The following is a 72089-nucleotide window of genomic DNA, read 5'->3' as shown; positions in this document are numbered from 1 at the left end:
AATTATAACAGTAGTTTTCTGAACTGTGATTTCATTATTAAATTAAAAATTATTAAAAAATCAAGATGATTCGTTACATGGAAACCACGCGAAAACTTGGACCTAAGACTACAATATTTTTGTTAGATTTTTGACAGATGTGTGAGAGCTCGAATTGTCATGATGCAGAATGATTCGCCTTCTCTTGTTCGTTTTTCAAATTTCTCAGGATACTTCTGGCAAACAAATTGTAGTGTGCCACTCAACGGTCGATTCCTCTTTTGTTTGAGGCTCCTAAGCATAGATCCAAGATTCGTCTTCAGTGACGATCTTATAAACGTCGCTTGAAGCACAACGATCGTTTTTATTCGCTATTTATTTGCAGCAATCCACAAGAGCCTCTTTTTGAGCGATTGTCCAAATTTTCCGGGTCTAACGAGAATAATCCATTTTTGCGGCCAAGTGTTCATGTAATATAAAATGTTAGTTTGTGGAAGAAATGCCCAAGGATGCCTCTATTATAAGATCGTCCGTTCACACATGGCTTAATTTTTTTCTGGGACAACGGCCGATTTTGGGCGACCCTCACGACCTTCTTTTTTCGGCGAGTGTCGGCCACGATTGAATTCATTAAACCAGTTTTTTATAGTGCTATAGGATGACCATTTACCAACATACAAAGATTTAATTTGATCGATGCACTCTTGCCGTGATTATCCACGTCGAAAGTTGTGAACAATTATCGGACGAAAATGTTCACAGGTAAATTCCATTTTTTATACCCTCCACCATAGTATGGAGGGTATATTAAGTTTGTTTTTCCGTTTGTAACGCATTGAAATACTCATTTGCGACCATATAAAGTATACATATATATTCTTGATCAGCGTAAAATTCTGAGTCGATCTGTGCACGTCCGTCCGTCCGTCCGTCTGTGGTAATCACTCTAGCATCCACAAAAATGGAGATAGAACGCTGAAATTTTTGGAAAATGCGTCTTTTGTTTGCAGGCAGGTCAAGTTCGATGATGGGCTATATCGGTCCACGTTTTGGTATAGCCCCCATATAACGGTACCCCCCGATTTACGGTATTTTGACGTTTTTAGCTACACTTTCAGACCGATGTAGCTATAATTTGACATTTAGGGTTTTTAAGTGTCAATAAACTTATATAACAAAAGTTGTGGACACAGGGCCACGTTTTGGTATAGCCCCCATATAATGGTACCCCCCGATTTACGGTATTTTGCCGTTTTTAGCTACATTTTCAGACCGATTTAGCTATAATTTGACATTTAGGGTTCTTAGGTGTCAATAAACTTATAAAACAAAAGTTGTGGACATTGGTCCACGTTTTGGTATAGCCCCCATATAACGGTACCCCCCGATTTACGGTATTTTGCCGTTTTTAGCTACATTTTCAGACCGATTTAGCTATAATTTGACATTTAGGGTTCTTAGGTGTCAATAAACTTATAAAACAAAAGTTGTGGACATTGGTCCACGTTTTGGTATAGCCCCCATATAACGGTACCCCCCGATTTACGGTATTTTGACGTTTTTAGCTACATTTTCAGACCGATGTAGCTATAATTTAACATTTAGGGTTCTTAAGTGTCAATAAACTTATATAACAAAAGTTGTGGAGATAGGTCCACGTTTTGGTATAGCCCCCATATAACGGTACCCCCCGATTTACGGTATTTTGACGTTTTTAGCTACACTTTCAGACCGATTTATCTATAATGTGACATTTAGGGTTCCTAAGTGTCAATAAACTTATATAACGAAAGTTGTGGAAGTAGATCAATGTTTTGGAATTGCCCCCATATAACGTTACCTCCCGATTTCAGGTATTTTGACGATTTAAGTCGCATTTCTAGACCGAATTAGCTATAATTTGACATTTAGGGTTCTTAGGTGTCAATAAACTTATAAAACAAAAGTTGTGGACATTGGTCCACGTTTTGGTATAGCCCCCAACGCCCCAACGGTACCCCACGATGTAGGGTATTTTGCCGTTTTTAGCTACATTTTCAGACCGATTTAGATATAATTTGACATTTAGGGTTCTTAAATGTCAATCTATATATATAAATGAGCTTGGTGATAAGTGATTGACTGACTGACTGACTCATCATCAACGCCCAGCCAAAACGGCTAAAGCTAGGAGCTTGAAATTTTACCAGTGGGTCACTGTTGATGCAAATGTGCGAGATAAGGCCGGGTTTTAGAAAATTCGTCCTGGAACCACAAAAAATAACAACAACAAAAATCCTTATTTTTCATTATTATTACGTACTTATGCACTTAGTTGGCCCTCTGCAAGACATGTGTCAAATTAACAATGCTATAAATTCATGATACCGTAAACGATCACACATAATTTCAAATTTTGTAGTTTACTTCTAGGCGCACTTATTTTACCGTAAACCACTAAATAATAGAAAGACAAGACATTTGTTATCTTCCATTGCAACAGATGTCGTGAATAACTAAATGTTTGCAAATCAATGAAAGTGCAATAAAATTGTGCATTATTTATTTGCAATTAAGAATTTTATCGTATATGGAGATGTACAGTCATAAATAACTATTCAATTTCAAAATCTGTAATTTGAAGAAATCGATAACTAATTAATGAAATCAATAATAGGCCCCAGGAATATAGGAATTTGGTATGGAAATCAAGGTTGGGAAGTGGTGTTTCTAAAAGGAAATGGTTTGGAAAATTACCAATCATGTGTACGAAAAGTATTAAATGGTACTAAATTTAGTACAATTTAGATTTGGGTGAACGTAAAGAGCTGGAAACCTGAAATTTGGAATTAAGGTTACTGTTGTAGTGTAGGATTGAGATATGAGGGTAGTTTTGGAAATTCGTGCTTATGTGTATGAAAAGTACTAAATGGTACTAAATTTGATACAATGGGGATTTGGGTGAACGGATAATAGCTGGAATCTCGATATTTGGAATTGAGATTACAGGTGGGGTGTAGGATTGAGGTAGTTTTGAAAATTCGTACCTATGGGTACGAAAAGTACTAAATGGTACTAAATTTAGTACAATTTGTATTTGAATGAACGGATAGAGCTGGAAACCTGAAATTTGGAATTAATATTACTGTTGAAGTGTAGGATTGAGATATGAGGGTAGTTTTGGAAATTAGTACTTATGTGTACGAAAAGTTCTAAATAGTACTAAATTTGGTACAATAGGGATTTGGGTGAACGGATAGAGCTGGAATCCTGATATTTGGAATTGAGATTACTGTTGGAGTGTAGGATTGAAGAACTTTTGGAAATTCGTACTTATGTGTATGAAAAGTACTAAATGGTACTAAATTTGATACAATGGGGATTTGGGTGAACGGATAAAAGCTGGAATCTCGAAATTTGGAATTGAGATTACTGGTGGGGTGTAGGATTGAGGTAGTTTTGAAAATTCGTACTTATGGGTACGAAAAGTACTAAATGGTACTAAATTTAGTGCAATTTGGATTTGGGTGAACGTATGTATGTAGCTGGAAACCTGAAATTTGGAATTAAGATTACTGTGAAGTGTAGGACTGAGATATGAGGGTGGTTTTGGAAATTCGTACTTATGTGTTCGAAAAGTACTAAATTTGGTACAATAGGGATTCGAGTGAACGGACAGAGCTGGAATCCTGAAATTTGAAATTGAGATTATTGTTGGAGCATAGGATTGGGGAAATTTTGGAAATTCGTATTTATGTGTACGAATAGTACTAAATGGTACTAAATTTAGTACAATTTAGATTTGGGTGAAAGGAAAGAGCTGGAAACCTGAAATTTGGAATTAATATTACTGTTGAAGTGTAGGATTGAGATATGAGGGTGGTTTTGGAAATTAGTACTTATGTGTACGGAAAGTACTAAATGGAACTAAATTTTGTATAATGGGTATTTGGGTGAACGGATAGCTCTGGAATCTCGAAATTTGGAGCTGAGATTACTGGTGGAGTTTAGTATTGTGGAAGTTTTGGAAATTCGTACATAGGGTACGAAAAATACTAAATAGCACTAAATTTGGTACAGTTTCGATTTGGGTGAACGGATAGAGTTTGATTCCTCAAATTTGGACTGAGGATCACTGATGAAGAGTAAGAAATATGCACCAAAGGGTTTTTGGAAACTTGAGTGTACGAAAAGTACTAAATGGTACTAAATTTAGTACAATTTGGATTTGGGTGAACGGATAGAGCTGGATTCCTGAAATTTGGAATTGATATTACTGTTGGAGTGTAGGACTGGGGAAGTTTTGGAAATTCTTACTTATGTTAATGAGAAGTACTAAATTTGGGACAATGGGGATTTGGGTGAACGGATATAGTTGGAATCTCGAAATTTGGAATTGAGATTACTGGTGTGGTGTAGAATTGAGGTAGTTTTGAAAATTCGTACTTATGGGTACTAAAAGTACTAAATGGTACTAAATTTAGTGCAATTTGGATTTGGGTGAACGTATGTATGTAGCTGGAAACCTGAAATTTGGAATTAAGATTACTGTGAAGTGTAGGACTGAGATATGAGGGTGGTTTTGGAAAGTCGTACTTATGTGTTCGAAAAGTACTAAATTTGGTACAATAGGGATTCGAGTGAACGGACAGAGCTGGAATCCTGAAATTTGAAATTGAGATTATTGTTGGAGCATAGGATTGGGGAAATTTTGGAAATTCGTATTTATGTGTACGAATAGTACTAAATGGTACTAAATTTATTACAATTTGGATTTGGGTGAACGGATAGAACTGGAATCCTGAATTTTAAGTATTTTAATTTTATTTATTTTAATTTAAAGTATGAATTTTAGTAAACGGAAAGAGTTAGAATTTGAAACCCGTTCGCGGTAGGCTATAGAGTAGAATTTGGATTTGGGTGACGGATAGTGTTTGAGTCCTGAAATTTGAAATTAGGATAACTATTGGAGTGTAGGACTGAGGTAGTAAGGGTACGAAAATTACTAAGTGGTACTACCTGTGATACAATTTGGAATCCTGGAATTCGGTCAGACTGTTGGAGTATAAGATTGAGATGGAAGTAGTTTTTGAAATTCGTACTTATGGGTACGAAATGTACCAAATGGTACAACTTGGATTTGAGTGCACGGATAGCGCTGGAATCCTGTTATTTGGAATTATGGTTACTGTTTAAGTGAAGGATTAAGGTTGTTTTGGAAAATCGAATTGTACAGAATTTGGTACAATTTGTTTTTGTGTAAAGGGGTTTTTGGAAATTCGTCGTAGAAAGGTACGAAAAGTGCTAAAGTGTACTAAATATGGAATCCATTGTATTAGGCAAACGCGAAGAGCTAGAATTCTGAAATTTTGAACGAGTGGTCATTGGTGGAGAGTTAGGAAGATGTACCAAAGGGTATTTAGAAACTCGACCTATAAGTGTACGAAAAGTACTAAAAGTTTCTAAATTTGGTACCAATTGCATATTTTTAATGGATAAAGCTAGAATCTTCAAATTTGGTATGGGAATCAAGGTTGGGAAATGGCGTTGAAATAAGGATATGGTTTTGGAAGTTCGTTTTTATGATTACGAGCAGTAATAAATTTGGATTTGGGTGAACGGATAGAGATGGAATCCTAAAGTTTTGAATTAAGATTACTGTAGGGGTGTAGGATTGAGATAGTTTTGGAAATTCGTACCTTTGGGTACGAAAAGTACTAAATGGTACTAAATTTGGTACAATTTGGATTTGGATGAACGGAACTAAGATTACTGCCGGACAGTAGAATTGAGGTAGTTTGGAAATTCGTACTTATGGGTACGAAAACCACTAAATTTGGTACAATTTGAATTTTAGTAAACGGATAGTGTTGGAATTAAGATTACTGTAGGAGTGTAGTATTGAGGAAATTTTGAAAAGTCGTACGTATGGGTACGAGAAGTACTAAATATGGTACAATATAGATTTGGGTGAACGTGTAGACCTGGAATCCTGAAAATTTTGTTTGGGAATGAAATGGTACTAAATTTGATACAATTTGGATTCGCGTGAATTAATAGAGCTGGAATCCTGAAATTTGGAATTACGATTACAGTCGAAGAGTAGGATTCAGGTTGTTTTGAAAAAGCAAACTTATGGCACTAAATTTAATACAATTTGTATGTAGGTGAACGGATAGCGGTGGAATCCTGCAATTTGAAAGTATGATTATTGTAGCCCTGTTGCGTTGAGGAAGTTTTGAAAATTGGTACGAAAATTCTAAATTGTTCTAAATTTTGTACAATTTTAATTTGGTTTAACGGATAGAGTTTGAATCCTGAAATTTGGAAGTAAGATTACTACTAAAGTGAAGGATTGAGGTAGTTTTGGAAAATCTTACTTATGGATACGAAGAGTTTGACTTGATACTAAGTTTGGTACAATTTGGAATTGGACGAACGGATACAGCTGGAATCTTGAGATTTGGAAATACTGTAATTATCATGGAATTTACTGTAATTATTTTGTATTAATGTCTGTGTATGGATGAGATATATCGTCGAAATACGTACCATAAGTATACGAAAATTATTTAATGGTACTCAATTTGTTTTTGGGTGTAGGGACAGTGCTGGAATTTTTATTTTTTGGAGTTAGGGTGTGTATTGGTGTGCAACGTTGATCTCGCTGTTAATGTGTAAGGGTGAGATACGGCTGATCTTTTTGAAAATCGAACTTAAAGGGTACGTACAGTACTAAGATAAAAATAAATATTGATTAAAATTGGTATTAGTGCGTCCAAATTTTCAGTGTTTGTCATTTCCATATTATATATTGTTTATTTGTTTTTATATGCTTTCCGCATACGAAGTAGCGGGCATTTTGCTAGTAAACTTATATAACAAAACTTGTGGACATAGTTCCACGTTTTGGTATAGCCCCCATAAAACGGTGCCCCACCGTTTTACGGTATTCTGACGTTTTTAGCTACATTTTCATACCGATGTAGCTATAATTTGACATTTAGGGTTCTTAAGTGTAAATAAACTTATATAACAAAAGTTGTGGTCATAGGTCCACGTTTTGGTATAGCCCCCATAAAACGGTGCCCCACCTTTTTACGGTATTTTGACGTTTTTAGCTATAATTTGACATTTAGGGTTCTTAAGTGTAAATAAACTTATATAACAAAAGTTGTGGACATAGGTCCACGTTTTGGTATAGCCCCCATATAACGGTACTCCCGATTTATGGCATTTTGACGTTTTTAGTTACATTTTCAGACCGATTTAGCTATAAATTGACATTTAGGGTTCTTAAATGTCAATACACCTATATAACTAGTGGACATAGGTCCATGTTTTGGAATAGCCCCCTTATAACGTTATCGCCAGATTTCAGGTATTTTGACGTTTAAATTCACATTTCTAGACCGAATTAGCTATAATTTGATATTTAGGGTTCTTAGTGACCAAAAAACTTATATTCGAAATAATTATGAACGTAGGTCAATGTTTTGGTATAGCCCCATATAACGGTACCTCCGTATAACGGATTTCGGTATCCCCATATAACGGATTTTCGGTATTTTGAGAATTTTACCTACAAGATTTAACCGAATTATCTGTAATTTGAACATTTGACATTTGATGTTTTTAGTGGTCACCACACCTCTCCACCAAAAATTGTCAAGAAAGGTCGATGTATTGATAAAGCTCCCATATAAAAGTACCTCCCGATTTTCAGTAATTTGATGATTTTAGCTACAATATTAAACCGAACTAGCAGTAATTTGACATTTGAAGCTCTTAGTGGTCACAAAACCTCTCCATAAAAAATTGTCAACATAGGTCCATGTTCAGATATAGCTTCCAAATAACGGTACCTTCCAATTTTCAGAAATTGGCAATTTTAGCTACACTTTTTAACTGAACTAACTGCAATTTGACATTTGAAGGTTGTAGTGGTCACCACACATCTGCATCAACAATTTTCAACATAGCCCCAGTACTTTGAGGATTTTACTTAAAATGTTTAACCACGTAGGTCCACGTTTTGGTATAGCCCCAAAACAAACCTCCCGATTATCCGTACCTTAGCTTTATTTTTTGGACGAACTTTCTGTAATTTGAAATTTAAAAGCCAACAAAAATTCTGCAACAAAAATTGTTCATTTAAGTTCATATTTTCGTATAGCCCACATACCTCCGAGCTAGTTGTTAATGAAATTTGAAGTTCCCACGTTATGTACCGATTTTCGGTATTTTGAGGATTCTAGCTACAATTTTTAACCGAATTAGGAGTTATTTGACATTAAAGGCTCCCATCAAAAACTGTCAACATAGGCCCATGTTTTATTATAACTCCTATATAACGGTACCTCCCAATTTCTCGCCCACCAAAAATTGTCAACATACATAGTTAGATATAGGCACTATAAAAAAGGGCCTCCCGAATGAAGCATTTTATGTACATTATCTGATATTTTACGCCAGATTTAAATTTGGGGACAGGAATGAAAACTAATTATTCCATTTTAGTTCAGAATATTTTATGGTGGAGGGTATGAAAAGTTCGGCCCGCTTTTTTACTTGTTATTTTTTAAAGTCACTGTAAACAACACAAAACAAGGTCCTGAGTACGTACAAACTGTCCTGAGTACGTACAGTCTAAAAACTGTCAAACTGTCCAAAATTTTTTCAAATGGCGCCTGGCAACACGCGGTATTGCCTAGGTCAAATAGTTTTTGTGCAGACCTCGTAGTAAAAAATTCATGAAAAATGGATTTTTTGTTGCTTAATAAGTGGCCATAACCCCTTAACGTCGTTCTTACTTGGTTCGAATCGTTGCCCAAGCTTGCGATGCTGAGACTGTCATCATTAATTTAAATATACATGTATATTCAAAGAAATTTATCTCGTTCTTGTAGTTTAATTGCCTCAATTGCCTGGATCTCTCTATCCTCAGAAATGTTATTATATGTATCCATATGTACATATGTATGTATTTATATGTGTTGCCTTTCTTTTGATATTTCATTACAGATTTTTGTGTAAAGTTCATTAAACTTTATATTGTTCCGTTTGTCGTTTTTTTTTTGTTTCTTTCTAGCTTTATAAAGTTAATTACTTATCATTAAGTGATGGTAGGTAGTAGCGCAGCATAGCCATAGTTATGGTTCTTTAACACTCTCGTGAAGAATACCAACAATTGTGTTCCTTCGGTGGTGAAAATAATAACAAGAGCACAACCAAAATCTGAAATATAACATGCAGCCATGTGAAGATAATTGCAACGAACTATTCAGCTGCGGCAAAAGCTAACAGCTACAAGAGAACGGCGGCAATAACAACGGCAAAGCCAACAAGAGCAGCCTACATTATTTGGTGCGTGAACCGAAGAAATGCAATTTTAATGTATCATCCATAATGGGTCCGCATCGCCACAAAATGCCATAGCATACACCACCTGCATAGTAGTGCTCCCAAAATTGATAATGAACAGCAACCAACAGCAGCAGCAACAACATTAACATGAACAACATTTTTGCAATAGCTATTTCTGTGTTAAAAATATAACGATGCAAGCGAAAGATATTGTGGCGGTGGTGGTGAAGGCTATGTGTGTGTGTTTGTTTCACAGCCAAGATAAAAGCAACTATTTGACCTATTAAATGCTTCAAATTTTATGTGTTATCTTAATTATTTAGTTGTAAAGTTGGAGCATAGTAATGCAATATTGATTCCGTTAAATAAAGTTATACTTGGAATGTTCGGATTCTTTAAAGAGATGGTACTGTCTCTTGGCAGGAAAGTGTCAAAAAGTCGTTAACATTTGTCAGAATGAGCAGACCAAAGATGTGTGTTACGAGCTTTTAGAAAGGATATATAAATGATGTCCTAACCATGACACAAATGCCACGCATTTGGGAATCAAAATGTCCTTCGCTCAACTGTTAAAAGTTGCGAGGCAAGGTTGTTAACAGCAAATATATCGACATATGTACATAAAACCCCGTGTATGTGCGCAGTTACAAGAAGCCATATAGTGGCACACTGTTGAACGTTCGATGCATTTGTCGTCCTGCTTACTTACTTACTTAGCTGGCCCATTACAGAACATTTGTTCTATAGGCCGAACTAAGAAGAGATCTCCATTCCTCTCTATTTGTTGCTTTGCACTCTGGAATACCGCGCCTTTTCATCTCATCATCCACTTGTTTGCGCCATCTATTCCTTGGCCTGCCAATTCTGCGTGCACCGCCATGTGGCATGTATTCATACGCCTTTTTAGCGGGTTCATCATCGCTCATTCTTATGATATGGCCTAGCCAACGCAATCGCTGCATCTCGATACGTTTAACAATATTGATGTCGTTGTATAGCAGATACAGCTCGTGGTTCATGCGACGTCGATATTCACCGTCAACGCAGATTGGTCCGTAGATCTTTCGAAGAATTTTTCTCTCAAACACATCAAGCACTGCCATGTCTGCTTGCGCAAGTACCCAGGCTTCGGAGCCATACATCAGCACGGGTAGTATCAGTGTTTTGTAGAGCGTTATTTTTGTTTGACGAGATGTGGCTTTGTTTTTAAACTGCTTACTTAATCCAAAGTAGCATCTGTTGGCCAATACAATTCTTCTTTTTATTTCACAACTGATGTCGTTTGTTGTGTTGACGGAGGTGCCGAGGTAGACGAAGTCTTTTACTACCTCAATATTATAGGAACCAACTTCCACAGTCGGTCCGAGCTCAATAGACGCATTGCGCGTCGACACCATCAACTTGGTCTTCTCACCGTTTACCGCCAGACCCACTTTAGCAGATTCTCCTTCGACCTTTATAAAGGTATCAGTTACTTCTTTTACTGATCGACCCATGATGTCTATATCATCAGCATAAGCAAGTAACATTTGACTATTGGTGTAGATTGTGCCACTTCTTTTGACGTTTGCCTCTCGTATAACCTTTTCTAGCAGGATGTTGAAGAGGTCACACGAAAGGCTGTCTCCTTGTCTGAAACCTCTTTTGGTACCAAACTCTTCGGAGAGGTTCTTTCCTATTTTAACTGAGGACCTCGTGTCAGTTAAAGTCATTTTACAAAGCCGGATGAGCTTTGCGGGAATACCAAATTCAGACATGGCTTGGAATACCTTTGAGCGCAGCGGACTGTCGAAGGCTGCTTTATAATCGACAAAAAGGTGGTAGGTGTCGATCTGCATCTCTTGGGTCTTCTCCAGGATTTGCCGCAGGGTAAATATCTGGTCAATGGTGGACTTGCCAGGTCTAAAGCCGCATTGGTATGGTCCAATAATCTCGTTGACCATTGGCTTTAGTCGTTCGCACAATATCCCTGACACGATCTTGTAGGCAATAGGGAGTAGACTTATGCCCCTATAGTTAGAGCATACAGTCTTATCTCCCTTCTTGTGGACGGGGCACAGGATACTCAGGTTCCAATCGTCGGGTACTCGTTCTTCCTGCCAGATGGTGCTAACTAGCTGATGAATACACCTTATCAGCGTGTCGCCTCCGGTTTTGAACAGCTCGGCTGGTAAGCCATCGGCCCCTGCTGCCTTATTATTCTACAGCCGATTTATTGCTGTCTTTACCTCATCTTGGCTGGGCGGTATACATTCAATACCATCTTCTGGGATTGGGACTGTGGTATCTTCGTCGTCTTCGCTGCTATTGGATACCAACAGATTTGAAAAATGTTCTTTCCATATCCTGAGTACACTATCTGTATCAGTTACCAAATTACCTTGCTGGTCTCTACAGGAGGATGTGCCTGTACCAAAGCCATCAGTTTGATGCTTGACTCTTTGGTAGAATTTTCGGACTTCATTCTGGCTCCTGTACATCTCGATTTTTTCACACTCCCGCTTTTCCATCTCTCTCTTTTTCCTGCGGAAAAGACGTTTCTCCTCTCTCCTTTTCTCCCTGTATCTCTCGTGCGCTACGCATTGCTACTGATTGTAAAGTAGCTCTATATGCCGCATTTTTCTCTTCGGTAGCAGCACGACACTCCTGATCATACCATGAATTCCTTTGTGGAGGTCTCTGGTATCCAAGTATGGATTTTGCGGCTGTTTGCATGGAGTGGGCAATGCTTGCCATTGCGCTGATATGTTATCGGGATGAGGAGGGCTTTGATTAAGCAATTGGGCTAGTTGAGTGGAATATGCTGTGGCTATCTGTTGTGATTGCAGCTTACCGATGTCTAACTTTCGTGTTGTGTCTGTTCGTACTTTGTTTGCTATGTTTAAGCGGGTGCGTACCTTTGCTGCAACAAGGTAGTGGTCCGAATCAATGTTTGCGCCTTGGAACGATCGTACATCCAACACGCTCGATGAATGTCTTCCATCTATCACAACATGATCAATTTGGTTTCTTGTTTTCTGATCTGGAGACAGCCAGGTGCCCTTATGAATATCGAGATGATTAAATCTGGTACTGCTAACTACCATGTTTTTTGCAGCTGCAAAGTCTATCAGTCTCATACCATTGTCAGATGTTTCACTGTGGAGACTGAATTTCCCGACTGTTGGGCCAAAGATATTCTCCTTTCCAATTTTGGCATTAAAATCGCCTAGAATGATTTTAATGTCATGGGCAGGGCAACGGTCATATGTTTCTTCTAAGCGCTCGTAAAATATATCTTTGGTCTGTTCGTCCTTTTCTTCAGTGGGAGCATGAGCGCAAATAAAGCTGATGTTGAAGAATTTAGCTTTTATTCGAATTGCAGCAAGTCGTTCATTCACTGGAGTGAAGCTGGATACAAGATGTTTTAGTCTCCGACTAACTACGAATCCACAACCAAACTCATGCTTTACGCCATGGCAGCTATAATACAGTGCGTCACCTTTAGGTGTTGTTGTGACGCCTTTCCCAATCCATCGTATTTCCTGTATGGCAGTAATATCGGTCTTGTACTTTTCAAGTACGTCTGCCAATGCGAAGACTGCACCTTCTCTATAAAGAGTGCGAACATTCCAGGTGCAGATTCGCAGATCATGGTCCTTAAAACGTTTGCGGGGTTCGTCAACTTTAGAGGGGTTTGTTTTTCTTTTCTTTCGTTTTTTCATAGTAGGCTGTTTTTTCTAGGGGAGGGTTACTAACCCGACGCCCAAACCCAAGTTTTTAACGTTCTTATGGGTGAACGCGCGGCACATGTTAGCTCACTACCTTTAACGGGTGTTGTCGTCCTGCTACCGGAAAAAATAAGCGCCTTATAGGCATATTCGACTATAACAAGCAACACATGGCTCAGAAAAAGGATCAGTTTATCGCTTCAGCTTTTTAAATAATGGCAAACTGGTGTTTCGCTTGCCACTGATCATCGTCACTGTTGATACATCTAGCGAATTTGTGGAGCCAGAAAAGTTCTCATAAAGCCCATAAAAAGCTCACATGAATGAAATATCACGATACCATCAGTCATGTCCCAGAAAGTGGGCGGCAAAACGCCTATCTCATTTTCGGGGCCGACCTTTTCAACACCTGAACAGACGACACCAGACGATCCAAGAATTCCAGCTCTCCGCTAATTCTGGTAGCTAGAGCTATCAATCTGCTCAGCCAGTGCTGTACCCCTCTCAGCTTTAAAGTCTCAAAAAACAGTCGGTTTTAACCTACCAAAAGCGGGCTAATGTTAGGCCTATAACCTGGAGTGCAGCTATTTATCTACGGGATGTATACGTTCAGTAACTCTACCTCGGCAGTTCTACACCTTACTGTTACCCCCCATACAATCCAAGTCAGGCTCAAGCGAGATAGGTCTGTATTGAACAGACTGGTGCAATAGGAAGCTAACCCCCCACCTCCTCTTCTGGTGCAATCCTTCCTCAGAACGTTGTAACCATCGCAACACTGCAAGCTGCAGTTGTTGTTGAGCTTGGTTTCCTGCACCGCCACCACCATGAGGTACCGTTATATGGGGCTATGTCAAAAGATGGACCTCTGATGAAGGTTTTTGGGAGAGAAGTTTTGTGATCACTGAGAACCTCAATTGTTTAATTACAGCTAGTTCGGTTAAAAATTATAGCTACAATTCTCACCCCCCCCCCCCCCCCTCGAAAAAGCAGCCTACTATGAAAAAACGAAAGAAAAGAAAAACAAACCCCTCTAAAGTTGACGACCCTTGCAAACGTTTTAAGGACCATGATCTGCGAATCTGCACCTGGAATGTTCGCACTCTTTATAGAGAAGGTGCAGTTTACGCGCTGGCAGATGTACTTGAAAAGTACAAGGCCGACATTACTACCATACAGGAAATACGATGGACTGGGAAAGATGTCACAAAAACACCTAAAGGTGACGCGCTGTATTATAGCTGCCATGATACAAAGCATGAGTTTGGTTGCGTCTGGTCTCCAGCTTCACCCCAGTGAATGAAAGACTTGCTACAATTCGATTAAAAGCAAAATTCTTCAACATCAGCTTAATTTTCGCTCATGCTCCAACCGAAGACAAGGATGAACAGACCAAAGATATATTCTACGAGCGCTTAGAAGAAACATATGACCGTTGTCCTGCCCATGACATTAAAATTGTTCTAGACGATTTTAATGCCAAAATTGGAAAGGAGAATATCTTTAGACAAACAGTCGGGAAATTCAGTCTACATAGTGAAACATCAGACAATGGAATGAGGCTGATAGACTTCGCAGCGGAAAAAACATGGTAGTTAGCAGTATCAGATTTAAGCATCTCGATATTCATAAGGGCACTTGGCTGTCTCCGGACCAAAGAACAATAAATCAAATTGATCACGTTGTGATAGATGGAAGACATTCATCGAGCGTGTTGGATGTACGATCGTTCCGAGGAGCAAACATAGATTCGGACCATTACCTCGTTGCAGCAAAGGTACGTACCCGTCTAAACGTTGCAAATAAAGCACGGACAGACACAACACGAAAGTTGGACATTGCTAAGCTGCAAACACAACAGATAGCCACAGCATTTTCCACTCAACTGGCTCAATTGCTTAATGAAAGCGCTTCTCGTCCCGATAACATATCACCACAATGGCAAAATATTGCCCACTCCATGCAAACAGCCGCAAAATCAGTACTTGGATACCAGAGACCTCCACCAAAGAATCCATGCTATGACCAGGAGTGCCGTGCTGCTACCGAAGAAAAAGATGCGGCATATAGGGCTACTTTACAATCAGTAGCAACGCGTAGCGCACGAGAGAGGTATCGGGAGAAAAGGAGAGAGGAGAAACGTGTTTTCCGCAGGAAAAAGAGAGAGATGGAAAAGAGGGAGTGTGAAAAAATCGAGATGTACAGGAGCCAGAATGAAGTCCGAAAATTTTACCAAAGAGTAAAACATCAAACAGATGGCTTTGATACAGGCACATCCTCCTGTAGAGACCAGCAAGGTAATCTGGTAACAGATACAGATAGCGTGCTCAGGATATGGAAGAAACATTTCTCCAATCTGCTGGTATCCAATAGTAGCGAAGACGATGATGCCACAGATCCAATCCCAGAAGATGGTATAGAATGTATACCGCTCGGCCAAGATGAGGTAAAAACAACAATCAATCAGCTGAAGAATAATAAAGTAGCAGGAGCCGATGGCTTACCAGCCGAGCTGTTTAAAACCGGAGGCGATGCGCTGATAAGGTGTATGCATCAGCTAGTTAGCACCATCTGGCAGGAAGAACGCGTACCCGACGATTGGAACCTGAGCATCCTATGTCCCGTCCACAAGAAATGAGATAAGACTGTATGCTCCAACTATAGGGGCATAAGTCTTCTCGCTATTGCCTATAAGATAGTGTCAGGGATATTGTGCGAACCATTGACCAGATATTTACCCTGCGGCAAATCCTAGAGAAGACCCAAGAGATGCAGATCGACACATATCACCTTTTTGTCGATTATAAAGCAGCATTCGACAGCCCACTACGATCAAAGGTATTCCATGCAATGTCTGAATTTGGTATCCCCGCAAAGCTCATCCGGCTTTGTAAGATGACTTTAACTGATACTAGGTCCTCAGTTAAAATTGGAAAGAACCTCTCCGAAGAATGTTGTACCAAAAGAGGTTTCAGACAAGGAGACAGCCTTTCGTGTGACCTATTCAACATTTTGCTGGAAAAGGTAATACGAGATGCAAATGTCAAAAGAAATGGCACAATTTACACCAATAGCCACATGTCACTTGCTTATGCTGATGACATAGACATCATGGGACGATCAGTAAAGGAAGTAACTGATACCTTTAGGAAGGTCGAAGCAGAATCTGCGAAAGTGGGTCTGGCGGTAAACGGCGAAAAGACCAAATTGATGGTGTCGACGCGCAAAGCGTCCATAGAGCTCGGACCAACTGTGGAAGTTGGTACCTACAATTTTGAGGCAGTTAAAGATTTCGTCTACCTCGGCACTGCCATAAACACAACAAATAACATCAGTTGTGAAATAAGAAGAAGAATTGTATTGGCCAACAGATGCTACTATGGTTTAAGTAAGCAATTTAAAAACAAAGCCACATCTCGTCAAACAAAAATAACACTATACAAAACGCTGATGCTACCCGTGCTAATGTATGGCTCCGAAGCATGGGTACTTGCGCAAGCAGATAAGGCAGTGCTTGGTGTGTTTGAGAGGAAAATTCTTCGAAAGATCTACGGGCCGATTTGCGTTGACGGTGAATATCGACGTCGTATGAACACGAGCTATATAAGCTATACAAAGACATGAATATAGTTAAACGTATCGAGATGCAACGATTGCGTTGGCTAGGCCATATCATGAGGACCCGCTAAAAAGGCGTATGAATACATGCCACTTGGCGGTGCACGCAGAATCGGCAGGCCTAAGCTTCGATGGAGCATACAAGTGGATGAAGAAATGTAAAGGCGCGATATTCCAAAAAGTCAAGCGAAAAACAGAGAGGATTGGCGATTTTTTTCTTGGTTCGGCTTATGGAACAAATGTTCTGTAAAAGGCCAGCTAAGTAAGTAAGTAATTCTCAAAATACCGAAACTACTGAGGTACCGTTATATGGGGGCTATACCAAAACATTGTTGACGGTTTTGGGTGGATATTCCGACATTACTGTCCTTTTAGCTTCGAAATATTATCTTCATCGACTTCCATCGCCAAAAGGAATGTTTCGCCCCCCAGCCTTTGATCTTCGTATTTGCGTGTAGCGAGATTTTTCCTTAAAATCGGTTCAATAAAGTGGGGTTTTTGTTCAAGCACTGCAACTAGCAATGTTTCAATCTGCGAATTAATTTCATTTGATTGACAACTCTATAAGCTTTGTTCCGGTTCAAAAATCGGTTTTAATGTCAGAATATCGGGTTCAAAAATTGAGATAACCGGATCGGTCCTCCATGAAAATTTGTTATTAACGTGTTCTTCATTGCAGAAGCTTTTTGTGGTAAATATTTCAAAAGCACCCCAGATGTCTACATACGCAATAACTAATTGGCAATTCTACAATAAAAAACAAATATCGAATATACAGAAAATCCAAAAATAGTTTTTTTCTGACCCATGACCGAGTAAACATCAAAAGGAACTTCTACTACGGTTCATGAAATATAGGACTAAAAGGATATGAAAGATATTGAGTTAGAAGAATGAAATATTCTACTAAAAGATTCGCCAATCAATTTGACTGAAGACATGTATTCTCATAACGAAGCTACAATAACGCCAAATAGAGATATGAAGCTATTTCCCAAAGCATTATAGGGGAAAAATCAAAAAATTCATCACGCGATATCTGAGAAACTTGACCTAAGGCGAAAATTTCCTTTTGGATTCTCACCAAGGGCTTTCATCTCCAAACGGAATTTTCCAACCCCAGACTTTAAGTTCCTTTTTGTGTCACAGTGTAGGCAAAGTCCATTCATTCTTGCTACAGGAAATCATGTTTGAGAAAAATGGTCAACAAGTCATAACCCTAGTGTATATACCATCTGTAGGTTATTGGCTGAGGGTGTAACAAGTGAGAAAAGGCTATAGTAGGGACGGAGCCGACTATGTGATACCCTGCACCACTATCGCTGTGCATAAGCCTTTTTTAGGGAGATACAGTGACTGTCACTAAAAATGATGCAACCTGAAATAAAAGATGTAAACGTTGATAACTTGGAAACGAGTTTAGATTTTTTAACAATTCAAAAAACAATTTTGTAGGCTGAAGCGTTGTCTTTAAGATGGTATACAAACGTATTCCGTTTACAGTACCGTTATACTAAAATTTTACCGGAAAATAAAAGTGGTCCTTTTTAATGTGAGCATTAAAAATGATGCCCCACAATATTCGATTATTAATTTCCAAATGTTTCGCTTTTTATGCAATTTTAGTAATCAGAATGGTGGAGTTATTGGTTCCCTATCGTTTTCAGTAGTTTTGTTTATGTTTCCGATAGAAAAAATTATATTCTTGACGTAATATTGGTATGATTGTAATTAATGTCCCTTTGTATGCAATTTAGCTAAAAATTTCTAGTTTTTGAAGTTATTTTCCAAAAAATTACCATGGAAAATCATTAAGGGTTGTGTCCAGAGTACGTACAAACAATCTAATGATATATGGAAGGTTCTGTAATAGCCAGGCTTGTCCTATATTATACTAGTCTTTAACGGCGTTGCCTGATAGAGGTAAAAATTGGGGCATAGAACAACATTTTTGACACTTTTCTTTGAAAATAGTTTTCAGAAATATTCAATAGTTTTCATTGTTAAAAAAATTTCTGAAGACTATTTTCAAAGAAAAGTGCAAACATTTTTGTTATATGCCCCGATTTTTACCTCTATCAGGGCAACGCCGTTAAAGACTATTATAATATAGGGCAAGCCTGGCTAATACAGTACTTCATCATTATTAATGCTCACATTAAAAAGGACCATTTTTTATTTTCCGGTAAAATTTTTGAATAACGGTACTGGAAAGGGAATATTTGTGTTTGTCATCTTAAAGACAACTCTTCGGCCTACAAAATTGTTTTTTGAATTGTTAAAAAATCTCAACTCGTTTCCAAGTTATCAACGCTTACATTTTTTATTTCAGGTTGCATCATTTTTAGTGACAGTCACTGTACTAAAGTTTTCACATATCTGGCTTTTATACCAAATGACAGGCGAATTGAACCAAAATAATTAATATTTAATTTTATATTTGACTACTGCCGACTTCTACTTGGTATTGATAGAAAGCTTTGCTGGTCTTCTGGATTAATCTTTAATACACCAAATGGAAGCAGAAATACTTGTCATTTAAGTAAAAACTTCAAAATATTATACTATCTATATATATAAATGAGCTTGGTGATAAGTGATTGACTGACTGACTGACTCATCATCAACGCCCAGCCAAAACGGCTAAAGCTAGGAGCTTGAAATTTTACCAGTGGGTCACTGTTGATGCAAATGTGCGAGATAAGGCCGGGTTTTAGAAAATTCGTCCTGGAACCACAAAAAATAACAACAACAAAAATCCTTATTTTTCATTATTATTACGTACTTATGCACTTAGTTGGCCCTCTGCAAGACATGTGTCAAATTAACAATGCTATAAATTCATGATACCGTAAACGATCACACATAATTTCAAATTTTGTAGTTTACTTCTAGGCGCACTTATTTTACCGTAAACCACTAAATAATAGAAAGACAAGACATTTGTTATCTTCCATTGCAACAGATGTCGTGAATAACTAAATGTTTGCAAATCAATGAAAGTGCAATAAAATTGTGCATTATTTATTTGCAATTAAGAATTTTATCGTATATGGAGATGTACAGTCATAAATAACTATTCAATTTCAAAATCTGTAATTTGAAGAAATCGATAACTAATTAATGAAATCAATAATAGGCCCCAGGAATATAGGAATTTGGTATGGAAATCAAGGTTGGGAAGTGGTGTTTCTAAAAGGAAATGGTTTGGAAAATTACCAATCATGTGTACGAAAAGTATTAAATGGTACTAAATTTAGTACAATTTAGATTTGGGTGAACGTAAAGAGCTGGAAACCTGAAATTTGGAATTAAGGTTACTGTTGTAGTGTAGGATTGAGATATGAGGGTAGTTTTGGAAATTCGTGCTTATGTGTATGAAAAGTACTAAATGGTACTAAATTTGATACAATGGGGATTTGGGTGAACGGATAATAGCTGGAATCTCGATATTTGGAATTGAGATTACAGGTGGGGTGTAGGATTGAGGTAGTTTTGAAAATTCGTACCTATGGGTACGAAAAGTACTAAATGGTACTAAATTTAGTACAATTTGTATTTGAATGAACGGATAGAGCTGGAAACCTGAAATTTGGAATTAATATTACTGTTGAAGTGTAGGATTGAGATATGAGGGTAGTTTTGGAAATTAGTACTTATGTGTACGAAAAGTTCTAAATAGTACTAAATTTGGTACAATAGGGATTTGGGTGAACGGATAGAGCTGGAATCCTGATATTTGGAATTGAGATTACTGTTGGAGTGTAGGATTGAAGAACTTTTGGAAATTCGTACTTATGTGTATGAAAAGTACTAAATGGTACTAAATTTGATACAATGGGGATTTGGGTGAACGGATAAAAGCTGGAATCTCGAAATTTGGAATTGAGATTACTGGTGGGGTGTAGGATTGAGGTAGTTTTGAAAATTCGTACTTATGGGTACGAAAAGTACTAAATGGTACTAAATTTAGTGCAATTTGGATTTGGGTGAACGTATGTATGTAGCTGGAAACCTGAAATTTGGAATTAAGATTACTGTGAAGTGTAGGACTGAGATATGAGGGTGGTTTTGGAAATTCGTACTTATGTGTTCGAAAAGTACTAAATTTGGTACAATAGGGATTCGAGTGAACGGACAGAGCTGGAATCCTGAAATTTGAAATTGAGATTATTGTTGGAGCATAGGATTGGGGAAATTTTGGAAATTCGTATTTATGTGTACGAATAGTACTAAATGGTACTAAATTTAGTACAATTTAGATTTGGGTGAAAGGAAAGAGCTGGAAACCTGAAATTTGGAATTAATATTACTGTTGAAGTGTAGGATTGAGATATGAGGGTGGTTTTGGAAATTAGTACTTATGTGTACGGAAAGTACTAAATGGAACTAAATTTTGTATAATGGGTATTTGGGTGAACGGATAGCTCTGGAATCTCGAAATTTGGAGCTGAGATTACTGGTGGAGTTTAGTATTGTGGAAGTTTTGGAAATTCGTACATAGGGTACGAAAAATACTAAATAGCACTAAATTTGGTACAGTTTCGATTTGGGTGAACGGATAGAGTTTGATTCCTCAAATTTGGACTGAGGATCACTGATGAAGAGTAAGAAATATGCACCAAAGGGTTTTTGGAAACTTGAGTGTACGAAAAGTACTAAATGGTACTAAATTTAGTACAATTTGGATTTGGGTGAACGGATAGAGCTGGATTCCTGAAATTTGGAATTGATATTACTGTTGGAGTGTAGGACTGGGGAAGTTTTGGAAATTCTTACTTATGTTAATGAGAAGTACTAAATTTGGGACAATGGGGATTTGGGTGAACGGATATAGTTGGAATCTCGAAATTTGGAATTGAGATTACTGGTGTGGTGTAGAATTGAGGTAGTTTTGAAAATTCGTACTTATGGGTACTAAAAGTACTAAATGGTACTAAATTTAGTGCAATTTGGATTTGGGTGAACGTATGTATGTAGCTGGAAACCTGAAATTTGGAATTAAGATTACTGTGAAGTGTAGGACTGAGATATGAGGGTGGTTTTGGAAAGTCGTACTTATGTGTTCGAAAAGTACTAAATTTGGTACAATAGGGATTCGAGTGAACGGACAGAGCTGGAATCCTGAAATTTGAAATTGAGATTATTGTTGGAGCATAGGATTGGGGAAATTTTGGAAATTCGTATTTATGTGTACGAATAGTACTAAATGGTACTAAATTTATTACAATTTGGATTTGGGTGAACGGATAGAACTGGAATCCTGAATTTTAAGTATTTTAATTTTATTTATTTTAATTTAAAGTATGAATTTTAGTAAACGGAAAGAGTTAGAATTTGAAACCCGTTCGCGGTAGGCTATAGAGTAGAATTTGGATTTGGGTGACGGATAGTGTTTGAGTCCTGAAATTTGAAATTAGGATAACTATTGGAGTGTAGGACTGAGGTAGTAAGGGTACGAAAATTACTAAGTGGTACTACCTGTGATACAATTTGGAATCCTGGAATTCGGTCAGACTGTTGGAGTATAAGATTGAGATGGAAGTAGTTTTTGAAATTCGTACTTATGGGTACGAAATGTACCAAATGGTACAACTTGGATTTGAGTGCACGGATAGCGCTGGAATCCTGTTATTTGGAATTATGGTTACTGTTTAAGTGAAGGATTAAGGTTGTTTTGGAAAATCGAATTGTACAGAATTTGGTACAATTTGTTTTTGTGTAAAGGGGTTTTTGGAAATTCGTCGTAGAAAGGTACGAAAAGTGCTAAAGTGTACTAAATATGGAATCCATTGTATTAGGCAAACGCGAAGAGCTAGAATTCTGAAATTTTGAACGAGTGGTCATTGGTGGAGAGTTAGGAAGATGTACCAAAGGGTATTTAGAAACTCGACCTATAAGTGTACGAAAAGTACTAAAAGTTTCTAAATTTGGTACCAATTGCATATTTTTAATGGATAAAGCTAGAATCTTCAAATTTGGTATGGGAATCAAGGTTGGGAAATGGCGTTGAAATAAGGATATGGTTTTGGAAGTTCGTTTTTATGATTACGAGCAGTAATAAATTTGGATTTGGGTGAACGGATAGAGATGGAATCCTAAAGTTTTGAATTAAGATTACTGTAGGGGTGTAGGATTGAGATAGTTTTGGAAATTCGTACCTTTGGGTACGAAAAGTACTAAATGGTACTAAATTTGGTACAATTTGGATTTGGATGAACGGAACTAAGATTACTGCCGGACAGTAGAATTGAGGTAGTTTGGAAATTCGTACTTATGGGTACGAAAACCACTAAATTTGGTACAATTTGAATTTTAGTAAACGGATAGTGTTGGAATTAAGATTACTGTAGGAGTGTAGTATTGAGGAAATTTTGAAAAGTCGTACGTATGGGTACGAGAAGTACTAAATATGGTACAATATAGATTTGGGTGAACGTGTAGACCTGGAATCCTGAAAATTTTGTTTGGGAATGAAATGGTACTAAATTTGATACAATTTGGATTCGCGTGAATTAATAGAGCTGGAATCCTGAAATTTGGAATTACGATTACAGTCGAAGAGTAGGATTCAGGTTGTTTTGAAAAAGCAAACTTATGGCACTAAATTTAATACAATTTGTATGTAGGTGAACGGATAGCGGTGGAATCCTGCAATTTGAAAGTATGATTATTGTAGCCCTGTTGCGTTGAGGAAGTTTTGAAAATTGGTACGAAAATTCTAAATTGTTCTAAATTTTGTACAATTTTAATTTGGTTTAACGGATAGAGTTTGAATCCTGAAATTTGGAAGTAAGATTACTACTAAAGTGAAGGATTGAGGTAGTTTTGGAAAATCTTACTTATGGATACGAAGAGTTTGACTTGATACTAAGTTTGGTACAATTTGGAATTGGACGAACGGATACAGCTGGAATCTTGAGATTTGGAAATACTGTAATTATCATGGAATTTACTGTAATTATTTTGTATTAATGTCTGTGTATGGATGAGATATATCGTCGAAATACGTACCATAAGTATACGAAAATTATTTAATGGTACTCAATTTGTTTTTGGGTGTAGGGACAGTGCTGGAATTTTTATTTTTTGGAGTTAGGGTGTGTATTGGTGTGCAACGTTGATCTCGCTGTTAATGTGTAAGGGTGAGATACGGCTGATCTTTTTGAAAATCGAACTTAAAGGGTACGTACAGTACTAAGATAAAAATAAATATTGATTAAAATTGGTATTAGTGCGTCCAAATTTTCAGTGTTTGTCATTTCCATATTATATATTGTTTATTTGTTTTTATATGCTTTCCGCATACGAAGTAGCGGGCATTTTGCTAGTTTTGCCATAAATTCCACATTTTGTATAAATTTATAACTCAGATGGTTCAGCTTCATTATCAAGCTCTCTTCCTGGAATATGTCCACCAGAAGCAGAAATATTTGACATAAAAAATAAAATTGCATTCGAAATTGGGATATCCCAGAGTCTTTTTCAACATCACAAGAATTTCGCCAATTTTGGTAAAGCAATTGGGAACATATCTTCATTGTTGAAACGCATCCAACCAAAGCTGAGATACTCGTCAGTACAATTCAAATAAAAAACGGGAAAGTGCGCCTACGTATTTTGCATTATAATAAAGGTGACATTTTCCTCATCCATTGGCGGGACTTCCTTTTGGAATAGGACTACTAAAAGCGGAGATATATTTGCATAAGAATAAAACCTTGAATTTTTGTCCACATAAGTTTTTTTCCCATTCCGACTCTTGAATATTATCCGACCATCACCAAGCTCAATATGCTTCTTCCGTTCTGGGAGCCATATTAACCACCAAAATTTCGTGACGATCCTATCAAAATTGAGACTTGCAGCGTGATTACAAAAAATTAGAAAAATGGGATGCATTACTGATTTTTGCAATATCTCCGTTGTTTGACCACCTACGCCAACCAATTTTTCAACAATGTAAAGGAAATCTTTTCTTCTTCCATTTGGAATACGCCTACTAGAAGCGGAGATATTCGCATATGAATAAAACGTTGAATATTCTCCACATATTTTTTTGCTCGTTCCGGTCTCTAAATATTGTCCGACCATCACCTTCTTCTTTCTCTGTGATACCCCCATCAACCCCCAAATTTCGTGATGATCCGATCAAAATTCAGACCTGTAGCGTGATTTCAAAAAAAAAAATTGAAAAATGGGATGTATTGTTGACTATTGTAATATCTCCGTTATTTGGCCACCTACGCCAACCTATTTTGTATCATTGTAAATATGGGATTTTCTACTATCATAGTCAGGCTTTGCTCTTCTAACCAACCAAAGCTGTTGTATATAAAAGAGCTTAGTGATAAGTGAGTGAGTGAGTGAGTGACATGTATATCATCGCCCAGACGAAACCGCTGAAGCTAGAAAGCTGAAATTTTGACTGTGGGTTGCTGTCGGTGTGTAGGGCTGAGATAAGGCTGGGTTTTTGAAAATTCGACCTAGAAGGGTACGAAAAGTACTAAAAGGTACTAAATATGGTACCCTTTGTATTAGGCAAACGGGAAGAGCTAGAATTCTGAAATTTGGAACGAGGGTAACTGATGGAGAGTTAGAAAGGTGTACCAAAGGGTTTTTGGAAATTCGACCTCTAAGTGTACGAAAAGTACTAAATTTAGTACCAATTGTATATTTTGAACGGATTTAGCTAGAAACTTGGAATTTGGTATGGAAATGAAGGTTGGGAAGTGGTGTTTATAAAAGGAAATGGTTTGTGAAATTCGTACTCATGTGTATGAAAAGTTCTAAATGGTACTAAATTTAGTACAATTTGGATTTGGGTGAAAGGAAACCTGAAATTTGGAATTAAGAGTACTGACGGAGTATAGGATTGAGATATGGGGGTAGTTTTGGAAATTCGTACTTATGGTTACGGAAAGTACTAAATGGTACTAAATTTGGTACTATTGGATTTGGGTGAAGAGATAGAGCTGGAATCCTGAAATTTATAATTGAGATTACTTATGGAGTGCAGGATTGAGGTAGTTATGGAAATTCGTACTTATGGGTACGGAAAGTACTAAATGGAACTAAATTTTGTACAATTTGCATTTGGGTGAAAGGATGGAGCTGGAAACCAGAAATTTGGAATTAAGATTACTGACGGAGGATTGGAAATTCGTACTTATGTGTACGACAAGTTCTAAATGGTACTAAATTTTTTACAACTTGGATTTGGGTAAACGGTTAGAGCTGGAAACTTGAAATTTGGAATTAAGATAACTGTTGAAGTGTTCGATTGATATATGGGGTAGTTTTAGTACTTATGTTTACGAAAAGTACTAGAAGGTACTAAATATAGTACCCTTTGTATTAGGCAAACGGGAAGAGCTAGAATTCTGAAATTTGGAACGAAGCTAACTGATGGAGAGCTAGAAAGGTGTATCAAAGGGTTTTTGGAAATTCGACCTCTAAGTGTACGAAAAGTACTAAATTTAGTACCAATTGTATATTTTGAACGGATTTAGCTAGACACTTGGAATTTGGTATGGAAATGAAGGTTGGGAAGTGGTGTTTATAAAAGGGAATGGTTTCTGAAATTCGTACTCATGTATACGAAAAGTACTAAATTTAGTACAATTTGGATTTGGGTGAACGGATAGGACTAGAAACCTGAAATTTGGAATTAAGATTACTGAAGGAGTATAGGATTGCGATATGGGATAGTTTTCGAAATTCGTACTTATGGTTGCGGAAAGTACTAAATGGTACTAAGTTTGGTGCAATTTGGATTTGGTTGAACAGATAGAGCTGGAATTCTGAAGTTTGGAATCAACATTACTTATGGAGTGTAGGATTGAGGTAGTTATGGAAATTCTTAGTTATGGGTACGGAAAGTACTAAATGGTACTAAATTTGGTACTATTGGATTTGGGTGAAGAGATAGAGCTGGAATTCTGAAATTTATAATTAAGATTACTTATGGAGTGCAGGATTAAGGTAGTTTTGGAAATTCGTACTTATTGGTACGGAAAGTACTAAATGGTACTGAATTTTGTAAAATTTAGATTTGGATGAACGGCTACAGCTGGAATCCTGAAATTTTGAGTTAAGGTTACTTTTGGAGTGTAGGATTATGGAAGTTTTGGAAATTCGTACTTATGGGTACGAAAAGTACTAAATTTGGTACAATGTGGAGTGGGGTGAACGGATGGCGCTGGAATCCTGATATTTGAAATTAAGATTGCTGTTGGAGTGTAGGTTTGAGGTGGTTTTGGAAATTCGTACTTATGGGTACGGAAAGTACTAAATGGTACTAAATATGGTATAATTTGAATTTGGGTGAACGGAGAGAGCTGGAATCCTGAAATTTGGAATTTAGATTACTCTTGGAACTTATGTATATGAAAAATACTAAATGGTACTAAATTTGGTACATTTTAGGTTTGGGTGAACGGATAGAGGTGGAACCCTGAAATTCGGAATTATTGTTGGGGATAGTTATTGAAATTCGTGCTTTCACACGAAAAGTATTATATAATTATAATACATAGTATTATAATTCGGAAATTTGGTATTATAGCCGCTGTTGGTGTGTAGGGTTGAGATATGGATGTGGTTGCGGATATACGCACAATAAGTGTACGAAAATTACTAAATGGCACAGAATTTGGTTCAAATTGTTAATGTGTAAAGGGGTAGAGCTGAAATTGTAAAATTCGGTATTAGTATAGCAGTTGGCGTTTAGAGTGGAGATAGAGAGGAAGTTTTGGAAATTCGAACTTATGTATATGAAAAATACTAAATCGCGGTTGGGATATAGTTTTGGATATAAGGAAGTAATTTTTGAAACTAATACATATTATAAGTACTAAATATGGTACCAGTTCGGTATTGCATAAAGGGATACAGGTGGAATTTCGAATTGTTGTATGACGGTTTGTGTTGGTGTTTAGATAAGGATTTTTTATATGCATACAAATTCTGAAATTAGGCTGAGAGCTGGCCGATTTATTGAGAAATACCAAATGCAGTAAATTGTATTAAATTTGACGTTGGGTGCAGCAATAAAACTGGAATTATATAATTAGTGTGTGAAATGTTTAAAATTGCAATAAATTTGGTATTGGGCTAAGGAATAGAAGTGTAATTGCGATTTATTATTTATTTGTCAGGTTCATTGTTAGAGGTGGTCGTACAATAAGTGTTCCAGAGGTATTAAATAATACTAAATATTGATGCATTGGTATTGAGTGAATCGATAAATGAAATTTGTTATGAGAATCACTGTTGAGATTGGATCAGAATGTTTATTAAAATCCGCCTTTAAATGTATGAAAGGTTTCTACATGTAATACCATTGGCATTGGGTGAACAAGTACAGCTAAAACTGAACAATTTGAGCTAAGGTCCTGGATTTTAAAAATTGTACTGAATATTGTACTATTGTTTTCATGTTAACACGAATTTCTAAATATTGTACTGAAATGAAAAAGTCAAACGTATCTTTTCAACAAAATTTATTTTTTGTTGTTGTATATTCTGAACGTTGTAGTAAGTTCATTTGAAAAGGCAGACCTATGCGACTAATGTTTTATAAGAAGGTTTTTAAACCCTGAGAATAAAAAGGCCTAAAATAAAATGTCTCAAAACTTAACTGTTATATAGGGTAACATCTTTTGAATTAAGGTTTTCTACATTTTGATATCAAAATTCCAAAATTCGGTTGGATAATATTTCTAAAATACCCATACCGTTTTTATAAAACATTGACTGGAATTTAAAATGTAGGCCGCTGGTGAAGTGTAGAGGTGCGATAAGGTATTTTTTGATATTCGAACAAAAGGTGTACGAACAGTACTTAAATAAAATTAAATATCAAAACAAAAAGGTATTAGTACATCAAAATTTTCAGTGTCCACCATATTAAATATTGTTTGTTCGTATGTTATTCCTTTTCCGCATACGAAGTAGCGGGCATTTTGCTAGTTTCATTATAACTAAAATCGCAAAAATGAAAAGTTGGGTTTAATTTGCGACTATTGTGATATCTTCGTTGTTTCACCACCTACGAAAACATACTTTACATCGTTAGAAAGGTGATATTTTCTACTTTCATTATCAGTTTTTGCTTTTGGTATAACCCTTGTAGAGACTGATATAAGTTTTTTACCCATTATGACACCTAAATATTATCCGACCTAAACATTATTCACCAAAATTAATAGGGACCCCCATCAACCCCCAAAACTTGTTGACGATCCAATCAACATTGCGACCTGTAGCGTGATTACAAGATTTAGTTGGACAGACGCACTGATCTAGCGGCGCTAAAGTAAAAAAATTGAACTATAAAATTGCGAAATATTTTCTATTGTATTGATTACAGACACTTTGCAGACAAAGATTTTGTTTTTTAATTTTTGTTGTTGTAAATATTCACTCTGTTATTCACTATCAAATACAAGAGTTGTTGTTGCAACAGATTTTAAAAAATTTTTGCAAACAAATATCTTCATATTTGTTTAAATATTAAATGAATTCGTAATGAAACTGGACAAGATTTATTTTTAGTTAATAGCAGAGGGTGTGATTTAAATTATAAAAATTAGTTTGGGGTCTGGAGGTACTTAGTTATATAGCAATAAATTTTCAAAAAAATCATTTTTTTAATGTTTTTTATGGGTTGTACGCGCTTGTTCCATATAGTGCATCTTGTAAACTTGGCCGAACTTAGGTTCGATTATTTTTTGGGAGTGAAATTGGACTCTTTGGATACGGAATAACCACATTAGGGCTGCAAATATTTGCAAATCTTTTGATGACTGCATTTTTAAAATAAGAGATTTTGCATGAAATTCATACAAATTTAGCTGTGCATTTGTATGGGAGCTAAATCAAAATATGGACCTACCTTGAGCAATGTTTGCAAGGTGGAGTTCTATCCCCGGAGACACTATAATACCATATTATAGCTAAATATGTTATTAAATGTGGGATAACAAGTAAAAATTACACGAATCGGGGGTACCATAAAAGGGGCTACATCGAAACATAAATCCGTGTTGAAAATGTTTTGTAAGAAGATTTTATATGCAGTGAGAACACGGAATGGTTTAAAAATGTGGTCATGATATTCAAAATACCTTAAATTGGGAGGTACGGTTACATGGGGGCTATATCAAAACGTGCACCTACATATGTCCATAATTTTTGGTGAAAATATTTTGTGACCACTAGGAACCCTAAGTACCAAATTACATGTAATTTGCTACGAAATTGTGGCTTAAATCCTCAAAATACCGAAAATCTTAAGGTACCGTTATATGGGGGCTATACCAAAACATCAGCCGATATTGTTCATATTTGGTCCATTATTACCCACAGGTATAAGCTGAGTTTGTGCCAAATTTCAGTGATGTATCTAAATTCGTTTGCATGTTATTAATTTCGCGCCGCTAGATCAGTGCTTTCGACCACAGTGAGACGGGCGGACGGACACACATAGCCAGATCGACTCAGCTCGTCGAGAAATTCATTTTGGTATATATAATTATCGGTCTACGACAGTGTTGCCGAATTTGCTGATTTATCGTCATTTTGACGATTTGTTGGCCCAAAATTGAAAAATGACGATTTGACGATTTTATGGTCCAAAATGACGATTTTTCACGTAAGCCAGAAATAAAAGACGATAACTACATCTTGAACAAAGTTTCACGAAAGATACTAAGGAAAGCAATGTTCCAAACTTGATTTTTGAGCTTTTTTATGTTTTATAGCAATTTTCGGACGGATTGGCTATATTTAGGCACATACATATCTGGAAATTAGGTATTTTCATAGTTTTTGCATCAGCTGAAAACTTTCGTTTAGTTTTGTTAATGGATGAAAATCTTCCTTAAAAAGTTTTCGAGATAAAATATTAATTATATCTATTTTCTTATAAAAAATATGAGTCAAGCTTTATTAACTTCCTACAAATGTCCTCTTTAAGCTGTCAGCCAGTTTGAATGACAATTTTTGTCGATTTCCGACTGCCCAACAACCAAAATATACGTGTACGGACAAACATGGACGGTCACACTGTCAAGCAAGCGATATTTGAGCTAAGCTGCCATTTAAAATGGAAATGTGTACCCAGCATTACCATGCTACATTACTGCAAACTCGATAACCATAGGAAAACTATCATTTCTGAGAGCAGTTTTTATAGCAGTATTTAAGTGATATTGGGTTAGATTTATTGTTATGGGTTGTATATTATATGTTGTCAGTCTCATTCACAAATAGATCAGAGAAAAATCGCATTAAACGGTAATCAAACCGAGTTTTGGACCATGTTGACGATTTTTTGATGATTTTTCAAATATTGCTGACGATTTGACGATTTTTTGACGATTTCCGATCAAAAACTGTCGGCAACGATGGTCTACGACCATTATTTAGATGGGTTACAAACTTTTGGGGAAAAACCAACTTAAAATATCCAATTCAATTTTTTAAATAAACGAAAATTCATCTAAATTAAAGTAAATCCAAAACCAGATATTTTCGTAAATAACTCCGACTAATATTACGATGTGTTACAAACGGAAGGACAAAGTTAATATACCCTGCATCCTTACCCCTGGAAATAGAAATTCACGTATCATTGCAAACCCTAAATAAGTATTCCGTGTTGTTACAACGTTACACACGAGAAAGTTGCATTTAATGCCATTGCAGTTTGCATCTACAGCAATTTGTGGTTTCTAAAGTTACCATAAATTGAATAGTACTCGTAGTTAAAAAATTAAATTACAGTCGAACTTCTAAATAATGAACGTGTCTATAACGAATAATTCTCTGCAAAAACGATCTTATTGAGGAAAATATGGGCTGACTTTATAAATGCAACATCTGTATTACAACTTTGACAATCTAATATGAAGACAAAGAAAACATGTGTGGAAGAAATGTAATTTTACTGGATTTATGAACGCACACTTGATCCACTTTGTTTGCATTTTCTAAATTAATGTTTACATTTTGAAAAGCAAAATGAAACTAAATTCGTTATTTTATGTATTTTTCTTGTTTGCTTTGCAAATGCTAGCTGGTATGACAGTACTAAAAAAATTCAGTTGCAGCGCAGCCTATGTTACAACACACTGCACAAATTTGGTATATACTGCACAACGTAACGCGTCTTGTTGCATTCATGAACTCGAGACTATGTTTTTAAAAAGACATACTGCATTTATGAAGTCAAGACGATGTCACGTGACGCATCATCAACACAAGTTTTCACACGAAATAGTCCCTTTATAACGAAATTTCTCTGTAACGTATTAAATTTCCGTAACCAATAGCTACGCTATACAGAAGTTTGACTGTAATTTTTAGTTTTAATTATATCATTTTTTATTCATTTGTTTAAAGAAAGTTATTTTAATAAATGTTTTGTTATTTTAATTACAGTTAAGCTCTTCTTTTTCTATCGTGCAATTACAGACCACAAATGAATTGTTTTTGTTTCTATTACACCCAATGCAAGCATTTGAAATGCTTAACTTTTTGTGGTTTTCATAAACAACCAAAAAGCATTTTTAATAAAAACTTATAATCAGTTTAAATATTTTGTTGTTGTTGCCATTTTTTGTATTATTAAGTTGGTTTTAGATATTTTTGCATCATTTTGTTTCTTACACTATAAAAAAAACCGAATTTTTAATCTGGGCAGTAGTGGGCAATGTTACACTTATCTTTTCTGGAAATCTGGTTGCCACAGCAAACACATGGGCGCCACATACTAAAACGCTTGCCATTTAATTTTTCACCATTTTTAATTGAAATATAAGCGTTTTATTTTGAGAGATTCCATCATGAGAAAGAATATATTTATTGAGGATAAGCGACAAATTATTTTCTAGTTTTAAGTGTATTTATAAATAAAACACTGAAACTTAATTTTTTTTAATTATTTTTTATTTTTAACTTTTTAGTAAATAAATTGCTTTGACCCCTGAGAATCCCATAACCAAATTACAGCCAATTTAAGCCGAAAATGTAGATAAAAAATTTAAAATGTCTGAAATCGAATGGAACTGTTTATAGGGGCTATACCAAAACCTGGACCTATGTCCACAATTTTTGGTGGGAAAGTTTCTGTACCATTGGGAACTCTAAATGCTAATTAACAGCCAATTCGGCTTAAAAATGAAGATAAAATCCTTAGAACACTTGAAATCGAGTGGTACCGCTATATGGGGGCTATACCAAAACCTGGACCTGTGTCCAAAATATTTGGTTTCTGTACCACTGGGAACTCCAAATGCCAAGTTACAGCCAATTCGGGCTAAAAATGAAGATTTAATCCTCAAAATGTCTGAAATCGGGTGGTGCCGCTATATGGGGGCTATACCATAACCTGGACCTATGTCCACAATTTTTGGTGGAGAAGTTTCTGTACCATTGGGAACTCTAAATGCCAATTAACAGCCAATTCGGCTTAAAAAAGAAGATAAAATCCTTAGAACACTTGAAATCGAGTGGTACCGCTATATGGGGGCTATACCAAAACCTGGACCTATGTCCAAAATATTTGGTTTCTGTACCACTGGGAACTCCAAATGCCAAGTTACAGCCAATTCGGGCTAAAAATGAAGATTTAATTCTCAAAATTTCTGAAATCGGGTGGTGCCGCTATATGGGGGGGAATGTCTGTATCATTGGAAATCCCAAATTCTAAATGATAGCTAATTCGTGCTAAAAATGAAGACAAAATCCTCAAAATACCTGAAATCGCTTGGTAGCGCTATATGGGAGCTATAGAAAAAAATTGACTCATATTCATGTATTGTCATCCAAATCTGAAAAGTGTGCAAAGTGTTAGTTATATTGGTTAATTGCAGCTGCGTTAAAAATGAGTTACCAGATTTGAACTAAACGGACACCAAAGCAAGTTAAATAAAACACTCTAAAAATTATAAAAAGATGAAATTTAAAAAGTAATCATGGGGATTATTGCCAAAATATGTAACCGTTTCACAAAATATAAAGAACATGATTTACATGCGTAAACGCCACTTTACATATGTGCAAAGTTGACTGGTCGAAATTTCGTACACTGGTACTTATCCTATATGTCAGTGACTATATCACACGGGGAAATGTACTGACAAATTAGGAGGAAAAGTTATTATAGCCTCATAGAAGTCTAATCACTAAATTTCAGCCATTTCTGTAGGATATTACGGCGAAAATCCTTAAAAACCCTACTGAGGCCATGGCATGAACCAGTGCTGACAATTTTTTGGAGGAAAGTTTAGTAGTCCCAAAGTAGACTAAATATGTATTAAATTACAACCATTTCCGTAGGGTAATGCAGCTAAAGCCCTAAAAATCGGGCGGTACCGTTCTATGTGGGGTAAACCAAAACGTGCACTCTAATTTTTTTCCAACAATTACAGAGTTAATCATTGTGATTTTTTGTTGAGTTTTTAAGAGGTGCGTAATAATCACCAAATAATCGTGTAATTTGGAGAAAAATTAAAAATAAGGGTGGGTTTAAGCATAAAGTAGTCATAGCTGCCAGATTTGACGATTTATCGTCATTTTGACGATTTTTTGGTCAAAAATTGATAAATGACGATTTGACGATTTTTACCCAAAAAATGACGATTTTTGGATATTTTGTTAATACAGTCATAAAAAATGTTGTAAGATATGAATTTGTAAAAACTGATCAAATATTCTTAGCTGATTTTTAAAATTATTTGTTAAAGAATAATCACATACATATTTTTTAGTGTACATGCAAAGGAATTTTTAACTAGAACCAAACTGAATTCAATGGAAACAAGCAAAATATATAATTGCACTGCTACAGAACCTGCAAAAATTTCCTATTTTTTGGTAAATTTTTAAAGGACCAAAAATTCGAAATTTCAACACTAACAGATTCTGTTCTGTACTGGGCAATTAACTGCGTTAACTTTTATATTGAGCTTTGTGCAGAAATTTTGAAAGTTTAATAGATTTGATTTTGAAAACAATTTTATGGATGTTTCCACATCCTTAACGAATTTCCACATTATGTGAACAAGAAGGATTCAGCAACAAGCAACAATTAGATTCAGATTTTCGTAAAGTAAAGCCTTTGGATATTGAGGAAATGTTTGAAAATAATGAAACGGATTTATTTCGCAAATGAAAAATTTGATTTGAAACGTGTCGATTGTGGAGTAAATATTCAAAAAAAAAAAAAAAAAAAAAAAACCAAATATGTATTTAAATTCTCTTCATAAGGATTCAATGTAGAGTATACTTAACAACACAAATTGTTTGACACATTGATTAAACACTACATGTTAAGAACGTTGACTAAAATATTTATTTAAAAAATCGTTTAATTAATTATAATTTAATACTGATTTGAAGTAAAACTTGTTTACTAACATGAATATTCATTTTATGTTTATTTTAATTAAACATCGTCTGCTCCGTCGGAAAAGGTCGTAAGTCCCTCTCAATAAATTTTTCAGGAGGAAGAAAAAACATTTCAGCGCTTTCTGTATTAAAGATTTTATTATGGTGGTAAAGGCAGTATTCTCGTTAATTTATTCCGCTTCAATACCTGTACATTGTTTGATAAAGTTCCGACGCGTTTGGGAGATAATTGGATGTCTTTGGACTTACGACCTTTTCCTTGTACAGTTTTGTATGTTGGTAGGGACTTACGATCTTTTTCTACAATTTACGGACGTTTTTAAAATAAAATATTTTACTTTACAAAACAATGTGGAAAGGGTATTACAAGTTTGTTTTGTCCAATATTCGTGTAACATCGCGAAATTTTCGTCGTAGACCCCCTCCCCCTGCCATTTTTTCATATCTTGACGAGATAAAGCGATCTAGCTATGTGTGTCCGTCCATCCATTAACAATTGTAATAAAACTCCAGGCCTTAATTTTGGACCCATCGTCACGAAATTTTGTGGAGAGGTTGGGTTCCGACCAGAAGTGACCCCATTAGATGTTGGTTATAATCGAAAGGTGTGAAATGGACCAAACACACACAAACAATTTTTACCCAACTTTGTAGCTGTCCTGTAAATCGCAGTAATATTCCGATCGGAGCGAAATTTTAAAAATTATTTGAGTTTAAGACAAAGAATAAGCTTGCAATTTAACATGGTGATGAGATAATTATTAGCGGGTTTAATGGACCAAAACTTTTGGGTGAAATCTTATATATAAAAGACAATGTGTGTATGTTTGTATGTTCCGCATAGACTCAAAAACGGCTTAACCGATTTTTTTTGAAAATTTCAGAGAATATACAAGGAACAACCGGGGTGAAAATAGGGTCTACATTTTTGGAATTTCGGTGGGGGCGGGGACAAGCCCTATTTTTAAAAAACGCTTTTTGCTAAAGTTTTGAAAATATCGGTCAGAAAATTAATTTGCGAGGCAACGGTTGTTGAATCTCCGACCCTAAGTACTTATTCCATGTAATTTTCAGATTATGCACAGGGAGGTCCCTTGGTGGAAGTAGGCTATATATTTTGTTGAATTTCGGAGGAGCGGGTTACACCTGTGCCCTATTTTTTAAATGCGCTATATACATTTATAAAACTTACGAACGATTCCGTTTTCCCAATCCTGGCTACATATTTTAGCAATAAGACCCGACCACCCCCACTTTCTTAAATATGCTACAAATCAATGGAAATACCAGATGTTATGCGTAAAGAAGCTTTGGTCTTATTGGAAAGCAAGGGTTTAGATTAGAAGGCAACATATCGATAGCTATAGTTTCATCAGGTATATAAGATACATTTTAAGAAGGTGAACACAGTCGGCATGTCTCAAGTCATCAGTTATTTGGCGGTATGTTAAAATTATATATCAACACCAACCTCCACCATAAGATGGAGGGTATAATTAAATTTGTCATTCAGTTTGTAACATATCGATATATTCAGCGGAGACCCTATAAATTATATATATTCCTGATCAGAGTAAAATTCTAAGTCGGTATAACCATGACCGTCTGTCCGTCTTTTGAAATTACGGTACCTCCCGATTTCCGGTATTTTGAAGGTATGGCCTCAATATTCCTCAGAAATGGCTGAAATTTGGTATTTATTCTTCGTTTGGGGTTTTTTGTTTTTGTCTGCAAACCATGTAGAATCTTCAGCATGTAATGTCTTCCTGGGCTTAGGAAGTATATCATCAGAGCTTTCAGAATCACCGTGAAAACCATAGGAAGCTAGACCCATGACACCATCCTCTAATTCCATTCCAAATTCATACTGTTCTTTGTTAGCAAAACTATTATGTCTTCAATCAATTATTATTTTAGAATCATTTAATAATATAAACATTGCACTTAATTGCACTCAATTCAGAACACAAACTAATCTCGTTACGTGAATAAATGTCCCTAGAGAAACCACATATTACCAGTTAATAAAGTTAAGTCAGATATACGACAGTAAAACAGTAAAAATCTTGGTTTTTTACAATTTTTTCAATATATGAGGTATTTGAACACATACAGCATCTCAATTTGTATCAATGAAAAGGCCAGATGTCCATCTTTCATAATCAGTTCGCTTATAGGGGAAAATATATTTCAAATGTAGATTTTCGTTGCAATATAGAAATTATCACATTTTTGTTCAAAAGTTTGGTCCAAAGGCTCCGCCAAATATCATCCGATTATCATCCAAAGGTGTAGGCTAGTTCTTTACATTGTACCCCAACCATGGATGACGTTAAACATTATATCTGAACTACATTAACTGTAGAATTCTTTTAAAGTATACATTTTCCTGTGGACTTACGACCTTTTCGTACTCAAATTTGTACGTTTTGTGGACTTACGACCTTTTCCGACAAAGGCAAAACATATATAAAAACGCGACATACTACCATTTTCTTTGTATCATACGACGTGTTTTGACTTGTACTATCATCCTGTAACAAAAACGCGATTTCCAAAAAAAGTGGACTTACGACCTTTTCCGACGGAGCAGACGATATATTTAAATATAACTAAATGTCCCCATTTTAATTTTTGACGATTTTTTTGACGATTTTGTAAAATAGATTTGACGATTTTAATTTTAAAAATCGTCATTTTGACGATTTTCCATAAAAATAATCTGGCAGCCCTGAAAGTAGTGCAAAAACTGCAATTAAGTTAAAATGTGCGTAAAAGTAAACACAAAGTGTAGTTATTTCTCATTTTTACAACAAAAAATGTTTGAAATTCAACAAAAAGAACAACAAAGAGAAAAAATCACGTGTTGACGCTCAGTTGTTTGTGGTTCTTTGTATTGCGTAGACGGCATTCTATTTGTTTGTGAAATATTTGACTTTCTTAAATAAAATAAATAACAAAAATGTATGTTTGCAACATATGTAAGAAAGTGCTTGAAAATATTGATGGATATAATTTGCATTTGTGTACACATAAAAAAGAAAAGAACAGAGTATATCCATGCACCACAAAAATAATCTACATCATTCTGAGATGGAAACTGCGAAAAAATTAATGTCAGCCTGTTTTGCGACGCAGAGAGCATACTTTAATGATGTAGAAAACATACCAACAGTAAAAGATATTTTGGAGAACTGGCCAATGATTTTCCACAAGGAATGCCTTTTTGACCATTTTCAAAAACTGATGGATTCGGAAATACCAACATTCACATCTAATTTTGAAGCATCTCAAAGAAAGCTTATTCGGATTTTCAGTACTGAGAATGCAGAAGATGTTGATGGTATTGTAAAAGCAATATGTGACTATTTTCATGAGAAGGACACAATGCTTTTTAAAAAATTTAAGGTACAATTTTAAACTATGCATTTGTAAACTAGAGCATGTAACTAATGAGCTTCATTTTATTTTGTTCGTTTTAGTTCGGCACCAAGATAGATGAGGTTAAGCGGGAAAACGTAACGGCCACTCCATGGGCTTCCATAATTTGTAAGTTATTGCTATTATTGTGTAAATGCCAGTGCAAATATTTAATTTTAACAATTGCAGATACATCACCCGCAGAGGAAGAGAATAACGGAGACTCTATTGCATACATTTGGTTACAAGGGGTAATGACAAGCACAGAACCAAACTGTGACACAATTACTTTAATCATGCAAATACTGTGTTATTATTATATATTTAATATTGAATATCCAAAAGATATCTCCTAAAGATGCCAATTTTTCATGCGGTATTTTTCTAAATTTTATCATGTGCAAGTTAGAGGCAAAAAGAAGAATATAAATTATATGAAAAGATAATAACTCTGATAAAAAAAATTGATGAAATGAATTAACTTAATATTTAATTTTCTACACATATAGGATAAGCGCCAGTGTTCCAAGTTTCGAACACCATTTCCGGGAAAACGTATTACCCTAAAAAAGTATTTTTTTTCTTAAAAAATAAATAAAAAAATTGTCTCGGGACGAAATGGGTTAATCTCCCACCGAAATACCTGCAATTTGGAATTTAGTCATCGCTGCGAGCATTAAATTGTTCACCTGCGAGTATTAAATTTATCGGCATAGCTCCAGGCATTCATATACACTGATGGAAAAACCCCGTTGCGAAATCAAGCACGTATGTTGTCATTTTCGCAACGACCCGTTGTTATTTTTTTCAACAACGGCTGTTGGTGAATTGTACACGAACGTGCTCAAATTGACACCGAGACGTGGTCAACTTTCGGTACCAACAACGGCCGTGCTTAATTTGTCCACCGATGTGCTCAAAATGACAACGTTGTGTTTTTAATATTGGTAATTGCAGCCGATTACACACGAGTCGGTGTCAATTTGACACCGGACGTGTATGAATTATGCAGCACCAACTGCATATTTCATGCACCACCGTTGTTATTTTATACACCGACGTGCATGAATCATACACGGTCGTTGTCATTTTAGCAACGACCGTGTATGAAACATGCACCACCGTTGTCATTTTTTTACTCGTGTGCAATCGGCTGCATATTTACCATTTTTTCGTGTTATTGAAAGAGAAAGGACGCATTGTGCAAAAAAATTTATTGAAAATGAATAATATTCAAGAGATTAATTCGCAAGATCCTCAAAATATCATTGGTGAGTTGCTAGAAATCGATGGAAATATTGTTGTGGTTCGCGATACAAGCCATTGCAGCAGTCAAGATGCGGAATACAATGAGGACGATTATATGTTAAGGGAGTTCTTAAAAGGAATAAATATGGAGTCGCTTTTTGAACAGTTAAAAGGTAAGTAAATAAAAATGAAGTTAATTAGTGTAATTAACAAAGAATTTTCTTTTTTGTTCTTTTAGCATCAGATGTAACATTTCGCAGTTTGCAGTACTTGAAAAAAGAAGATTTAAAGGAAGCAGTGCCACCATTGGGACTGCGTGTTGAATTCAGAGAAAAGCTCTTTGCTTGGAAAAAACGAGAGGTACGTATTATTTGTATTACAGTGTTGAACTCAGTATTAATATTGTCATAACAATAGCTCGGGATTGATGACGAAACTATGTCAGTTCCATCTAAAATAGGCGAATGGTGGAAACGCAACGAGACACCTGCAAGTACTCCTGGTACTCCCGGTACTCCCCACACTACAGTTTCGTACGGCTCAAAAGCCAAAGGAATTCTGTCAGAGGTAAAGTAAGAGTAATATTTGTGTAAGCATAGTTAATGTAGTTTTTTTATTTAATATAGGATCTAAAGGAATTGTTAACACATACCTCGAAGGGGAAACTAGCGCTTGAATGTAGTAGTGCTAATAAGAAATTAAGTGACGAGCAAAGAGATGATATACTTAATATAATTATTGAAGATATTTTAACAAACAATGTCACTCTTTGCGCTCAAGACTATATGCGCATATTGGACGAAATTTGTTCCGTTTTTCCTCTTGAAAACGAAATGAGGGTAAGATTAACAATATAAATAAGGTATCTGATTATGTAGTTTCTTAACTTATAAAATGTATTTATTTTTAGGATTATTATTACATTTCAAGAAAAGGAAAGAATAACGCAAGCGGAAAACTTTACGCCAAGTATAGAAACAAGAAGTCCAAAAAAATAAAGCTTTTGGATTCAGAGCCTAGCACAAGCAAAGCAGCAGCTCACACGTCTTCTAATTTATGCAACAATGATGTTCCCGAAGTTGATGAATCAGTGGAAAATTCAATGAAAGCTTCCTTACTAAGAGAATGTAATGATTGGGGATCGATATGCGAAAAATGGAAAAGATCTTTTAATATACGGCAAAGAGATATAAAAAGTTTAAGTAGCCATGCATTTCTTCTAGAATGGCCGAAGTTGTCCGATGCAAGAGCTTCAGAATTGGTAAGTAGCCATAAGCTATTTATTTGTATATGGATACTAATGTTTCGTTTTAGGTCAACATTGATTTCGATATTATGTATCCGCAGAAAGGCAATCTTCTACTTTCTAAATGGGACCAATTTAAGAAAAAAGTTTACAACTATTATGGGAAAAATGTTCATAACGAACATTGCAAACAACTCTTCGCAAATGTTTTGACGGCAAGCAGCATAGGTAAATTTTAATTCCTGTGGCCCCTTAAATATCTCTGGAGCATGAGATTCGAAGCTAAACACAAGGAGGCAAAAGCCTATTTAGGAAATACTACATCAAGAGTAAATCCCTGTCATTCATTATCTATTAAGTCTGGATTGAAATTTTCCAATTTTTTATTAAAACACGAAGATAACTTAGAACCAAATGTTACCATTAATACGCATACCATCACAGATTTGGCAAAAGAGGAATATTGTTACAAAAAAAGTAAGCCAGTTTTAAATTACAACAATTGCAAAGTGTCTGATGACATTTTTTTAAGGGAACTAGGTATAAAAAAAAAAAATATTATTTAGCAACAAATAATGACGCAATTGAACTTTTCAAAATTAAACATTTAATAATTGCAAATGAAAATGTTTACATTTTATGTAACCAAGTAAAAGTTAAGAACTTTAATTATCATTTACAATCGTATGAAGTTGGTTCTTTGAATGAGGATACAACTTTTCTAATACCAATTTTAGATTTTATTACTTACCCATTTCACTTATATCCTATGAATAATGGAAAAGTTTATTTCAGAGTTAAGCTAATTTAATTTGTTTCTATACATTGAATATATGTAATTCGAATTGTTTTGTCAAATCAAATATGAATTTATATTGAATTTATGTAATTGTTTTCGTTTAATAAAACACTTTTCAAAAAATTTCATTTCTTTTACTAAGGGTATAAAATGGGAAAGGAACGGATATAAAAAAAATGACCACCATTGGTTTCAATCTGACAACGGGGCGTTGACAATATGACAACGGAGCGTTGACAATATGACAACGAAGCGTTGATGAACTGACAACCAGGGCTGCCAGATTATTTTTATGGAAAATCGTCAAAATGACGATTTTTAAAATTAAAATCGTCAAATCTATTTTACAAAATCGTCAAAAAAATCGTCAAAAATTAAAATGGGGACATTTAGTTATATTTAAATATATCGTCTGCTCCGTCGGAAAAGGTCATAAGTCCACTTTTTTTGGAAATCGCGTTTTTGTTACAGGATGATAGTACAAGTCAAACACGTCGTATGATACAAAGAAAATGGTAGTATGTCGCGTTTTTCTATATGTTTTGCCCTTGTCGGAAAAGGTCGTAAGTCCACAAAACGTACAAATTTGAGTACGAAAAGGTCGTAAGTCCACAGGAAAATGTATACTTTAAAAGAATTCTACAGTTAATGTAGTTCAGATATAATGTTTAACGTCATCCATGGTTGGGGTACAATGTAAAGAACTAGCCTACACCTTTGGATGATAATCGGATGATATTTGGCGGAGCCTTTGGACCAAACTTTTGAACAAAAATGTGATAATTTCTATATTGCAACGAAAATCTACATTTGAAATATATTTTCCCCTATAAGCGAACTGATTATGAAAGATGGACATCTGGCCTTTTCATTGATACAAATTGAGATGCTGTATGTGTTCAAATACCTCATATATTGAAAAAATTGTAAAAAACCAAGATTTTTACTGTTTTACTGTCGTATATCTGACTTAACTTTATTAACTGGTAATATGTGGTTTCTCTAGGGACATTTATTCACGTAACGAGATTAGTTTGTGTTCTGAATTGAGTGCAATTAAGTGCAATGTTTATATTATTAAATGATTCTAAAATAATAATTGATTGAAGACATAATAGTTTTGCTAACAAAGAACAGTATGAATTTGGAATGGAATTAGAGGATGGTGTCATGGGTCTAGCTTCCTATGGTTTTCACGGTGATTCTGAAAGCTCTGATGATATACTTCCTAAGCCCAGGAAGACATTACATGCTGAAGATTCTACATGGTTTGCAGACAAAAACAAAAAACCCCAAACGAAGAATAAATACCAAATTTCAGCCATTTCTGAGGAATATTGAGGCCATACCTTCAAAATACCGGAAATCGGGAGGTACCGTAATTTCAAAAGACGGACAGACGGTCATGGTTATACCGACTTAGAATTTTACTCTGATCAGGAATATATATAATTTATAGGGTCTCCGCTGAATATATCGATATGTTACAAACTGAATGACAAATTTAATTATACCCTCCATCTTATGGTGGAGGTTGGTGTTGATATATAATTTTAACATACCGCCAAATAACTGATGACTTGAGACATGCCGACTGTGTTCACCTTCTTAAAATGTATCTTATATACCTGATGAAACTATAGCTATCGATATGTTGCCTTCTAATCTAAACCCTTGCTTTCCAATAAGACCAAAGCTTCTTTACGCATAACATCTGGTATTTCCATTGATTTGTAGCATATTTAAGAAAGTGGGGGTGGTCGGGTCTTATTGCTAAAATATGTAGCCAGGATTGGGAAAACGGAATCGTTCGTAAGTTTTATAAATGTATATAGCGCATTTAAAAAATAGGGCACAGGTGTAACCCGCTCCTCCGAAATTCAACAAAATATATAGCCTACTTCCACCAAGGGACCTCCCTGTGCATAATCTGAAAATTACATGGAATAAGTACTTAGGGTCGGAGATTCAACAACCGTTGCCTCGCAAATTAATTTTCTGACCGATATTTTCAAAACTTTAGCAAAAAGCGTTTTTTAAAAATAGGGCTTGTCCCCGCCCCCACCGAAATTCCAAAAATGTAGACCCTATTTTCACCCCGGTTGTTCCTTGTATATTCTCTGAAATTTTCAAAAAAAATCGGTTAAGCCGTTTTTGAGTCTATGCGGAACATACAAACATACACACATTGTCTTTTATATATAAGATTTCACCCAAAAGTTTTGGTCCATTAAACCCGCTAATAATTATCTCATCACCATGTTAAATTGCAAGCTTATTCTTTGTCTTAAACTCAAATAATTTTTAAAATTTCGCTCCGATCGGAATATTACTGCGATTTACAGGACAGCTACAAAGTTGGGTAAAAATTGTTTGTGTGTGTTTGGTCCATTTCACACCTTTCGATTATAACCAACATCTAATGGGGTCACTTCTGGTCGGAACCCAACCTCTCCACAAAATTTCGTGACGATGGGTCCAAAATTAAGGCCTGGAGTTTTATTACAATTGTTAATGGATGGACGGACACACATAGCTAGATCGCTTTATCTCGTCAAGATATGAAAAAATGGCAGGGGGAGGGGGTCTACGACGAAAATTTCGCGATGTTACACGAATATTGGACAAAACAAACTTGTAATACCCTTTCCACATTGTTTTGTAAAGTAAAATATTTTATTTTAAAAACGTCCGTAAATTGTAGAAAAAGATCGTAAGTCCCTACCAACATACAAAACTGTACAAGGAAAAGGTCGTAAGTCCAAAGACATCCAATTATCTCCCAAACGCGTCGGAACTTTATCAAACAATGTACAGGTATTGAAGCGGAATAAATTAACGAGAATACTGCCTTTACCACCATAATAAAATCTTTAATACAGAAAGCGCTGAAATGTTTTTTCTTCCTCCTGAAAAATTTATTGAGAGGGACTTACGACCTTTTCCGACGGAGCAGACGATGTTTAATTAAAATAAACATAAAATGAATATTCATGTTAGTAAACAAGTTTTACTTCAAATCAGTATTAAATTATAATTAATTAAACGATTTTTTAAATAAATATTTTAGTCAACGTTCTTAACATGTAGTGTTTAATCAATGTGTCAAACAATTTGTGTTGTTAAGTATACTCTACATTGAATCCTTATGAAGAGAATTTAAATACATACATATTTGGTTTTTTTTTTTTTTTTTTTTTGAATATTTACTCCACAATCGACACGTTTCAAATCAAATTTTTCATTTGCGAAATAAATCCGTTTCATTATTTTCAAACATTTCCTCAATATCCAAAGGCTTTACTTTACGAAAATCTGAATCTAATTGTTGCTTGTTGCTGAATCCTTCTTGTTCACATAATGTGGAAATTCGTTAAGGATGTGGAAACATCCATAAAATTGTTTTCAAAATCAAATCTATTAAACTTTCAAAATTTCTGCACAAAGCTCAATATAAAAGTTAACGCAGTTAATTGCCCAGTACAGAACAGAATCTGTTAGTGTTGAAATTTCGAATTTTTGGTCCTTTAAAAATTTACCAAAAAATAGGAAATTTTTGCAGGTTCTGTAGCAGTGCAATTATATATTTTGCTTGTTTCCATTGAATTCAGTTTGGTTCTAGTTAAAAATTCCTTTGCATGTACACTAAAAAATATGTATGTGATTATTCTTTAACAAATAATTTTAAAAATCAGCTAAGAATATTTGATCAGTTTTTACAAATTCATATCTTACAACATTTTTTATGACTGTATTAACAAAATATCCAAAAATCGTCATTTTTTGGGTAAAAATCGTCAAATCGTCATTTATCAATTTTTGACCAAAAAATCGTCAAAATGACGATAAATCGTCAAATCTGGCAGCTATGCTGACAACGAAGCGTTGACAATCTGACAACGGTGCGTGCTCGAAATGACCACGTATGTGTTTCGTGCACGTCTATTGTTGAAACCGTTGCCAAAATCTCGGTGTCAAAATGACAACGGCGTGCTCATTTTGACACCAAACGTGGTTGATACACTATCATACACGGATGTGGTCATTTCATACACGGATGTTGTCATTTTTTCTCTGGGTGTAGGCCCTTATAGAAGGTCCCTCCCGATTTTTTATATGTTGAAGGCCGTGGCCTCAATATCCCACCGAAATGGCTGAAATTTGGTATTTAGCCTTCGTTGCTGATCTTAACATTTACTTGTTCCGCATGTGATCTCCTACTGACATCAAGAGTATATTCTAATACATTCATGATTGAAACCCCCAACGACATTTGAAAAATCACTATTATAGATTCGTTGGCCGCTGAAAACCACATTCTTAAGTGCTATTTATATATCCACAACTATATCGGCAGTTTAAGTCCATTGAATTTGCATGCATCCTTCCCAATCTCCAATGGACAAAAACACATTGCTATTGTACCAACTACCAGAAAGCTTGTTAAGTTAACTTTTTAATAACAATGGTGTGTACGTATACAAGTGTATGTATGTATGAAGGAAAGCATGTGTTGGAGTGTATGCAAATTTTGTAAACTACATACTGCTACAATACCTTCTTTTTGTATGTATGTCTTACACAAAAATTTGGAAATGTTCATACATAGTCGAATTACAATGTTACTCTTACCGCTTTGTGTGGGTGCAGTAGAAAGATGGAAGGAAAGAGAAATTGGTATTATTTGATTTTACTTTAGCAATTTTTGATTTGTTTGTGCTTCACTTGCAATTTTTGTGTGCATGTGTACTTTATACTTAATTGTTAAAATCAAAAAGTTTGTGATTCGTTCGAGTGCAACAATTTCACATTGTCATGTGAGTATTAGAATTGAGCCAGTCGTCGAAGAAAATGAAATGGGGCCTTATTATAATACGCATATTTTATACTCATATTTGGAATATTTAATACCAAATTCAAAAATTCCGGTATATGTGATAAACACTTCAATGTGGATAAACACTTCAAAATACCGAAAATCGGGTGATACTATTATATGGGGACTATATCAAAAGGTGGACCTATAAGGAGAAATTTTGGAAGAAAGTTTTTTTTTAGCCCAAAAAAAGACTAAATACGAAATTCCAACAATTTCGGTAAGATAATCCGGCTAGAATCTACTAAATACCGAAAATCGGAGCGTACCCTTATGTGGGGGCTATATCAAAACCTGTACTGGGGGAAAATTTGCTTGGTCCCTTTTTCAAAAGATAAAGTTGCTTAAACGTTCAAAATATCGAAAATAGGGAGGTACCGTTATATGGGGGATATATCAGAACGTGGACCTAAACTGATATATTTCTAGGGGGGAGTTTTTAATAGCCCCAAATAAAACTTAATGCCAAATTTAAGCCATTTCGGTAAGATAATATGCCTTAAACATTTAAAATATCGAAAATCCGGTGGTACCGTTATGGTACCTATACTGATATATTTCTGGGGAAAGTTGTTTATAGCCCCAAAGAAGATTAAATACGAAATTTAAATTATTTCGATAAAATAATCCGGCTAAACCGTTCTAAACACTGAAAATTGGGAGGTATCGTTATATGGGGTCTATATAAAACTTGGGGCTATATCGATATACTTCTGGGCGAAACTTGTTTAGCCACAACGAAGACTAAGTACCAAATTTCAGCCACTTCGGTAGGATATTGAGGCCACAATCTTCAAAATACTGAAAATCGGCAGGTACAGTTTTATGTTGTTAATATGAAGTCTTGGGTGGACCCATACCGAACAATTTCAGGTGGAAAGTTTTATATCCCCAACGATGACTAAATACCAAATTTCTGCCATTTCTGTGTGGATTTTAGGTCACAACCTCCAAAATACGGAAAATCGGTTGAACGGCACTGTATGTAGACGTACATTGACAAATTTTAGGTGGAAAGTTGTACGTCCCCAAAGACTATTTACCTGGCCCATTACAGATTCTCTGTGTTTGCTTCTTGGGCCAGGCAATTCTGCGTACACCGCCATGTGGCACGTATTTATACGCCTTTTTAGCGGGTTCATCATCGCTCATTCTTATGATATGGCCTAGCCAACGCAATCGTTGAATCTTAATACGTTTATCTATCCTGATGTCGCTGTATAGCAGATACAGCTCGTGGTTCATACGACGTCGATATTCCTGTCAACGCAGATTGACGAATTTCGAAGAAGTTTTCTCTCAAACACACCAAGCACTGCCTCGTCTGCTTGCGCAAGTACCCAGGCTTCGGAACAATACATCAGCACGGGTAGTATCAGTGTTTTGTAAAGTGTTACTTTTGTTTGACGAGATGTGGTTTTATTCTTACATTGCTTACTTAACCCAAAGTAGCACCTATTGGCCAACACTTTTCTTATTATACCCTCCACCATAGTATGGAGGGTATATTAAGTTTGTTTTTCCGTTTGTAACGCATTGAAATACTCATTTGCGACCCTATAAAGTATATATATTCTTGATCAGGGTAAAATTCTAAGTCGATCTGAGCACGTCCGTCCGTCCGTCCGTCTGTGGTAATCACTCTAGCATCCACAAAAATAGAGATAGGACGCTGAAATTTTGGGAAAATGCGTCTTTTGTTTGCAGGCAGGTCAAGTTCGATGATGGGCTATATCGGTCCACGTTTTGGTATAGCCCCCATATAACGGTACCCCCCGATTTACGGTATTTTGAAGTTTTTAGCTACATTTTAGACCGATTTAGCTATAATTTGAAATTTAGGGTTCTTAAGTATCAATAAACTTATATAACAAAAGTTGTAGACATAGGTCCACGTTTTGGTATAGCCCCCATATAACGGTACCCCCCGATATACGGTATTTTGACGTTTTTAGCTACATTATCAGACCGATGTAGCTATAATTTGACATTTAGGGTTCTTAAGTGTTAATAAACTTATAAATTAGAAGTTGTGGACATACGTCCACGTTTTGGTATAGCCCCCATATAACGGTACCCCCCGATTTGCGGTATTTTGACGTTTTTAGCTACATTTTCAGACCGATGTAGCTATAATGTGACATTTGGGGTTCTTAAAAGTCAATAAACTTATATAACAAAAGTTGTGGACATAGGTCCACGTATTGGTATAGCCCCATATAACGGTACCCCCCGATTTACGGTATTTTGACGGGTTTAGCTACATTTTCAGACCAATTTAGCTATAATTTGACATTTAGGGTTCTTAAAAGTCAATAAACTTATATAACAAAAGTTGTGGACATAGGTCCACGTATTGGTATAGCCTCCATATAACGGTACCCCCCGATTTACGGTATTTTGACGGGTTTAGCTACATTTTCAGACCGATATAGCTATAATTTGACATTTGAAGTTCTTAAATGTCAATAAACTTATGTGACAAAACTTGTGGACATAGGTCCACGTTTTGGTATAGCCCCCATATAACGGTACCCCTCGATTTACGGTATTTTGACGTTTTTAGCTACATTTTCAGACCGATATGGCTATAATTTGACATTTAGGGTTCTTAAGTGTAACTAAACTTATATAACAAAATTTGTGGACCTAGGTCCAAGTATTGGTATAGCCCCCATATAACGGTACCCCCGATTTACGGCATTTTGACGTTTTTATCTACATTTTCAGACCGATTTAGCTATCAATTGACATTTAGGGTTCTTAAATGTCAATAAACTTATATAACTAGTGGACATAGGTCCATGTTTTGGAATAGCCCCCATATAACGTTACCGCCCGATTTCAGGTATTTTGAGAATTTTACCAACAAGTTTTAACCGAATTATCTGTAATTTGAACATTTGACATTTGAAATTCTTAGTGGTCACCACACCTCTCCACCAAAAATTGTCAAGAAAGCCCCCATATAACGGTACCTCCCGATTTTCAGTAATTTGATGATTTTAGCTACAATATTAAACCGAACAAGCAGTAATTTGACATTTGAAGTTCTTAGTGGTCACAACACCTCTCCATCAAAAATTGTCAACATAGGTCCATGTTCGGATATAGCTCCCATGCAACGGTACCTCCCAATTTTCAGTAATTTGGCAATTTTAGCTACAATTTTTAACAGAACTAACTGTAATTTGGCATTTGAAGGTTGTAGTGGTCACCACACATCTGCATCAACAATTTTCAACATAGCCCCAATATAACGATACTTCCCTATTTTCGGTACTTTGAGGATTTTACTTAAAATGTTTAACCGAACGTAGGTCCATGTTTTTGTATAGCCCCAAAACAAACCTCCCGACTTTCCGTACCTTAGCTTTATTTTTTGGACGAACTTTCTGTAATTGGAAATTTAAAAGTCAACAAAAATTCTGCAACAAAAATTGTTCATTTAAGTTCATATTTTCGTATAGCCCAGATACCTCCGAACTAGCTGTTAATGACATTTGAAGTTCCCACGTTATGTACCGATTTTCGATATTTTGAGGATTCTAGCTAAATTTTTTAACCGAATTAGGAGTTATTTGACATTAAAGGCTCCCATCAAAAACTGTCAACCTAGGCCCATGTTTTATTATAACCCCTATATAACAGTACCTCCCAATTTCTAGCCCACCAAAAATTGTCAACAGTTAGATATAGGCACCATAAAAAAGGGCCTCCCGAATGAAGCATTTTATGTACATTATCTGACATTTTAACGTACTCACTTAAAGTTGGGGACAGGAATGAATATTTTATGGTGGAGGGTATGAAAAGTTCGGCCCGGCCGAACTTAATGCTTTTTTACTTGTTCTTATTTCACAACTGATGTTGTTTGTTGTGCTCATGACGGTGCCGAGCTACACGAAGTCTTTTAATACCTCAAAATTGTTGGTACCAACATTCTCAGTTGGTGCTAGGTTTGTGGTCGTATTACGCGTCGATACCATCAACTTGGTTTACTGCCAGACCCACTTTAGCAGATTCTCTTTCGTCTTTCAAAGGTATCAGTTACTTCAGCATAAGCAAGTAACATATGGCTGTTTGTATATATTGTGCACTTCTTTTCACTTTCGCATCTCGTGTAACCATTTCCAGCAGAATGTTGAAAAGATCACACGAGAGGCCATAACCTTGTCTGAAACCTCCTATTTTAACTGACGATCGAGTATCAGTTAATGTCATTCTACAAAGCTGGATGAACTTTGCAGGATACCAAATTCAGACATGGCTTGGAATACCTTTGAACAAAAAGGTGGTAAGTGTCGATCTGCATCTCTTGGGACTTCTTCAGGATTTGCCGCAGGGTAAATATCTGATCAATGGTGGATTTGCCAGGTCTAAAGCCGCATTGGTATGGCCCAATTATTTCATTGACCATAGGCTTTAGTCGTTCGCACATTATCCCTGACACTATCTTATAGGCAATAGGGAGAAGACTTATGCCCCTATATTTAGAGCATACAGTCTTATCTCCTTTCTGGGGACAGGGTACAGGATGCTCAGGTTCCAATCGTCGGGTACTCGTTCTTCCTGCCAGATGGTGCTAACTAGCTGATGAATACACCTTGTCTGGGCGGTATACATTCAATACCATCTTCTGGGATTGGATCTTTGGTATCTTCGCCGTCTTCGCTACTATCGGATTCCAACAGTTTGGATAAATGTTCTTTCCATATCCTACTGGAGGATGTGCCTGTACCAAAGCCATCAGTTTAATATTTCACTCTTTGGTAGAACTTTCGGACTTTATTCTGGGTCCTGTACATCTCGATTTTTCCACACTCCCGTCTTTCCATTTTTCTCTTTTTTCTGCGGAAAACGTGTTTCTCCTTTCTCCTTTTCTCCGGATACCTCTCTCGTGCGCTACGCGTTGCTACTGATTGTAGAGTAGCCCTATATGCCGCATTTTTCTCTTCGGTAGCAGCACGGCACTCCTGGTCATACCGTGGGTTCCTTGGTGGAGGTCTCTGGTATCCAAGTATGGATTTTGCGGCTGTTTGCATGGAGTGGGCAAAACTTTGCCATTGTCCTGATATGTTATCGTGTTGTGTCGTTTCGTATTTTATTCGCTACGTTTAACTGGGTACGTACCTTTGCTACAACAAGGTGGTGGTCCGTCCGAGTCTATGTTTGCTCCTCGGAACGAACGTACATCCAACACGCTCGATGAATGTCTCCCATCTATCACAACGTGATAAATGTGATTTCTTGTTTTCTGATCCGGATACAGCCAGGTGACGTTATGAATGTTGAGATGCTTAAATCTGATGCTGCGAACTACCGTTGTCAGATGTTTCACTGTGGACAAAAGATATTCTCCTTTGGGCCAAAGATATTCTCCTTTCCAATTTTGGCATTAAAATCGCCTAGAATATTTTTAATGTCATGGGCGGGGCAACGGTCATAAGTTGCTTCAAAGTGCTCGTAAAATATATCTTTGGTCTGTTCGTCCTTGTCTTCAGTGGAAGCATGAGCGCAAATAAAGCTGATGTTGAAGAATTTTGCTTTTAATCGTATTGTAGCGAGTCTTTCATTCACTGGGGTGAAGCTTGAGACCAGATGTTTTAACCTCCGACCAACTACAAGTCCGCAAACAAACTCATGCTTTGTGTCATGACAGCTATAATACAGTGCGTCACCTTTAGTTGTTGTTGTGACTTTCCCAATCCATGGTATTTCCTGTATGGCAGTAATGTCGGTCTTGTACTTTTCAAGTACATCTGCCAATGTATAAACTGCATCTCCTCTATAAAGTGTGCGAACATTCCAGGTGCAGATTCGTAGATCATGGTCCTTAAAACGTTTACAGGGTTCGTCAACTTTAGAGGGGTTTATTTTCCTTTTCTTTCGTTTTTTCATAGTAGGCTGCTTTTTCTAGGGGAGGGTTACTAACCCGACGCCCAAACTAACGTTTTTAGCGTTCTTATGAGTGGACGCGCGGCACATGTTAGCTCGCTACCTTTAACGGGTGTTAAAGGCAGCTCCCCAGGTGACACCACGGTGAGGTCAGTGTCCACTTGAGATGAAAGAGGGAACAAGATAAATCCTGGGCTTTGCCATGTTAAAGCCGGTCAGGACCGTTCCTTGTTATCTTTCATCCTCTACATCACCCACGTCCCCAAGGACTAAATACCAAATTTCATCCATTTCGGTGGGATATTGAAGTCACAGGCTTCAAAATACCGAAGACGTAGACCTATACCGACAAATTTTAGGTGGAAAGTTTTATGTACCCAACGTATACTAAATACCACATTTCATTTATTTCGGTGGGATACTCAGGTATCCACCTTCAAAATACCAAAAATCGGGAGGTACAGTTTTATGGGGGCTATATGAAGGCGTGGGTGGCCTGTACCGAAAAAATTCAGGTGGAAAGGTTTATGTCGCCGACGATACCAAATTTCAGGCTTTCGGTGGGATATTGAGGCCTCCACCTTCAAAATACCGAAAATCGGAAGGTAACATTTTAGGGGGATATATTATAACATGGACCTACACTGATATATTTCTGGGAGAAAGATTTGTATAGCCCATTTCGTTGAGAAATATGGATAAACCTTCAAAAAACCGAAAATCGGAAGGTATCGTTATATGGTGGGTATATCAAAACGTGGACATATGACAAATTTCTGGAGGGAAGTTTGTTGGTCCCAAAGATAATTATGTACCAAATTTCAGTCACTTAATCACATTAAATGTTCTAAATATGGAAAATGGGGAGGTGCCGCTATATGGGGGCTATATCAAATCGTGGACGTATGTATACCAACAAATTTCTGTAAGAAGGTTTTGTAGCTCCAAAGAGTATTTTTCTCTTATACCGTTGGACCCTCTCTCTAGATCCCAACTGACAGACCTGGATAGATGATGGAGGGATAACTTACCGAATGGTAGATAGCACTCCTCATTCGGTGATTCATCCCTCTCACGGTAACATCTGAGTAAGTACTGCAAGTTTCATTGTTTCTTACCCCTGGTGCAGTTCTCAGGGCGGCGTTCTGCCAGGTTTCTATATTGTTTCATCGCTTTGAAGAACCACAATGGCGCCGCATAACTTACCGCAGAACGATCCATCGTGTTATACGTGGTCAACAAGGTTTCTTTATCTGCACCTTGAGTGCTGGCGGCTAGGGACTTCAGGAACTTTTTCCTACACCTCAGCTTGTTGCAGATAGTTGTGGCATGCGCGAACTAAGTGAAGCCGTTTTAGCATTACCATGGAGATACCGTAGGGGCCTAACGCTTTGGATGTCAATACAGCCCCAGCCAGAGTAACATCTTCAAACGTGACTGAGTTCCCATCTTCCTTCTTGCCAGGTGTTCGAGAATGTCTTAATCGTTACCCATAATTTATTAATCCTGGATCCAATATCCTTAGATGATCTAGCCACTTATTTAGCTTGTTCTCTCCTATTAACTTCCAGTGTCAGCTCCCTAACTCTGGGGACACCAGGGTTGGTTTGACGAAGATTATCTCGATCAATTACTGCGACTGAAGTTCATTCTTTCCAGAATTCGAAAGTGACTTAACCGTTACCCATATATCACTAATTCTAGCCACTTGTTTGGATTGTGCTCAACAACCGACCTAACTTCCAATGTCAGCTCCCTAGCTCTAGGGTCACCAGGGTTGACTGGACGAAATTGAACAAGCTAATTTGCTATACCCGCCGTCTCTGATGGGAAATTTGGTCTCACTTTGGGCATATATAGCGAGCGGCTGCAGTTGTGATGATGTCCCGTAATATACTTTCTGCTGCCTCAACATCATAAGGGTTGGGCATTCACTGAAGCGGTGATTGGTGAAATCTCTGAAACTAGGCTAATTCGTTTGCCCATAATAAAAAAAGTGATGCATGCAGAGGTGATGAAGTCGGGCGGTCTGCTGATGGATACAATTATAGGGAGATGGTCTGACCAAAGAGAGACGACGGGTGTCCCGATGACGTCATTTATGAAACCAGGTTTCCATTAATTCTGGTAAGGGCGTTCTTGTTGACCGTGGACCACGTAGTGCCATAAATCTGTTCAGCTACCGTCATATACCAGGCAATGCAATGCAGTGCCTATAACTTGGAGTACAGCTATTGACTGGCGGGATGTATACATTAAGCAACTCTACCGGGGCAGTTCCAGACCTGACTGATACCCCCATACATTCCATGTACTGGTCATTAACCCAGACTCAAACGAGGTAGGTGTGTATTGAACAGACTGGAGCAACCGCCTCCATTAATTGTGCGATCCTTTCTCAATTCGTTATAAGTATCACAACGCTGAAATCTGTAGTTAATGCTGAGCTTGGTTCCCTGCTCCGCCGTCACTATGAATTTCTTTTGACTTAGAGATTGAAGTCACAACGACCAGTGTTAAGTGCTGCGCGTGTGGTTGCTTTTGGGGTACGTCCGTAGCCGGCATTCCCGGATATGAAGAACTACAAAAATACAAACATTTGTACATTGAGGTGGCGGGCGCTGAACGCAGCAGTAGTGATGTTTCGGGTTTGTTTGTTAAATACTTCGTCTACCTCGGCACTGTCATAAACACAACAAACAACAATGAGTTGTGAAATAAGAAGAAGAATAGTATTGGCCAACAGATGTTAGTTTGGACTAAGTAAGTTCAAGCAAAAAAGGCAGTGCTTCGTGTGTGTTGAGAGAAACATTATTTTAAAGATCTATGGACCACTCTGCATTGACTGTGAATATCGACGTAGCATGAACCACGAGGTGTATCGGCTATAAACGGCATCAGCATATTTAATCGAAACTAATTACAACGACTACGTCGGCTAGGCCATGACATGAAATTTTGCTATGGTGAACCCACTAAAAAGCGTATAAATACAGTAGATCCAAGGCTTCGATAGAGTAACCAAGTGGAACACAAGGTGAAAACGCGATATTCCAATTGGAACCAAAAAATAAATAGTTGGTTTTGGTAGAGATTTTCTTTCTGAAATTCATATTCGAAAATGTACAACATTCGTTTATTTCTTCTACAAAATTATTGTTCCCGGATTGGTGTTTATTTTCGAAGTTGTTGCCCTTACATTGGGCGCCATAATTCCATCACATGACAACTTCTTCCCTGTAACTTACCAAACTATTTATACCAACAAATGCTGCTTCATGTGAATGTCATTCATTGTAAGCTTAGTAACTTATTTCGAAGGGGGCATATCATAAGTGGGTTGGAGTGCATTTCTCATTCGATTCTAGTTTTATTTGTTAGTTAATAGGTATCTATATCAGAATACACTTGTGTTTGTATTTCGAGTGGACAAATACAAATAAATACAGAAAATTAAAAAGTTTTATTGCATATGTTGGAGTTTTGTATGAAAAAAAATATTTTACAATTTTTTTTATTCATCAATTCTGATGCGGATGAGTATTTCAATACAAAAAGTCTGAGGGTGTACTTGTGTGTGTAAATACATACATATATGTATATGTACATATGGATATCGAAACACAAAATTAAATTGCATCGAGGCTTAATGTTTTATAAGGGTTAATCGATAAAATCGAGGATCAATGTCGTTAATTTTAAGCTGCTCTACTCTATTTACCTATTAAAAGAACGTTTGTTCTTGAAGCCCAAATCAAGAAAAATAAGTGGGAATGGCGGTAACTTTGGTGGCATATTGAGACCACAACCTTCTTAATACCGAAAATCGGGAGGTATCGTTTTATGGGGGCTATATTAAGACGTGGACCTTTACCGACAAATTCCAGGTGGAAAGTTTTGTAACCATAACGGATACTAAAAACCACATTTCAGCCATTTCGGTGGCATATTGAAGCCAAAATCTTCAAAATATTGAAAATCGGGAGTTACCTTTCTATGTGGGCTTTATGTGGAAGTGGACCTATAACGACAAATTGCAGGTGGAAAATGTTATACCTCCAATGAAGAGTAAATATCAAATTTCAGCCATTTCGATGGGATATTAAGACCACAACCCTCAAAATACTGAAAGTCGGGAGGTACCGATATATAGCCCATTTGCATTACCAAACATCCCAGGAATAATAGAAAATTCTATATCAACATATTAAGCTCTATCTAAAAATTGCGAGCTGTATCTTAATTTCAACAGACGGAAGGAGCTACGGAGAAGTGTCTTCCACTGGAGGAGTGTCTTCCGTCTATCATAATATGATCTATCTGGTTTCTCGTTTCTCCATTCCATGGTGATATTCACGTGACCTTGTGAATGGCGCTGCAAAATCGATCAGCCCCACTCCATTTTCAGAAGAGTGAACTTGACCACCACGGGACCAAAGTTATTTTTCTCTCTCAACTTCCGCATTAAAATCTCCTAGAACAATCTTAATGTCATTGCAGAGCAGCGGTCATATGCTCTCTCTAGGTGGTCGTAGAATATATCTGCAATGGGAATATATGTCGTATCATATTTTTCTTCGGTCATGGCGCAGATGTTTTGATATAACGGTACTCACTGAGTTTCCGTTTTTTAAGGTTGTGGCCTCAATATTCCATCGAAATGAATTAAATTTGGTATTTAGTCTTCGTTGGGGGGGTAATAAATATTCCACCCGAAATTTGTCGGTATACCCCCGGCAGGACGGTACCTTCCAATGTTCTGTATTTTGAAAGTTATGGTCTCAATATCCCACCGAAATAGATGAAATTTGGTATTTAGTCTACGTTGGGGGTAAAAAACTTTATATCTGAAATTGGTCGGTATAGGCCCACGCCTTCAAATAGCCCTAATAGAACAGTACCTACCGACTTTCGGTATTTTGCAAGTTGTGGACTCAATACCCCATCAAAGTGGCTAAAATTTGGTATTAAGTCTACGTTGGGGGTATAAAACGCTATTGCTTTTTACGAAAGTCAGTTCAGATTTGAATAGAGCTCCCATATATATTTTCGGCCGATTTCATGTATTTGAAATATGCCACGAAGTTCAGAATGTGCCACACCCTTATGTGTTTTTCTAGATTATTAAATCAATCGACTATGGTTTTCGTGCAAAAGTTGAATGAAATAAATTGCAGGGTATTGTTGAACATTTTAACAATGGCATTTAATTTAACACTTAATTTGACATCAGCATGTGATGATTTGAATTGGCGGGTGCGGACATTTCGGACATTCGTCATGATATGTATTTACATACTTAAACAATTGTTTTATTCGGAATTAAAATAAACAATTTAAGAGCTTTGTTTTGTTAAAAAAATACATATTATATAAAATATCCGCAAACAAATAGTATTTTAAATGGACGTGTGTTCTTCATTGATAAGGGACAGCAAAGAGTTTCGCCCGCACTCAACATCTATGATTAAATTGGAATACGATAAAGTTAGTGGCTTCAAGAGTATTTGGAATAAATGTTAATGAAAATATGAATTAATACACATGTCACCCAAATGTAGGGGATGAAAGATACCAAACAACTGTTCTGACCGGCCTTAACATGGCAAAGCCCAGGACTTATCTTGGTCTCTCTCTTAACTCAAGTGGACACTGACCTCACCGTGGTTTCACCTGGGGAGCTGCCTTTAAAATCCGTTAAAGGTAGTGAGGTAACATGTGCCGCGCGTTCACCCATAAGAACGTTAAAAACATGGGTTGGGTGTCGGGTTAGTAACCCTCTCCTACAAAAAAGCCGCCTACTATGAAAAAAAAAAAACTAAAGAAAAGTAAAAAAAATCCCCCTAAAGTTGACGGCCTCCAACGTTTTAAGGACCATTATCTGCGAATCTGCACCTGGAATATCCGGGCTCTTTAGAGAAAAGATGCTGTTTACGCATTGGCAGATGTACTTGGGAAGTGCAAGGCCGATATAACTGCCATACAGAAAATACGATGGATTGAGAAAGGTGTTACAACAACACCTAAAGGTGACGCACTGTATTATAGCAGCCATGACAAAAAGCAAGAGTTTGGTTGCGGATTTGTAGTTAGTAGGAGGGTAAAACATCTGGTCTAAAGCTTCACCCCAGTGAATGAAAATCTCGCTGCAATTCGATTAAAAGCAAAATTCTTCAACATCAGCTTTATTTGCGCTCATGCTCCCGCTGAAGACAAGGACGAACAGACCAAAGATATATTTTACGAGCGCTTAGAAGAAACATATGTCCGTTGCCCTGCCCATGACATTAAAAGTATTCTAGCCGATTTTAATGCCAAAAACAGAAAGGAGCATATCTTTGACCCAACAGTCAGGAAATTCAGTATCCATAGTGAAACATCTGATAATGGTATGAGGCTGATAGAATTTGCAGCGCCAAAAAACATGGTAGTTAGCAGTACCGGTTTAAGCATCCCGATATTTATAAGGGCACCTGACTGTCTCCAGACCAGAAAACCAGAAATCAAATTGATCAAGTTGTGATAGGTGGAAGACATTCATCGAGTGTGTTCGTTCCGAGGAGCAAGCAAACTTAGACTCGGAGCACAAATAAAGTACGAACATAAAAAATACGAAAGTTGGACATTGATATGCTGCAATCACAACAGATAGCCACAGCATATTCCACTCAATTGGCCCAACTTCTTAATTAAAGCCCTCATCTTCCCGATAACTTACCAGCACAGCGGCAACATATTGCCCGCTCCATACAAACAGCCGGGAAATCCATATTTGAATACCAGAGACTTCCACTAAGGAACCCATGGTACGACCAGGAATGTAGTAGGGCTACTCTAAAATCAGTATCATGCACACGAGAGAGGTATCGGGAGAAAAGAAGAGAGAAAAAAAGTATTTTTAATTAATTTCTCGTTAGAGACGAGCTTACTGACCAAGAAGCTTTTTGAATACGATACGAACCCACACAACCACCACTGTTTGACATGACATGTTTCGCCTTTGGTTTAGGAAGGCTCCTTAGACACATCGGGAGGCTTCACTATCATCTAACTTTTTGGCTCTTTCAAATGCAATTTGTTTTTTACAAAGTTGAATTTTTTGTTCAAATCTTTGTATGGCTTTCATGACAAACGCTTAGAGTAGCCTTTGAAAGTTATGAGTTTGGTTCTGAACACTAACACACCATGACAACACTTTTTTCCATGTGTTTTTCAAGGCCGTGGGTTCGAACCCCAGCCTGGCTCAAGCTGATTTTTATTTGAAAATTTTGCCTATTAGGCAAAGGTAATTTGTTATTAATTTTTAATTAACCCTTTGTGGCCCGATGTTGCCTGTGGGCAATTTTGCATGTTTGTGTATGCGTATTTCCCACACCATTTGAGATATTTATATATACTAAGTGGGTGTCGATATGTTGATTTAAGAAGAATAAAAAATTGAAAATATTTTTAAATAATTAGCTGGCGAAGTTATGGTTGTATAAGTATAAGTATTTGAGTACAAATTTGGACATGAAATATTTTTGTGATTTTATAAAATGCCGTTAAATGTAAAGCGAATTGAATAATTGCAGCTAACATTTTTTGAGAAATCTTGTTGAGATGTTGATCTAACAAAATAAAAAAACAAACATACAATTTACAGTTCCAATCAGTAGTTATAAATTTTTAAAATTTGGAAGTTGCCTGTGGGCAACATTGGGCCATTGTGGTAATAAAGTGGTTACATTAGTGGAAGTCGAAAATGCTGGTTAGTGGTATTTAATGAAATACAAAGGGTCACTGAGACATTCGGACTTGTGAAAAATGTTGTATTTATAATATTATTCGAAGATTGACACATTTTTTAGTGAATATACATATTACATATTAGGAATTTGTAAGATATCAAGCGAATATCTGTTCGAATATCGATGATGATATTTTTTATGTATTGGGTGAAGGCCAATATTATCAGGATTAGAGTCTGCTTACAAAAAAGAAAATACTTTTCAAACGCTTCACTCTGAAACATGTCAATAGGAGCATTTCAAGTTATATGAACACCACCATATACGTCAAAATTGGCTAATTTGTGAACTATATATGATAAATATAGACCAATTTTCCTATAGAATTAAACAAACTCACCAGTTTATGCTTTTCCACATCATGAATAATAAAAAATGTAACTATAATACAAAGACTTAAGAAACAAACCTTGTTCATTTTTATAACCACAATGGCCCGATGTTGCCCACAGGCAACATTTGGTACCTCCCGAACCGCAAGGAATTGATACGATATTTTTGCATAAAGAACTTATTTTTGCGACTACTAATCATAATAAATATGAAATATATTTTTATCTCTACGGAAAAAAATTCGGGGTTCAAAGGGTTAATTTCTCGTTAGAGACGAGCTTACTGGACAAGATGTTTTTTGAAAAACGAAAGCCGACGATACGAACCCACACAACCACCACTGTGTGACATGACATGTTTCGTCTTTGGTTTAGGAAGGCTCCTCAGACACATCGATTGTGGGGCGGCTTCGCTATCATCTAAATTTTTTCCTCTTTCAAATGCAATTTGTTTTTTACAAAGTTGAATTTTTTTGTTCAAATCTTTGTATGGCTTTGATGACAAACGCTTAGCGTAGCCTTTGAAAGTTATGAGTTTGGTTCTGAACACTAACACGCCGAGACAAAAATTTTTTTCCATGTGTTAGATGATAGCGAAGCCGCCCCACAATCGATGTGTCTGAGGAGCTTTCCTAAACCAAAGACGAAACATGTCATGTCACACAGTGGTGGTTGTGTGGGTTCGTATCGTCGGCTTTCGTTTTTCAAAAAGCATCTTGGTCAGTAAGCTCGTCTCTAACGGGAAATTAATTAAAAATTAATAAAAAATTATCTTCGCCTAATAGGCAAAATTTTCAAACAAAAACGTATTTTTTCTAAAGAAAAAGAGAGAAATGGAAAAGCGAGTGGATCGATCTTTTTCATTCCGTTCACCAAAAAGATCCGGGTCGTTAAGTCCGTTCGTTGGCTCTTTTTCGTTCAACAATACATTTGACTGTGTTATTTTCTTTGAAGTCGTTCGTTCTCTGCTGCATATGACTTCGTCGTTCTTTTCACCGAATCGTTCTTTTGAAAATGTTCGTTCACGAATGACACATTGTGTGCTAATGGGGGTGGTTTTGTTTCTGGATTTGATATGAAAGAACCAGATCAACGAATGATACAAAAAAAAGCTATGACTGAGATGTGCTGTTACTGAGCGACAGTAGCTCTCTGAATCATTGTTTGTTTTGTGTGGAAATTTGTGCTGCTTGCGCTAACGCAGCGTTTGTTTCGAGTTTGACTGCAAAACTAATGCATTTGTTTTTTTTTGCTTGCTTGTGTACTTGTGTGTATGCAAAGCTAATGGTGGTGGTTTTGTAAGCAGCAATGACTCGTCCATCGGGGATCCAAATGAACGATATAAAAGAATGAGCTGGATACGGATCCGTTCGTTCTTTTCACGGAATCGTTCCTTTGAACCGGTTCGTTCATGAACGACACAACTCTATTTCCGTAATCAACGCAACAAACCCTAAATTTTGACAAAAATTCAAAAAAAAAAAAAAAAAAAAAAAAAAAAAAAAAATCGGATAGTTTTCGTTGGGGTCGTTCCCGTGGGGCTTTCTATTACACATGTGGGTTAAATGGGCTATTTTTGCATAAAATGACTCTAACATGGAATAACTCTACTAATCGTGGTCCGATTTTGTTGGATTTTTTTTAAATATAGGTATAATTTCGCACTTCAAGGAAACATATATTTTTTGGAAGATAGATCCGGTTACTCCGGTTATTTTAGCCGTTTCATCTAAATATGTGCGTATTTCCCTTATAAGTGCTTATAAATGATGCGTTCTTTAGAACCGATAAAAACCTAAATAATCCCTAAATGTTAACCTTTGATCTCGAATAACTGTTTTTGCACACGTGGGATTGATGGGGACTTTTAGGACATTGCTTCTAATGGCAAACCCCAGCTCTTCACCAAAATTCAGCTTTGTGTGAATTTTTGCTAACATGTGCCGCGCGTTCACCCATAAGAACGTTAAAAACTTGGGTTTGGGCGTCGGGTTAGTAACCCTCCCCTAGAAAAAACAGCCTACTATGAAAAAACGAAAGAAAAGAAAAACAAACCCCTCTAAAGTAGACGAACCCCGCAAACGTTTTAAGGACCATGATCTGCGAATCTGCACCTGGAATGTTCGCACTCTTTATAGAGAAGGTGCAGTCTTCGCATTGGCAGACGTACTTGAAAAGTACAAGGCCGATATTACTGCCATACAGGAAATACGATGGATTGGGAAAGGCGTCACAACAACACCTAAAGGTGACGCACTATATTATAGCTGCCATGACGTAAAGCATGAGTTTGGTTGCGGATTCGTAGTTAGTCGGAGACTAAAACATCTGGTATCCAGCTTCACCCCAGTGAAATTCTTCAACATCAGCTTTATTTGCGCTCATGCTCCCACTGAAGAAAAGAACGAACAGACCAAAGATATATTTTACGAGCGCTTAGAAGAAACATATGACCGTTGCCCTGCCCATGACATTAAAATCATTCTAGGCGATTTTAATGCCAAAATTGGAAAGGAGAATATCTTTGGCCCAACAGTCGGGAAATTCAGCCTCCACAGTGAAACATCTGACAATGGTATGAGGCTGATAGACTTTGCAGCTGCAAAAAACATGGTAGTTAGCAATACCAGATTTAATCATCTCGATATTCATAAGGGCACCTGGCTGTCTCCAGATCAAAGAACAAGTAATCAAATTGATCATGTTGTGATAGATGGAAGACATTCATCCAGCGTGTTGGATGTACGATCGTTCCGAGGCGCAAACATTGATTCGGACCACTATCTTGTTGCAGCAAAGGTACGTACCCGTCTAAACGTTGCAAATAAAGCACGAACAGACACAACGCGGAAGTTGGGCATCGATAGGCTGCAAACACAACAGATAGCCATATCATATTCCACTCAACTAGCCCAATTGCTTAACGCGAGCACTCCTTGTCCCGATAACATAACAACACAATGGCAAAATATTGCCCACTCCATGCAAACAGCCGCAAAATCCATACTTGGATTCCAGAGACCTCCACAAAGGAATTCATGGTATGACCAGGAGTGTCGTGCTGCTACCGAAGAGAAAAATGCGGCATATAGAGCTACTTTACAATCAGTAGCAACGCGTAGCGCACGAGAGAGATATCGGGAGAAAAGGAGAGAAGAAAAACGTCTTTTCCGCAAGAAAAAGAGAGAAATGGAAAAGCGGGAGTGTGAAAAAATCGAGATGTACAGGAGCCAGAATGAAGTCCGAAAATTCTACCAAAGAGTGAAACATCAAACAGATGGCTTTGGCAGAGCCACATCCTCCTGTAGAGACCAGCAAGGTAATCTGGTAATAGATACAGATAGTGTACTCAGGATATGGAAAGAACATTTTTCGAATCTGTTGGTATCCAATAGCAGCGAAGACGACGAAGATACCACAGTCCCAATCCCAGAAGATGGTATTGAATGTATACCGCCCAGCCAAGATGAGGTAAAGACAGCAATAAATCGGCTGAAGAATAATAAGGCAGCAGGGGCCGATGGCTTACCAGCCGAGCTGTTCAAAACCGGAGGCAACACGCTGATAAGGTGTATTCATCAGCTAGTTAGCACCATCTGGCAGGAAGAACGAGTACCCAACGATTGGAACCTGAGTATCCTGTGCCCCGTCCACAGGAAGGGAGATAAGACTGTATGCTCTAACTATAGGGGCATAAGTCTACTCCCTATTGCCTACAAGATCGTGTCAGGGATATTGTGCGAACGACTAAAGCCAATGGTCAACGAGATTATTGGACCATACCAATGCGGCTTTAGACCTGGCAAGTCCACCATTGACCAGATATTTACCCTGCGGCAAATCCTGGAGAAGACCCAAGAGATGCAGATCGACACCTACCACCTTTTTGTCGATTATAAAGCAGCCTTCGACAGTCCGCTGCGCTCAAAGGTATTCCAAGCCATGTCTGAATTTGGTATTCCCGCAAAGCTCATCCGGCTTTGTAAAATGACTTTAACTGACACGAGGTCCTCAGTTAAAATAGGAAAGAACCTCTCCGAAGAGTTTGGTACCAAAAGAGGTTTCAGACAAGGAGACAGCCTTTCGTGTGACCTATTCAACATTTTGCTGGAAAAGGTAATACGAGATGCAAATGTCAAAAGAAATGGCACAATTTACACCAATAGCCACATGTTACTTGCCTATGCTGATGACATAGACATCATGGGACTATCAGTAAAGGAAGTAACTGATACCTTTAGGAAGGTCGAAGCAGAATCTGCGAAAGTGGGTCTGGCGGTAAACGGCGAAAAGACCAAATTGATGGTGTCGACGCGCAAAGCGCCCATAGAGCTCGGACCAACTGTGGAAGTTGGTACCTATAATTTTGAGGTAGTTAAAGACTTCGTCTACCTCGGGACTGCCATAAACACAACAAACAACATCAGTTGTTAAATAAGAAGAAGAATTGTATTGGCCAACAGATGCTACTATGGTCTAAGTAAGCAATTTAAAAACAAAGCCACATCTCGTCAAACAAAAATAACACTATACAAAACGCTGATACTACCCGTGCTAATGTATGGCTCCGAAGCTTGGGTACTTGCGCAAGCAGATAAGGCAGTGCTTGGTGTGTTTGAGAGGAAAATTCTTCGAAAGATCTACGGGCCGATTTGCGTTGACGGTGAATATCGACGTCGTATGAACCACGAGCTATATAAGCTATACAAAGACATGAATATAGTTAAATGTATCGAGATGCAACGATTGCGTTGGCTAGGCCATATCATGAGAATGAGCGATGATGAACCCGCTAAAAAGGCGTATGAATACATGCCACATGGCGGTGCACGCAGAATCGGTAGGCCTAAGCTTCGATGGAGCATACAAGTGGATGAAGAAATGGAAAGGCGCGGTATTCCAAAAAGTCAAGCGAAAAACAGAGAGGAATGGAGATATTTTCTTAGTTCGGTCTATGGAACAAATGTTGTGTAATGGGCCAACTAAGTAAGTAAGTGAATTTTTGCTATTTCAATGCCTATTTTGACTGGACTATAAAGGGCAATGTTTATTTACCAATTAATGATGTTTATTTACCCTAATGAGGTTGACCAATAACTGATCATATAAAACCCTTAAAACGTCCCTAAGAAAACCAACGATGACTTTTTGTGTGTTCTACCCTTGTGATGGCTTTCGATTCATTGTAAACCTGTAAAATAAACTTTTCCAAGCAACCAGCCTCTTTTATGATTAACGTCTTTTTTTTGTCAACATTGCCGTTCAATATGTTACAAAATGTTCTATGGCAAAAATAAATTGTTCGGTCATAAAACAATAAAAACAAATAATGTTTGTTCGTGTTTTTTTTTACGGAACAAGACAAGTCGGGAAGTTTTTAATTAAACTTTTTTTATGGTCACAACGTGAAGATCCTAACTAGAAAACCATGATTTACTTGACTTACTTCCTTCCTACAATGTATGTATGTGCTTATTGCATTACGCCCAATCACACACTCGAACCCACACTCACTTTCCAAACCCAATGGAGAAATATGGAGATATGCTCCTTTTAGCAAATAACAACAAACATTGTAGGTGTTGTTGTTTTCTTGGTATTGTGTTTTTGTTTTGCTTATAGACCACATTGCATGCCTAAGACAATTTCCATCTTCCGTTTTGGCATCCTTGAAAACCACAAGGATATAAATGTGTTTACAACAATTTGTTGGTTTTTCATGGTTGTTTTTTTGTTTTGGTTTCTTGAGGATGATTTTGGGACATGTTTGTTGACTCTGTTACTTTGGAAATGTGCTATGGGCGGCCGACCGACCGAACGACAGTGTTAATAAGTAAGCATGGGCAGATTGAATTCAGGGCTTTACGGAGCAAGGGTGATAAACAAGCATGAGTTTGTGGTAGGGCAGAACAAAAACAACAACGCATAATTTACATTAGTTCACAGGATGTCTTTAAGAAAGGCAGGCTGGCTGATTGTTTAAGGAATCTTAAAATGATATGGAAATCCATACAAAATTTAGGAATTTTGGAAATGTTGTTCTGTTTTTAATTAAAACAGATAGAAGGAGCTCCAACATATTGCTACAAATCTGTTACATTTTTTATCATTTGTGAAAATTGTTGCTAATCCTTTTGTAGCATTTGGAAAGTTTAGCTTAGGTTCGATGCTAATGTTGTTGTTGTTACAGTATTTGATATACAAACATATCGTTTTCCTGTTTAATCTGACTCTGGGCTCAGTTCTAAGAATGTGGCTGTTTCGATAGGATGTAAGCACAAATCTACTGGCAGGGTAGTTGAAAAAGATGCAGTGTTTTAACTGCAGCAGGAGTTATTCTGCTGCGATGGTTGAGGGGTGGTCCCCGTCTTAGTGTGAGTGCTATCCAAACTTGCCTAATAGGCTCGTGGGTCTAGAGGTTCTCTTTTATACCTTTGAAAATTTCTCTCTCTAGGTCATGAAGATTTCTCTAGACGTGCCTGGGTTGGGGAAGCCTGCCCATTAAATCGTGAAAGGGATGCTCACGGTGATAACAACCAAGCGTATACTGCATTGACAACATCCTGTTGCACCGGTAAGACCTTAGCCTCCTCATGAAGATTGTCCACTGGTGTCATGAGGATGTACTCTGTTGCAGTCCTCAGGGCGGCATTCGGGTAGGTATAGTTTACCAGTGACCGGCATATTGCTTTGTATGAGGTCAACAAGGTTTCTTTGTCAACAGCCCAAGTGCTACCGGTCAGCGACTTGAGGACCTTGTTCCTACTTCTGATCTTATGGCAAATAGCTGTGGTTTTCGCGGACAACGAAATTTACAAACAATATCCGCATAGATAACGATCTCTATGCCGTTTGAAGGGTGTGGAATTTCAGAAAGGTAGTGGTTAAACAGTTCCGAAGATATCACCCCTCCTTGGGGAACTCCCTGTTTCACTCTACCTGTTATCAACTTTTTGTTTCTGAATTCTACAAACTACTGGCGTCCGCACATTTAGTTGATTACCCAACGTTTCAAACACGGCTGGAGTAGTCTTTTCTGTACCCTCGAAGAGCTTGGCATGGTTTACGGTATCACAGGCCATCGGTAGGTCATGAACCACCCTGACTGTTCGGTCGCACGGCCTGTTTTGGTTCAGTTCTCTACTGATACCAACTTTCCAGGCTTCTGGTAAAATATGAGTGGCCAACGATAGGTTGAGGACATTTGTTAAATACTCAACCTCTGGTTCATCAAGTTGCTTAAACATTACCATCGATATTCGGTGCGGGCACAACGCTTTGGACGACTTCGCATTGCGGATGACATCTGCAACATAGCCCATCGTAAGCTGTGGTGGTACCTCCTCGGCTGGGAGAGTTCTTCTTATACACACTCCTCTTCTCCCTACCACTATCGGAGTTCACTATGAACTGCCGGTTAAACAAAAACTCGCGCCCTCTTTGGGTCAGTTACTGTCACGCCCTTGAATGTAACAGCCGTTCTGTCATTCTTCTTTTCCATATTCTGGTTGATCGTGGCAGCTGACGTTGATTAAATGCCTCTCACGGTAACACCCGAGCAAGTACTGCAAGGAAAGCATGCCATTGTGTTGCTGTACTGGAAGAATCTATGTCTCCTCATGTAGATGGTCCACTAATGGCACCTTGCTGCAGTTCTCAGGGCGGCATTCTGATGGGTTTGAATTTGACCCCTAGAATTTTGGGATAGTTTGTGGTCGGAATTCTGTTCAACTCTGTTCTCACATCTGCTAGGGCTTAGGACTTTTTGTTCCTGAAGATACCATCACTGTTCTCTCAAACGACTTGCTCTTTTTGAGCCCTCGACTAATATGTGTGGATATGGTGTGCAGTGCTGTTGTCGTGCTGTGCTGCTTACGGTACCCATGCTAATGATAGGATACTTGACAGCTATTTTTGATGCTGGGTAGTGCTATACCCTAAAGGGGTTTTGCTACGGGCGACAAAAGCGAAATCGGTCTGTACGTTTCACCTCTACTGGCATCCTTGCCTGGTTTCAGTAGCGGGATCAACCTGTCAATTTCCAGACTTCGGGAACGATATGTGCGTCTAGCGACAAGTTGAGAACTTTACTGAGATACTCAACTCCCGGCTCATTCAGTTTTGGATGATTTAGCGTTCCTGACCTGACATTCGTAACATTATCCATTGTAAATTGTGGTGGTTCATCCTCGGCATGAAGACATCTTATGCCACATAGTACTCTTCTCTTCGCTCTGTCACTCCCGCCTTGCCTGACAAACTGTCGACTGAATTAACTTGCGTACCTCTTCAGATTAGTGAAGTAACGTCTCGAAACGTGACTTAGATCCTATCTTCCTCCTTTCCAGAGTTCGAGAGTGACTTAACCGTTTCCCACAATTCACTTATTCGGGGAGTAGGATTCACCTTTGTTGGCATCCTAGTGGGACCACCCTGTCCATTTTCTAGACTTTGGGAACGATGTGAGTGACTAGCGACAGGTTGAGAACTATAGTAAGATACTCGACTCTCACCTCATTAAGCTTTGGATGATTTAGCGGTCCAGACCTGACCTTCGCAACCTCATCCATTGTAAGTGGTGGTGGTTCATTCTCGGCGGAAGAGATATGATGCGACGCAGTACTCTTCTCTACGTTCTGTCACTATTGGGGTGTTCGACAAATCTCTTCCGATCATTGATGTAACGTCCCCAAACGTGACTTAGGTACTATCTTCCTTCTTTCCAGGGTTCGAGAGTTGCCCACAATTCACTTATTTAGTTAGTACGATTCACTTTTCTTGGCATCCTAGCGGGACCACCCTGTATATTTTCCGGATTTCGGAAATGATGTGTGTGGCTAGCGATAGGTTTAGAACTTTTGTGAGATACTCAACTTCCGGCTCATTCAGCTTGGGAAGATTTTGCGTTCCTAACCTGACATTCGCAACATCATCCATTGTAAATGGTGGTTCATCCTCGGCAGGAAGAGATATGATGCGATTTAGTACTCTTTTCTTCGCCCTGTCACTCCTGGGTTGCTCGACAAACTGTCGATTAAAATAACTTGCGCACCTCTTTGGATCAGTCAGAGTAACTTAACCGTTACCCACAATTCACTTATTCCGGCTCCCATGTTGCAACTCATCCGATGATTCAACCACTTGTTCCGTTATGCTCATCGTTCAACCTGTTAACTTCCAATGTCAGCTCATTGACTCTGGTGTCACTGGTGTTGGCACGACGAAGCTCATCACGCTCATTTACTCTCTGCTTGCAAGTTTGGTCTCACTTCGGGTATTCGACCAGCATGTATGTGGCGAGGGGCTGCAGCGTTGGCGATGTCTCGGAACGTTCTTTCTGCTACCCGAACCTCACAAGGGTTGGACAGATCTCTAAAGCGGTGATTGCTAAACTCTCTGAAACTTGGTCAATTAGCTTTCCAATGATTGACGAAAGTACGGCGTTCAAAGGTGATGAAATCGGGGGGTTTGCTGATGGAGACAATTATGGGGAGATGGTCTGATCTAAGGGAAATTACGGGTTGCTAGGTAATGTCATTTGTCAGACCAGGTGACACTAGGGTTATGCCTGGCGAGATGTGACACTCTGCTCTAATTCTAAAGCTATATATCAGCTCAGCCAACACTATACTACTCTGGTCGTTTCCACTTACCGAGTGCCACAAATCATGGTGAGCATTAAAGACCAGTATATATCCTGGGATATATAACCTGGGGTACAGATATTACCTGGAGTACAGCTATTTATCGGCGTATACGTTCAGCAACTCTGCTTCGGCAGTTCCACATCATTAGAGCCAGACTCAAGCGAGATAGGGCTGTATTGAAAATACTGGTGGGCCACCAACACCACTTCTGGTACGATCCTTCCTCAGTACATTGTAAGCTGCAGTTGTTTTTGAGCTTGACCATGAAATCTGAAATCTGCTATTTCCTCGAATTTGCCTCGGAGTCCATTGCAATTAAATTGCAACAAGTTCTGCGTGAAATAATCATTTTCGACCCTATAAAGTATACATATATATTGCATGTTCGTCTGTGGTAATCACTCTAGCAACCAAACGAATTGAGATAGAACACTAAAATTTTGCATTGATGCGTCAAGTACGAAGATGGACTATGTCGGCATACGTTTTAAAAATAACCATTAAATTGACCTTCTATAAAAATTTTCCAATAAACTCATAAACTTGTTTCCCTATCTTGTATAACCAATTTCACTTTAACACGAATAAAAAGGCAAACGAGATTAAAATAACCGCCGTAATAAACATTCCTTAGCGCAATTATCCTTAACCTCCCCTACAGATTACAATCAGTGTAACATTTTTTTGCTATGCAATAATAAAAATTCCTCTAAGCACACAAAACCCATATGTGGCTGGACTTTTTTATAAGCGTTTTTCTTATATTTGTTAGTCATTTTAGTGTTAAGTAGCAGTACAGAAGACTATGGTTATAACGAATTTGCTTAGAATTCGAAGGAAGGAAATGGAAAATAAAAAGCAATATTATACAAAACAAGTAAGAATTGCGTTACACTACACCATAAAATATTCATAACTTTCATGGTATAATTAATTTTTACAATTTTATGTGGAGATTTTTTTTTAGCGAATTCGGTCAGATAAAATCGGTTGGTACAGTTATATGGGGGCTATAACACAACGTGGGGCAATGTTCACAATTTTTGATGGAAACCATATTTGACAAAGGACCTGCAATCTTGTCCGAAGATGAAGATAAAAACTGATAATCCTGAAATCGGTGCTTTTATAGGGCCCTATCAAAACCTTGACCAATTTTGACTACTGGGAATCTCAAATGTCAAAATGCAGACAATTTGGTCAACAAATGTAGTGAAATACTGAAATTAACTTAAATCGGGATGTACCGTTAAATGGGAGCAATACCTAAATATGGATCTATGTTGACAATGTTTGGATGAAGAATTTTTGTGAACCCTAAGAACCTCAAGTATCAAATTACAGCTAGTTCGGTTAAAATTTGTAGTTAAAACACTCAAAATACCGAAAATCTGGAGGTACCCTTATATGAGGGCTACACCTAAACACGGGCCTATGTTTAAAATTTTTGGTTATGAAGTTTTGTGACTGCAGAGAATCCGATACGCCAAATTTCGGGCAAAAAAAAAATTGCCAAAACTCTCAAAATACCTAAAATCGGGAGGTAATGTTATATGGACCTATATTGATAACTTTTAGTGGAGAATTGTTGTGCGCAATAAAGCTTCAAATGTCAAATTACAGCAAATTCCGTCAAGAAATAGAGCTATAATACGGAGGTACGCTTAGGTGGGGTCTATACCAAAAAGTGCAACTATATGGAAAATTTTTGTGAGGACTATATCAAAACATAGGCCAATGTTAGCGATTATTGGTGGAGAAGTT

The 72089-nt window shown here is 37.1% G+C and overlaps 1 protein-coding gene across 1 annotated transcript; it reads left to right on the top strand.

The window, feature by feature from the left end:
- The first annotated feature begins 39711 nt into the window (after nt 1-39711).
- Nucleotides 39712-67275, top strand: LOC141392409 (uncharacterized). Its single transcript, XM_073965354.1, has 7 exons — nt 39712-39910; nt 39976-40097; nt 40155-40304; nt 40364-40576; nt 40648-40998; nt 41052-41211; nt 67133-67275. The coding sequence occupies exons 1-7, from the start codon at nt 39712-39714 to the stop codon at nt 67273-67275; spliced, it is 1338 nt and encodes a 445-aa protein (XP_073821455.1).
- The last annotated feature ends 4814 nt before the right edge of the window (nt 67276-72089 follow it).

This window comes from Musca autumnalis, unplaced genomic scaffold (genome assembly GCF_047663935.1).
Source record: "Musca autumnalis isolate F117 unplaced genomic scaffold, ASM4766393v1 scaffold_2, whole genome shotgun sequence".
Lineage (NCBI taxonomy): Eukaryota > Metazoa > Arthropoda > Insecta > Diptera > Muscidae > Musca > Musca autumnalis.
This window is presented reverse-complemented; position numbering and strand designations above follow the sequence as displayed.

Coding starts and splice junctions, on each gene's coding strand:
- LOC141392409 (XM_073965354.1), top strand. CDS start 39,712: ATGAATAATATTCAAGAGATTAATTCGCAAGATCCTCAAAATATCATT. Junction 40,098..40,154: donor TTGCTTGGAAAAAACGAGAG/GTACGTATTATT, acceptor TCATAACAATAG/CTCGGGATTGATGACGAAAC. Junction 41,212..67,132: donor TTTGACGGCAAGCAGCATAG/GTAAATTTTAAT, acceptor TTCTCTCTCTAG/GTCATGAAGATTTCTCTAGA.